This window comes from Ictidomys tridecemlineatus, chromosome 5 (genome assembly GCF_052094955.1).
Source record: "Ictidomys tridecemlineatus isolate mIctTri1 chromosome 5, mIctTri1.hap1, whole genome shotgun sequence".
Classification (NCBI taxonomy): domain Eukaryota; kingdom Metazoa; phylum Chordata; class Mammalia; order Rodentia; family Sciuridae; genus Ictidomys; species Ictidomys tridecemlineatus.
Genome location: NC_135481.1, coordinates 154545730 through 154617818, shown reverse-complemented (window position 1 = coordinate 154617818; position 72089 = coordinate 154545730). Strand labels below are relative to the sequence as shown.

Here is a 72089-nt window from a genome sequence, read left to right as displayed (position 1 = left end):
TTTGGGGTCCTGTAAGCTTCTTGAATTTGATTTTCTATTTTATTCTCAAGGTTTGGAAATTTTCTGATATTATTTCATTGAAAAGAATGCGCATTACTTTGGTTTGTATCTTCAAGACTTTATCTATCCCAATAAATCTTATATTTAGTCTTTTCATGTTATTTCATATTTCTTGGAAGTTATGTTAATGGTATTTTAACATCTTTTCTCCATGTCCCACTTTATTTTCAAGATTATATAGTTTATCTTCATGTCTGAAACTCTATCTTCCAAGTGATCTAGATTGTTGGTGATGCTTTCCTTTGAATTTTTTTTAATATTTATTTTTTAGTTTTTGGTGGACACACATCTTTATTTTTTTAAGAGAGAGAGAGAGAGAGAGAGAGAGAGAGAGAGAGAGAATTTCAACATTTATTTTTTAGTTATCGGCAGACACAACATCTTTGTTTGTATGTGGTGCTGAGGATCGAACCCGCACCGCACACATGCCAGGAGAGTGCACTACCGCTTGAGCCATATCCCCAGCCCTCCTTTGAATTTTTAATTTGGTTTATTAAATTCTTTATTTCAAGAATTGCTCCTTGATTATTTTTTCAGAATCCATATCTCTTTATTGAAGGATCTTTCACTTCCTGTATTTCCTCTCTGATTTTAGGCCTTACATCATCCTTTATTTCACAGATCAGTTTCACTACTCTAAACTTCTTCTCTGACATTTATTCCACTGCCATGTCAATGGGTTCTGTTTTTGAAGTATGTTGGTTTATTTAGGGAGATTTGTTCCCTTTCTTTTTCATGTTATTTGTGTGTCCACCATTAAGTAGACCCACAATACAGATCTGAGGCAGTAAAGTTCCTACTCTGTGGACTTATAATGTCCCTGAAGTTTTTCAGTCTCTCACTGTTTAGGAGGGAGACAAATAATAACAACTACCAATGCCAACAATATACAGTATTAACCAAATAATTCCTGCTATGACACCAACAATATTAATTGTCACAATAAACAAAAATGATACAATCAGTTATTGTCTACAATAATAACAGTAAGTTTGCAAAAGTGGTTACAATTTTGAATGGTAGGGAGAAAACAGAAGTGATGTAGGATGTGATGATTATGATGGAAGATGAGAGAGGACAGAAGTAAAAAATAAAAGGAAGAGTTAAAGAAAGAACAATAGAGATTGGCTGTTGGCAGAAGAAAAGAGAGAAAGAGAATCAAGGGAAACAAAATGAGAGAAAGCACACAGAAAGTAAAATTTTAATAAATCAAAAATAAAAATAAAAGAATAAAAAACAAAACTAAAATATGCTAATCAAATATTAGTGTTCACAATACTGATCCATAAAACATAACTGGCTTCAAAAATGCTAGAAATGAGAAAAAAACAAATATGATTATGTATAAGTGTCCATGAACCATTAAAGTCACAATTAAACAGAGAAAAGAAAAAAAAAAGATCTCAATGAAAAGTTAAAGAATTACATCTGTTGGAGTTCAAAACATTTCTCTGAGGTGTGAAGTGGGATTTGCTGTAGTGAGATGCCAGCTCCACCTTCAGGGTGGGGCTACTGAAATGTAAGAGGAAATCCCATAGGCAGACCTCCTGGAGGCAGGTTTAGGTGTAGGTGGTCTCCAGGTTTTTTTGCTGAATGGCAATTGGTCTGGAGATTTTAAATCAATGCACCTCCAGGACTTAGCAGTTGCCAATCCACAATGGAAGACTGCACCCCAGGGATCTCCCCCAGGTTCAAGTGGTGGAAGAGTCCATTATTAGTCCCCTCCATCACCTGCAGACCCCACATTTCCTGGTCTTTGGTTCAGTATCCAAATCCAATCTCTCCTGCTCCCACCCTTTTGCGTTCCCATCCAGGCATGTCTCTCTCAGCAGGTCCTGCAAGCAACCAGATTGAAAGAGGAGATGGAGCGCTGAGTGTTTTTCCATAACCAATAGTCCCCTGTGTAAACCCCTCTCCACTTTTGATTTTCTCTTGGTCAATTAGGAACACTCTATGTCATTGCAGTGTGGTTTGCCAGGCCTGCATTTTGGGCCAAAACTTGGGTTTGACAGGAATCAGCTTCCCCAGCTGCTGGGCCCTGCACTTTGGCTGCAAAATGATTCCTTCCTCTGTCCTCCATGGGCAGTTGGGAGAGATGTAGCTTCTTTTCCACACAAATATATCATGGAGCACGGCTTTCAGTTTAGTCTGGCAGTGTCTTTGATCTCTAAACTCTCTATACCCAGACACACCTCAGAATTCCTAAAAATGTGGGTTTCTTTAATTCCCTTATGCTTCCACTTTGCTCTTAGAAGGACCGCTCTGCTCTGACTGATGCTTCCAGAAGTGGCAGTGGAGGTAGTGCTGGGATTTCTCCCTTATTTTATTATATCCAACTTCCTGAATCCCCAACCTGCTTTGAATGTCCTGTATTAGATCTCAGTAAAGTCCACCCCTGCTTTTTTTTTTACCCACCTTGCTAAGAAACTGCCTATATGTTCTTATTTTCACATCACAAAGCAGCCAGGAAAATGATTGTCTTTATTCCACCATCTTGAAACCACTAATTGCTGGTTTTGACATATTCTAAACTAGAGACCTGACCGTTGTCAGGTTCCTATCCTCTGCTTTGTCAGGAGCACACTTGAATCAGGAGACTCTCTTCATTTCATTATGAGAGAATAATTATAATGCAAATAAATCCATGAAGTATCATGCAGGATGAAAATTCATTCAACACTAAATTCCTCTTCTTTCTGAGAGGTGGGCTATCTGGAATAATTTCATCGAACACATGAAAAGCAGAGAGGCCATGAAGAGGACCCCCACCTGCCAAATCTGACTCCTCCACTCAACAGAACAAGATAGACAGAAGCCCTACAGGGTAACCTCAGGTCTTATTGAGACAGAGTTTTTTTTTTTTTAATAATGTCACAATATTCTACCCAATCTCATTCCTTTCCCCTGTTGATCCCTTTTCGTTGATCTGTCCTTTCTGTAGCTGCTGGATTGGTTTTGCGATTGCTTTTCTGTTTTTCTAGTAGGATTTACATAAACAGCACATTTCCATGACAATATAAATGACTCCAGCACTTTCCAAAGACCATAAACCCAGCACGCCATTAGCAATAAAAGAAGCTGTCAAACATTGCTCTCAACACACTCAGCACCATGGCACAATTCATTTTTTTTTTCAACTTTCAAAATACACAGATGTATAATTAAGTGCCTTTGTTACAAGACTGCTTTCTGTTAAAGTTATTTGAGTCATACTCAAATAACTTTGATGACTTTTTAAATATAGATGATTTAGAAGATTTCTAAAGAGATTGCTGCTACTGACAACAACAGTGCCAGTTAAGCAATAAATGTTTGTTGAATGAGTTTTTACTAAAACTATCTCTCTGTCCTCACCCTACCAAACTCTGCCTTCTGAAAATGCATAGAGAATGGGCTAAGTATTGGTGACACATGCCCCAGGCACTTGCCACCGCTAATTGAAACAGGTCTGGATATTGGACCCAAGCCTGGCTAATGAGGTTCACTTCCCTGGTAATCTGAACTTGGACCACTGAGAATAAATTACTTAGAATGTGGAGGGCCATGGAAAAAGTAATGACTGGGGTTTGGAGCAGTTTGGAGCCAAATGATAAAACAGCAAGAGTTTCTATTGAAATGAGGACACATTATATATAAGAAGAATAGTGGAGGATTCCTCTCCTCCCTATTTCCACGGCCTCTCCCACTTCTGTACATTTGTGGAACAGCTTTTCCTTTGATCTATCTTTTCAGAGACATTGGTATAGCAACAGCCTTGAGAAAATAGGGATAATGTTTTCTTGGGAGCAGAGGGAGGATTTGTTGTCTGATAAGGATAATGAAGATAATATGTCCTCTGGGACAAAGGGCAGGCAGGTTCACTTACAGCCCCTGATAAGATGAAGATTTCTGAAACGTGATGATTTCTCAATGATGATGAAAACTCACTGCCTGTGCAGCAACCTCGTAGGCCCACCTCCCTGTCACCTTCTTGAGCCATGGAGGGAGGGAGGGTGAGGGAAAGTGATGGTCATGTATCCTGCTGTACTCTGAATAATGAGTAATGAGGCCTTTGGTCTCTGAACCAGGAGTTTCCTGTCTTTTCCCAGCAACCAAGAGATTGTGGTAAGCTAACTGGATAACTTTCAAGTAAGATATATGGTTAGTTTCTTTTGTAGCTCTTGACAGAGAGTTACCAAGTAGAATACTTATCAAGCTACTAACACTATTCAGGAAAGATTGACAGGGAGAAAGCATGGTGTAACAACAAAGAACAAATCTCATTTCTGAAGTGAAGAAAGGAGACTCCATCTCGAACCATTCTTACAATGAGCTCTTTTAATTTCCAAATAGGTTTGCAGGAACTTTTATTGAATCTATTTTTAAATATATTCATTATACTCCGAACACTGGTAAGGCTATGTGTTCTCTGCATTGATTCCTGTGCTATTCAATTTTGAGAGGTTTGAATTTCCCCAACTCATGCAGGGATAAAAACATTTCTCAAATGCTCCTATAATTTTCTTCCTTGGACACCGGAAGGAGGACAGGAAAGGCTACTTTCCCACTACTAATAAAAGTCTAGGAACAGAATGTCTGAACACACAGCCCAGCTCCTATAATCACAATGACTATAATGATAAGTTTGAGTATGAAGTTCTGAATTCTATGCTGAACATTTTGCATGAAATGAGTCAACTGTTTCAAATGGGGTGTAGCACATAGTAATTGTGACATAAATATCTGGTTTCTTTATTTCATGTTATCTTATTTAACAAGGTAAGAACTTTAGTGTACATCTCTTAAAATGGAGGCCTAAAGAGGTCAGTGCCCAGGAACAAGGGATCATAGTGTTTTGTGTTGAGTAACAGAAAACACAGCTAAACACAATAAAACCAGAATGTTGATCATCTTACATAAAACAAGGTGGTCAAGTTATGTTGTGAGCTTATACAAATATGTCATAATGAATCCTGCTATTATGTACAATACACCAAAAAAGAATTTTTTTTTAAGAAGTCAAGGATAGTGTCACCAGAGTTGTCTGCTTCATCGACTCTCACTAGTATCAAGCACTCAAGTTCCTTTCTGCCTGCCCTTCCATCCTCCACGAATTGACTGTAACACACTAAGAAAATCTTTTATTTTACCTGATAACCATAAGATGGTTGCATCTCCTCCAAGCATCTTATCTCCAGGATATAAGAGCCAAACCTTTCTTAGATGTTGCCTTTTACAGATCTCCCCATATGTCTTACTGGCCAGAATTCGGCCACATCTCTATACCTAAAACAATCCCAGTTTACAGGGAAGAAATCAATTTTAGCCATATGAGTACATTTAAAATGCAGTCCTAAACAAAACTAGAGTCTGCCAATGAGGATGAAGAGATGACAGGATTTGGGAAACCTGCAACAATGGCTAAAGTTTTGTCAAAGCCAGACTGGGGCCTCAGGCCCTAAAACTCTATTCTTAAGCTTTAGGGTATCACTCCCATTATGAAAGAAATGTCCTACATCCAGCATATTAGTCACAGGCACCTGTGACTATCCAGCATGTGGAACACGGTTAATTCTGAGGAATTGAATTTGAATATTTTAACTGTAACTTAAATTCAAAGACCTGCGTGGCTGTATTGGCTATCATACAGACAACATAGAAACACAATGTTAATAGCATTCATGAATCTGGTAACACTGCTGTAGAAGTAGAAATGTCTTCTGAGCATATAATGCTATAAGAATACAATGGGATACACACATGCAATTTAAACTTTCTAGTAAGTCACGTTAAAAAAAAAAAGGAAAGAGATGCAGGTAAAATTCATTTTATAATATAATTTATTTTACTTCCATATCCCAAAATTATTATTTGAACATATAACCAATGCCAAAAAACAAGAACATATTTGTGATATGACTCTCTCTTCTGTTCATCCTAAGTCCTTGAAATCCTATGTGTACCTTATACTTAGAAGCATCTCTGTACTTGAATTCCACATTTCAAGTACTTCATGGCTTGTGTGGCCAGAACTGGTCTGGAGATTTCAGAGAGCATCCATCAAAATTTTCTTTCCTGATACACAACACTGGGAAATGGACAGATGAGGAAAGCAAGGCTCAGAAGACATAAGCCAGTAGCTCTCAGATTCAAACATCATCAGAGGCCCCTGGTTAACATATAGTGCAAGCCAACCTTGGTGTGTGTGACTCATCAGGGCTGGAAAGACCGACCCCAAGATGCACATTCTAACAGGTGATATTGATGGTCTGCCCCAGGGTCACACTTTAAAAAACATTTTCTAAAGGAGTTACACAAACTCACAACCCTGGGAAGCAGAAGGCCCAGAATTAAAAACACTTGCTTTGTGTCTTTCAGCTCTTTCTCTTCATGTATACAAAGCTGTGAGGTCAGGTTGCTCGGTCTGAAAATGATTCACATGGAACACTCTGTATTGGCGCCCACATGCCCTCCAGTGGCCTGCAACTCACTCCCACAGAGTGGACAGCAGAGCCTCAGTAATGTGGACACTCCATAACCATTTAACCAAGGTTGTCTATCTCAGACCTGTGGCTTTTACAAATAGACCTTTCCTCTATCTCATATGATTTTAGGTTCAGTTTCTTTAAAAGAAACTTTAATAAGCACAGCTTCAGTATCTTTTGTCTACAATGCTTGGGGCCAAATGTGTTTTAGATTTGGATATATTTTTCACACTTGGGAATATATGCACTTACATAATGAGTTATGTAGAGCATGGGACCCATGTCTAAACAGAATTTCATGTATGGTTCATGTGTACTTAATACTCACACACTGAAAGTCATTTCATATGGTATTTTTAATAATTTTGAGCATGAAATAAAGTTTCATGGTGGGGAATTTTCTACTTGCACGCATTATGTTGGTGCTCAAAAAGTTTCAGATTTGGAGCATTTTGGAGGCCGGATTTTGGGTTGGGGATGCTCAATCCCCTGTAGTAAGGTCTACGGAGTAGAGCCAGGTGCTCTATCACCACACTGTCTAGGATGTCACTGCAGTTCAAGTGGGAATTAGAAGATGCTTTCTCCATCCAGAGGTAACTGTTTAAATCACTTCTGATGATGATGATCCACACTTAGCCCTGGGTGAGTTGTATTCTTCATATGAGCAATGGCAGAGCTGGTTGAAACCAAGCCCCAAGCTTCTGAAAACATTTGAGGGGATTAGGTACACCAGCAAGTAACAGAAGTGGCTCTCAAGACTGCTGTTGCCACAGCCAAGGGACAAGCCTCCCCTTGGCACTGCTTTTTTCAGGAGAAGCTTATATGTCCTGATCTGTGGGCCAGAGGCTTCCAAGGTAGCTCCAGCTTGCAGATGCCTCCAAACTTGAGGGGCACATTTGAAAGATGAAGATGAGGACTGAGGTACTCACAGATCTAACCAAGATGGAAGAGTGTAGGGGTGGGGGAACTAAGGCCCCTGCTCCAGCTTCTCATTACTATTCCTGGATAATTTCATAGGGCTTTCTAGTAGCTGAAATTAGCTGTGCCTCTAGGCAGCCCTTTCACACCTAAAGGTCCCTCAGACCCAGCTCAGTTCTGCCTCTTCACCACTCATAACAATGTGCAGGGGAACAATTTAGGTCTGATGCCAGACATGTGATCAATGGACAAAAAAATAGGACCCAGTATAGATATTATAGAGCAAAAGGTTAGGGAGAGTACAATGAACAGTGTCCTATCAACAGACTGTTTTCCCATATCTTCTACATAGCCTGGATGTTTCCCTAGGGCTATTCTCTTGAAATAATGAGGTAACTGATTTCAGGTGCATATTCAATGCCCTGGGAGAGAACAGTTCTGCAGACCCAATTGCCTCAGCCTCACTTGGGCCCCCAGGCTGCTCTTGCCCTTCTTGAGCTTCCTGCTTCTCTAAGCAAAGTGCTCTCTTGGATTTTCAGACATTTCTCTTGACCTCTTCTTCTAGCCCTCCCAGAGGCTCAGTGAAATCTGTACACTGTGGGTCCAGGCTGCCTGCCTCTCTGTGATTCCATCTAATTAAATGTTATATCCCTGCACTTTAGAATTACTTGGAAGCCTTTGAAATATACAGATGCTTGGACTGCACTGCAGACCAATGAGCTCAGGGTGAACTGGAGACAGGTCAGACATCAGTCTTTTTATACCGCCCAGGAGCCTCAAACATGCAGCCAGTACTGTGCTGCAGGGAGTGCTAATGCTCAGGGAAGTAAGTTCTGGGGTGGGGAACTAAGGACCCTGCTCCAGCTTCTCATTACTATTCCTGGAGCTGTGATCTCCAGGGTGGGCTCAGACCTCATCTATGGTCAGCCAAAGCAGAGACTGGTCCTGTCCTCTCACCTCCCAGCATCATATAGGAAAGATGTTTGTTGGCTCCAGCTCCCTGCCTCTGACAAGCCTTGGTATAAAACCAACATTTTTTTTCATTTTAGTCATTTTTTAAAGCTAAGATGCTGTTCAATGTTAGCATGTACTACTACATTTTAGATATTGAATGTTCCCCAAAGGTCCATATGTTAAAGGTGTGATTCCCAAGGTGGTGCTATTGGGAGGTGGTGGTACCTTTAAGAGGTGGAGCCTAGTGATAGGCACTGAAGTCATTGGGGATTGTGCCCAGCCCTTCTCCCCACCCCCTCCCTTTTGCTCTGAGACCATTATGTAAGCAGCTTTGCACTGCCTTGTGCTCCCAAAAAGATGCCTTGGCCTTACTCAGGCCCAAAGCAATAGGGCTAACTGATCTTGGATTGAAATCTCCAAAATTATGAACCAATATAAACCTTTTCCCTTTATTAGTAGTTTATCTCAGGGTTTTTTTGTTTTGTTTTTTGGTTTTTGTGTTTTTGTAGTAATGGAAAGATGACATATCACAGCATGCTTAGGGCACCCGAAGCTTTGAACTACCAACTACAGTGGATTCTGGTTTAGATACACTACTTCTAATAAATACATATAGAATTTCTTAGTGCTAGATACATCTAATTGTTTCACATAATTCAACCTGTTTAGACCACATAGCAGCCCATCTAAGATAGGGTTAGGATTTATTCCATTTTACAGAGAAGGAAATGGAGGTCCAGAAAGGTTGAATGATTTGTCCAAAATCACACAGCTGGTGAAACTGTCATTCAGACCAGGGCAATTTCATTATGTTATACTGCCTCCAGAAATATCAAGCATTCAAATATCACTTTCACCCAACCCTGCCAACTGAATTAAAATGCCTCGTACCTCAATTTCAGGCTTTCCCCCCACTTTTGGAGAAGAACCAACCTGACCTGAATTTTCCAATCTCCTTTTCTTTGCCTACATGAGAACTATTCATAACAATGATGCTGTGTCGAGGACAGGAAACCTTAGTATAAAACCAACTTTTTTTCATTTTAGTAATTTTTTAAAGCTAAGATACCCTCCCCAACCCCTGAAACCCACTCCTAACCCTGGTTCAGAGTTTGAGGCTTGGTAGAACTTGAGGGAAACAGGATAGCAGGAAGAAAGTTGTATTCCTTAGAAGCTTGTGACCTCCAGGTCCATCTTGAGAGGGGGATCTCTCCATCTCTGGAAAATTCACTCTTGCTTGAGTGATTCACATCTCAACATTTTCCTTGGCTCCTTCTTGAACACTGAAGTCTTGGGCGAGTACTTTGAAACCAGGGGATTCCCCACTCTCAGCTTTGAATATTCAGTACAATCCCCAGCAGCTCCCCAGTGTTGTAGTGAAAGGCACATTCCATCTTTACCATTGTAAAATCCTTTGGAGATGATGTTTTGGAGAAAAGTATCAGTCCCTTGGAAGTTAACCTACTATTTAAACAACTCCAAACTCTTCTTTTTCTGATTAAAAATTAAACTCATAAACAACTACTTAATGTGGAAATGAATAAAATGGAAGTGGAATGTCCCCCATAATTAGAACATCCATATGTCTTGGGCACCCTATCACAGAGCCACACCCTCAGCCTTTTAGCACAATTGCTAATAGAAGCTACCTTCACTCCCCAAAGGATCAGGTTTGTGCATAACCCATCATGATGGAATGTGTTAAGGAATAGAATCTGGCTGTGACAGCAAATTCTATTTTCACTATTTGGATGAAGTTGGGATACTATTAGTGCTTCTCCCCTGTGTCTCAGAATTATTTTAAATATAAGTTAGATTTAAGAAGTCTATAAATAGAAATCTATGTACAACTAATAACAAAAACAATAATAGCAAAAGGAAGATGTATTGTTAATGGTCCACCCCCTCCACTTCACCTTTTTCTCTCTGAAAACAGCCAAACACTGAGACATTAGAATAGTCTGGGAGACATGTGTGGGCAGGGGGACCCCACCTTTACTCCTATCATTCATATTCTTCTTTTAAGGCTCTTCAGAGTAGGACAGAGAAGAAATACCAGGACAGTAGATGTTTAGTGGGTGCTGACCAGGGTCCAGGTGTTCTCCAATGTGGTGGATTCTCATAGGACCCAAACATGTAGCAACCATCATGCCCACTTAGGTGTGAAAACTAAGGCCTGAGGAGATTGAGGAACTTGCCCAAAGCAGCACTCTTGACAAGAAATGGAGCTGGGTTTGAAACCACTCGAAACAGCCTTCTTACATATGATATGTACTCTCTGCCTACAGAATATGCACCAGGAATGCCCTGAGTGTGCCCTGGTCTAGCAGTCTAGGCACAAGCTTGTAGTTCTTGCCTGTGATATTGTGTTGGCCCCAAAAGACTCTTTGTGCATACTTCAAAAGACCCTCTGTCATCCACTGCCAAAAGTCAGGGAGCCCATATCAGTCACTGTGACCAAAATACCTGACAAGAACAACTTAGAGGAACAAAAGTGTATTTTTGGTTCTCAGTTTGAGAGATTTAATCCATGGCTGATGAAATCCATTGCTTTGGGCCCAAAGTAAGGCAGAACATTATGGCAGAAGGGCATGGCAGAGAGAAGCTACTTGGCTCATGGCAGCCAGGAAGCAAAGAGAGCACAGGGAAGAAGACTTCCAGAGCATGTTCTAGGTGATCCACCTCCTCCAACCATGCCCCACCTGCCTACAGTTACAACCCAGTCAGTACATTCAGACTAGGACAGACTAATTAGGTCACAGCCTTCATAATCTAAACATTGCACCTCTGAATATTCCTGCATTAACATAGGGACTTTGGGGGGACATTGCCTATCCAAACCACATCAGAGCCAGATTCCATTTCTGACCCTGATACACAACTCATCCATACTCCCTACTTCTCCAGTTTCAGAAGAGGGTACAAGGTACACAAGGCTCCTCCAGGCTCTGTAGCCTTGGCACCCTTCAGGTAGCTCATGTTGCAGATGCACCTCACCCTGTTCCCCATGCCCCAGCATAGCATCTGCTATGAAGATTTCCTTTTCTTTTCTTCCTTCTTCTTCTTCTTTTTTTTTTTTGACTCATACCTAGGGACTCCTTTCTTCTTCTTTATTTCTTTCTTTCTTATACAAGGTCTCACTCAATTGCTTAGGGTCTTGCTAAATTGAACCTACAATTGAACCTGCCTTGAACCTGCAATTCTCCCTACCTCAGCACCCTGCCAAGTTACTGGGATTACAGGCATGAGCCACTGTGCCCAGCCCAGCTTCCCTTTTCAGAGTCCACCTTGCTCTCACTGCCATGGTCATCCTCTTTTGTCACATTATCTGAGAAACCTTCTGTGGCTCCCACATGCTCCCACCCTTCCTCTGTGATCCCAGACACTTGTATTTATTTGCCTATTGGGTTAGTGGTGACCTTCACTGGGTTCCAGCAGCACTACATGCAAAAGATCATTTTCTCATACTGAGGCACCCTGTACAACATGTTCCCTTGGATGCTATCTCATGGCAGTTCTTGGCATGGGACAGATACATCATTATTTATTGACTGTCAAGAGTGCATAAATGAATGCTCAGCTTCCAGCCCCCCCCCCAGGACTCTAGAAATACTATGTTTGTAAATTCATGATATTCTACCCATCAAGTTCATTTACATGAATTGCTTACCCCACAGGTCCAATATTCATGTAAGATGGTAATGTATTTATCTGATTAAATGCTGCTTGTTTTGCTCAAATTGTTTGCATATGTTGGGGAGGGAGCAGAATCAGGAAGCATTAGGAGGGAATCTCTGAAATAGAAATGGGAAAGATTCCCAGGATTCTTCAGGTTATACAGGACAACAGGAAAGACTTTCCCAGGCAAGGGAGAGGGCTAAATGGGCAGAGAGGACAGCAAAGGAGGAAAGTTGAGGATGATGGGACCCAGCATCTCTGCATTGGGTCCAGAGGTGTTATGCAGAGGGGCCAGTCTAGAGTTTCCCCTAGAGTCTAGCATTAAAGGGGAAAGTCTCTGTTCTCTTCCTTCTACCTTAATCTGAAGTTCCCCTTGTCCCATTCCCCTAAACATTAACACCACCTAGATTGATGCAAATGCTGTCTCCTTCCTGGTGGTGAGAGTATCTCCCCTAGGAGCCATGAAGTAAATGGGACCAGAGGAAAGGAAAGACAGACTAAGGAGTGATTATAAAAGGGTGGAGCACTGCTAGACCACCTTTATTCAAAGGGTCCCTTGTGTGGCAGAAACTTGAAAGAAGTTTGTCCTTAACTATTGTGCTGTACAGTGCTATCACACTAGTGCTCCCCAACCCAAGGCTCCATGAAGAGCAATGGGCAGCTTCCAGTCCTTTTCTATGAAAGGCCACCTCCATGTCTAAAACATCTGACCCTGTTCCCTCCATTGCTGCCCAAGCTACCCAGGGAGGAAGCTGGAGCCCCCTACCCAGGAAATTACTTCTAAACCTGTCAAAGTCTTGGTGGGGCTGTGCTGGGGCTCAAGGAGGCCACAGCCTCAGAGATGCGGTTAACAAAAGCCAGGTTCCTTAATACCAGCTCTACCTTGAAAAAACTTTCCATGGCAAACTTCTCATTTTCAGCAATTCTGCACCTGTGTCAAGCAGCAGGGCTGCAGTAGGGGGCTCTGCCTGTCCCTGTCTAACAGGAAGTGCCAGTGAGCTCAAACTGGAGTTTGGGGGCAGAGGAAAACCAGTGCTGGTCTTCATGCCCTTCCTGACCACCCTCCTCCTCAGGCACATTCAGAGACCTGGTTTGAAGACCCTCAAATGACCCAATGCTGGTGCAAGGTGGGGATTCTCAGGCTCTGGTACCTGTTGCCTCTACTGTGTACAGAAGACCTGAGGAGGTAGGGTTTGCTTTCTTTGAGGGCACCTGTGTTTCTGCATGTGCATCTCCATTTCCTGTAGTCACCCTACTTCAACTCCACCTGGTTCACAATGAAAAGGTCAGAGCCCCCTACCGCAGGGACCCACAATTGTCTGGTGAGCAGGAAAGGGGAAATTGGAACACCTCTGGCCACCTGGAACAGACCACGACGTCGGCAGGGGCCTCCGGCTTTGCCTATATGAAATGATTTTGACCATGGGACAGTTCTTCCCGAAAATTAAAGGGGCAGGGAGAGAGGATCTCAAATTCAGGGCAAATAACTCTGCATTTTCAGGCCCATCCTGTACGCCTCGTTAGCCAAATGGAGATCTGCACTAGACATCCATCCCTTTTCACTCTCCTGAAGACCTGTCCCATGGTTAAACCCATTTCATCTTTTCCCATTCAGCTGCAGGTCCTAGAGAGTAATGAAAGGGTTGGGGAGCACACAACCTGAGATCATGATGGTGACAGAGGGAAAACCAAAGGAGGATTTGGGGATTGGGCTAGAGATCCGAGGGTTGGGGGTGGAGCTGGAAACCTAGAGAGGGCAAATGGGGTGGGAAAACGGGGCGGGGCCCAGAAAGGGCTAAGGGGCGGAACGTGGGGCACGCACGGTGGGTTCAGAGGGGCACCAGCCGAGAGGTGGTGGAACTGGCGGAGGCAGTGGGACCAGCCCGGCTCCCGCAATCCTGGGGCGCGGTGCGGGGATGGGCGGGCGCTCAGCGCTGTGCTTCTCGCCTGCTGGTTAGGCGGAGCAGGCTGAGAGCCGCGCGTCTGCGCGCGAGACCCCGGGGTCCCGCCGCCCGCGGTTTCTCGCGCTGCGCTCGCTCCGCCACACTCCGCCGCTGGGGTGGGCATCCCCAGACATGAGCGCCCCCGCAACGCTGCCCCCCGGGGGCGAAGAAGGGCTCGAGACCACCTGGCCCCCGGCGGCGAACGCTAGTCGCGTCCCGGCAGAGGAAGAGGAGGATACGCGGTCCGACGGCACCGGGACGGCTGGCATGGTCACCATCCAGAGCATCTACGCGCTAGTGTGCCTGGTGGGTCTGGTGGGCAACGCCTTGGTTATCTTCGTGATCCTTCGCTACGCCAAAATGAAGACGGCCACCAACATCTACCTGCTCAACCTGGCCATCGCCGATGAGCTCTTCATGCTGAGCGTGCCTTTTGTGGCTTCATCAGCCGCCCTGCGCCACTGGCCCTTCGGGTCGGTGTTGTGCCGCGCGGTGCTCAGTGTGGACGGCCTCAACATGTTTACTAGTGTTTTCTGTCTGACCGTGCTCAGTGTGGACCGTTACGTCGCGGTGGTGCACCCTTTGCGAGCCGCCACCTATCGGCGTCCTAGTGTGGCCAAGCTGATTAACTTGGGCGTGTGGTTGGCGTCCTTGCTGGTCACCCTGCCCATTGCGGTCTTCGCAGACACCAGGCCGGCTCGGGGCGGCCAGGCAGTGGCTTGCAACCTGCACTGGCCTCACCCGGCCTGGTCGGCAGTCTTCGTGGTCTACACCTTTTTGCTGGGCTTCCTGCTGCCGGTTCTGGCCATTGGCCTGTGCTATCTGCTCATTGTGGGCAAAATGAGAGCCGTGGCACTGAGGGCTGGGTGGCAGCAGCGGAGGCGCTCGGAAAAGAAGATCACTAGACTAGTGCTGATGGTAGTGGCAGTGTTTGTGCTCTGCTGGATGCCTTTCTATGTGGTACAGCTCCTGAACCTGTTTGTCACCAGCCTTGATTCCACTGTCAACCATGTGTCCCTCATCCTCAGCTATGCCAACAGCTGTGCCAACCCCATTCTCTATGGCTTCCTCTCTGACAACTTCCGTCGCTCCTTCCAGAGAGTTCTCTGCCTGCGCTGCTGCCTCCTGGATGCTGCTGGGGGCGCTGAGGAAGAGCCCCTGGACTACTATGCCACTGCTCTCAAGAGTAGAGGTGCGGCAGGATGCATATGCCCCCCACTCCCTTGCCAGCAGGAGCCTGTTCAAGCAGAACCCAGCCGCAAGCACGGTGCCCTCACTGGGATCACCACTTTCTGAAGACCCTTCTCACCTTCCACCCAGCCTGGCCACCTCTTTCAGGGACTGCACCACCTGTACAGCCCAACAACTGCACCTCCTGGATGCTCACCTAAAGAACAACCACCTGTTCCCACTTAAGCCCTCTCCTCTCAGCAGTGTGTGACATCCACAAGAGCACTGAACTCCTCTACTGTTCCCCTCTCCCCAGGACTCTGGCTTTCAGGAGAACGCCTTAATGGGGGTAGGACTTCTCTGGGAACTGGGCTAGGGTGTTGATCATTTTGGAGCCTCTGTCTATTTTTGGAGGGATGGGAAGCAGGAGGTGGCCATAGGGGAATAGCCACCTGTGTGTGACTTATTGCAGTGACTGCTTGGAAGAGGAATCAGAAAGGTAGAGGCAGGCAGTAGCCCTTGCTTTTAGCAGGCTTTTTGCCTTGTGATGGGAATCTAGCATGTGCAGAGAGAGAAGCAAGGAAGAACACTTCCAAGCATATTCCCTTTGCCTGTTCCTGGGCTCCTGTTGCTAAGTGAGATTTCTGTGCAACAGCCTGAGGCACTTGTTCTGTGTACCACCTCCCCACCATCCCCTGACCTGACACCTGCTTGTAATCATAAGTGTCCAGATTGGTATCCAGGGCTAGTAGCAGGTTTCCTGTGAGTGAAAAAGGTTTGTAAAGACATGCTGCAGGGTTTGCTACAAGGCATAAAGCCAGGTCAGTAATAAAAACGCAGAGGATAAAATCACAGCTAGCTCCTATGATGTGTTTCCTCCCCCCACCCTTGGGTGTGGGAATGTGAGACCTCATTATATCCCCAATTTATACCATGGTGGAAAATGGGAGGGGACAGGAAAAGAACAGAGTGGAGGGAAGTCAGCCCACATTTTTAAAGAGGAGCAGCTCTGTCACTCACTATTTGAAAATATCGACATTCAGCTAAAACATCAGCAGGATGTAGCTATTAAATGCAGACTGAACACAGTAAAAGGCTGTGACTTTGTGTCTGGTAGGTTAACCAAAGCGTGGGTTATTTTTTTTGCTAAAACGAAAAGGCTGCTTGTAAGCAGCTTTCCCTCTGATAACAGCAGAGCAAGGGGCTGAGAAAATACTTGTAACACTTAGGTTGGTATCTGGAGTGAGAATATGTGATTATACAGGGTCTGAAGTGCTTTTTGGGAGACCCCCCCCCACCTGGCTTAACCTAGCAAAAGATACTTTTAGGTTTGTTTGGGACTGTCCTGATGAGCCAGAAAGATATGTCAGGTGGGAGGGGGAAGAACAGTCCAAGGGTGAGCCCCTTTGTATTTCAGAGTATCCTTGGAGCAAGTGCCCACAGCTTCCTGGCAGAGGTCTTTAAGAGAAAACACCCTGGTCCTCTCAGCCTTACAGTCTTAAAGTCATGACTGAGTGTCTCCTAGGGCAGCTAGGACATGTTCCAGAAATGGGTACAGGGGAGCTGCTTGGAGACTAATGAGGGACTGGCACCTGGATCTTGGCTTCTCTCTAAGAGCCTGTAAAAGCAGGTGATGGCACTCTCCTGAGGATTCTGCACAGGAGCCAGAGTTTTATGATATGAGCATCTCGCTGGTATGCAGAATCACGTAAGAGAGCCGAGTTCTGGTCTCAAGCAAAAATGTCATAAAACTCAGGCAGAGAACTCAACCCCTGATCTTCAGAGTTCCCACCTGGAAAATCAACAGGTCTTTCTAGTACTGGCACAGGATGACTCCTGGGGATTTCACTTTATACTTTTTTTTTTAACCTATGAGACTATAGATTCCACTTCTTTCTTTTAAAATTAAAAAATAAGAGTCTTTAGGTCAACTGTCTTTGGACATGTAACCGCTGGATACTTAATGACTCTCCAGCCCTCCTTGTCTACCTAGCCCTCCAAATTGTCAGCCAGCAGAATGCTCAAAGAGTGTCAATCAGCATTGGCTGATGTGGAGGGCTAGGTAGTCAAGGAGAGCTGGAGGGTCATTAAGGTCTGCACATTCTGGTGATCTTCATCTACCCCAGATATGAACAAGTCTCCACTGTATTCTAGAGCCTTTTGATCCCACACACATGTATAGGCACATGCACACATGCAGCACACACATATATGCACAGACACCAGCAGCTATCTCTAACTTGTCTGTACGCTCCAGAATCACCCTGGGCATCCAGAATCAGTCGGTTCCCAAGTCTGTGCCTCATGTAACCATAATTTCTTTAACATCTTTAAAACTGAACTATTTCTTTGTTCCCCAGTGCCTGGTGGGGACACTTTATAAATGTGCTTAGACCACACTGCAAGAACCACACAGATTGATGGCAATGAAGTGTAGGGTTCCTGGCACTGGCAACAATGAGTCAGTAATACTCATCCATAGCTGCCCAGATTACAACAGAATTGAACACATTCCATATTTAAAACACAGCCTTTTAACTCAGGTGATGATGGTGATGGAAAGGCAGCTTCCAGAGATGGGGAGGAAAGTCACCAGAAACAGGGACCTCAGCTACCGCCTGGACCCATGAGCAGGGATTTAAGCTCACTAAGCCTCCGTTGTTTCTTGCTTGAAATATGCACAAAGTGATGCTTTTGAGTTTTGAGCTCTTCCCAGACGTAAACTCTTTTCTTATACACTGGAGAGATGGAGAGAGTGGTAGGCAGCATTCTTTCATACTTAACTCTCTTTCCATCACTTGTGAAACGTGTATTCACACTACCCTCCACACTTTAGTAATAAATCTTGCAGGGGCAGAAGGAGATTCCTATTGACTATTCTCTTCACTAGATGCAGAGCCTTTTTTCAATTCTCAGGGCTGAACACCTGAACAGCACCAAGACATCCTGAGCATGGGTTTGGAGTCCTGCCACTTTGTGCTAGTGGCCATCAGTCCCAAGATCCTTGTAACAACTGGTTGTACAACCTTGTCCCTCTTTATGTGCAAACCTGAAGTGAATTAAAGTCACTGAGCTGGGTCCTGAAAGCCACTTACTTTTATATTCCACAGCCTTGGAGGTAGCAAAGGAGGTGCACTTTGATGATGGTCTCCCTGTGCTTGCTAGGACTAGAAGTCACAGTTTAAGATTTCAACATGAAAAGGAATATTTTCTACCTCAGGTACAAACAGCCTTTGACCCACCCTTCAATACATCAGAGAATTTGCTTTGCCTTTAAATTGCCTTTAATTTATTGTACTATTGCAAGCCAGATGTTCAGCTATCCCAGATAGTAGAGAAAATGGTATTTGAACTTGACAGATGAATTTCATCAGAGCTCTTGACCAGTTAGTTGGCACTCTATCTTTGAGCAAAGAGGGATAGCATTTTACTCTCGTGTTGAAATTTCTGGATGCACATCCATTAAAAAATATCATATCTGGCATTCCTCAGGTCCCAAAGGCTGATACAAAGAAAAAAAAACCCAAATGTGGCATATTTTTGCTATGTTGCCTCAGAAACCTAATGTGAATCCTAGCAAATTTCAGCACTGAAACTCTTCTCTGATGAGTTATAGGTTATGAATCACCCCCATTTTTCACTTTATCATTTCTAAGGATGTGACAGCATAGCTTCAAATTTCTTAAGCTCAAATGTCAGAATCTTAAGGCTATGTTGGCTGTGACACCTCTATATGATAGTCAAGATTACACCCTGAATCTGAAAACTTCGCTCTGTAGTTCTGTGTGCAGATCGGGTGCCCTTGGACAGTGAGCCAAGTACTTCTCTCAGGCAAAGTAATCAACTTCAAGATAACACAATGAATCTACAGAGGCAGGAGCCCAGACATTATGGAGTGTGGAGATTAGTGTAAAAGGTAGGCATTCATCAAATGACCACGGAAGTGAAGGTACAATTCCATTCTTAGCTGAAGTAAAACAGATACAGGAAGGAATCTGGCTTTTATGAAATGATATAATAAAGACTTCCCTAGTATCAGAGCAGGTATCCCTGGAGAAGGTCGCTGGAAACACCCTCCTTCAAAGAACATGTGGGAATTAACAAGGAGAGGAAGGATGTACAGTGCAAGATTCTAAGCAGAGGGAGCAGCATATGCAAAGAACCTGCAGTGGGAACTATTAAAATGTCTTCATGTAACTGAAACAGATTCATCAGTAGCTGGGGATGCTGGTTCATCTGGAGGTGCTGGCAGATACAAAGGGGGGAAAGTCTGTCCAGCAGCATCTTAAGGATTTAGTACTTTGTCCCAAGAGCCAAGGAACAGCAGTGACAAACTCTAGTGAGAGGGCTGGGGATATAGCTCAGTTGGTAGAGTGCTTGCCTCACATGCACAAGGATCTCAGTTCAATCCCAGCACCACACACATTAAAAAAAGAAAAAACCCTCTAGTGAGAGATTTGGGTCTGTGTGGCAAGAGAAGTCCTTCATAGGGTCTTGTATCCTTGCACAATTGGGGCACAGGTGTCTCCACTTTTCCGGAAGGGATTAGCAGGATGATGTCATTTTTTAAAAACTTCATTAACTTTGAATCGACTGAAAATCAGAGTTCCCAGCCTAATGGGATTGACTTAATGTCTAACTGCAGAAGGCTACCCCAGGTCATTGCTGTCACCGAATGGACATGCACCAGAGAAGGTGAGAGAATAGACCAGGGACAAGTCCCAGCTCTCCCACTTGGCAGCTTTGCATGACTCCTGGAAAGCATCGTGGCCCTCTGGAGAGGGCAGAACAACAATATTCAACAAAGGTGCTCTTCTGCCTGGCTCAGAGGAGCAAAGCTCACCAAATCACAGATGAAGAGGAACCTGGAGTGTTACCAAGATTGTGTGTGTGTGTGTGTGTGTGTGTGTGTGTGTGTGTGTGTGTGAGAGAGAGAGAGAGAGAGAGAGAGAGAGAGAGAGAGAGAGTAATCATTTAAATTAGTCTTTCCATAGCCATTCTGAACAGACTGTGATTCCTTTTAAATCTATTTTTATTCAAATCTAATTTGCATATGGTAAAATTTGCTGTTTTTAGGTGTATAGTTCTATGAATTTTGACATGTAGTTATGATTCTGTAGCTGCCACCCCAATCAAGATAGGGACTATTTCTGTCACCAGCTACTTCCTACTCAGTGACTTTCAGTTGCAGTCTGAGGAGGGGGGGGGCACAGAACGCATTGGGAGAACCGGAGGGGTATAGAATTGGGATGATGCTTTCCCAATGTCCAGCAAATTTCCCTCATTATACCATTCCTTGAACTCCTACCACCAGCCTGAGGAGTCTCAACCCTTTGACTCAGGAAGATGCTGCTTTCATTTTCTAAATTAGATTTTTGTTTTTGGTTTAAGCACTGAGCTACATCCCCAAACCTTATTTTGAAACAGGGTCTCACTAAGTTGCTTAGGGCTGGCCTTGAACTTGGGATCCTCTTGCCTCAGCCTCTCAAACGGCTGGTATTACAAACATGTGACACAATGCCCTGCCATCTCCTGCACATATTCGGGCAAGGGCTTGTTTCTGGGTTTGTGTCCCCTCCAGTTTTACCTTTGTTTTCTATGGTTGCTTACCATGCTCTGGAGAGTTGCTGACAAACTGAAAAAAAAGAAGCCAGGACTCACCCCAGGCCTTTCCTAGGGTTTCCTTTCTTCTAGAATTACATGTTAATTTATTTCCACAGGACCACCTCTTAGGTGAAAATATGAGAAGAAAGATGGGAGTCAGATCTTAGCAAAGAAACACACACACACACACACACACACACACAAATGGTGCTTGGGGTTTATATCATGATTTCCAAACAAATGCATTAAAAAGAGGACTCTTATTATAAGGGAGATGGTGCCCGAGAATTCAGATGTCCAGTATCTTTGTGGAAGGTGGAGTCCCTCTTCTCAGGGCAGGAGACTGGAGGGAGAAGGGAGAATTAGGGGGGCTGTTGAAAAGCCCATCTCTTCCTTACTGAGTAGGATGAACGATTACCAAGACAGGGTAAATTAGTAGTTGGGGATGACCCCAGAGGGGGATATGAAGAGAACAATATTAGAGATGCTGCCATGGTTGGAAAATATAAAAAAGAAGATTTCTATAGCAGCATAATAATGGCTGTGAAATGTCGTGTGTGTGTGTGTGTGTGTGTGTGTGTGTGTGTGTATGATGGTGGTGGTGGGGATAGAACCCAGGGCCTTGTGCATGCAAGGCAAGCACTCTACCAACTAAGCTATCTCCCCAGCCCTGAAATTTCCTATTTTAACAGGAAATCTCTGAATCCTTGCACACCATCACCCTTATAATAACAGGTTGCAGGCAGAGGTTCAAGGAAACTCTGGCCTATAGCCTAAATGGCATGATGGTTACAGACCCCAACTTTGAATCCTAGTGCTTTTCATTAGATCACTGAAGCCCTCTGCTGTCTGCTCCCCCACCCTAATTCACTTTGAGTGATCAGATCCCCAGGGTTCTTTTGTCTTTTGCAATCACACTTTCAAAACAGGCTGAAAAGGATATTGATTCATTTAGAATCTGATGTTAAAACAATGTTTAGTTTTTCCTGGGAGAGGAAATGGACTGTTTGCCAACATTGGAACCTGCTGACCATGAATAAATGAAGGAAGGACTCACTTGATACAAAAAGATAGTCCAGAAACCAGGCATTCATTCTGGAATAGGAAGAAAGAAGAACTGGGTATTGCCTGTATTACTTTATGTAGAAATACCTGCATGCATCCAGGATATATTTTGGGAACTCCCCACCAAGTCAAGACCATGATAAAAATATGCTTTTATATTCTTTGCAGTCTTGGTTTTCCTTGTTGATATAATGCATCCCTACTTAGCACAAGAATAATGGGAGGCCCCAAAAGTTAAAAGTTGGAGACTTCTATCACTTGGCCCTATCTATACCTTAATGTCACACACTAGGGCCCCCCTGAGTTCTGTCTGGGCTGGCACCACTCTCTCCTTTGGTCCTTGAGCAAGTGGGAAGAACACTTTGGAGGTGTTCTACCTTTCTCTCTGGTCTCCTTGGGAGGACAATGGAGGAGGCTCTCCATCCCTGTTTTTGACTGGTCATATTAACAGAGAGTACAGACTAGAGCCTTCTACGCTAGATTTTACAGCTACTTCTCACCCAACACAAATATCTCCCTCCTTAAGTTGTGATTGATACCCCAAATCCCTCCATTATTATTTCTCTAGGATGACAGCATGCCTTGTAAGTGACTGCATGTTGCCTTGAAAGAACACTTTATGCTTTCTACACAACCTTGGATTTGACACTTGAGATTCCAACACCAATTTATTTCTTTATTCACTTACCCATCTGCTAATTCTTTGAGCATGGATAACAGTTATGGGGTACCCTTTATGTCCCAGAAACTGTGCTCACTTGCCCTGTCTATTCTTCATAGAGACCCAGTAAGGCAGCACCTCTACCACCCCATTTATAGCCTTAGAGGGGTTAGGTGGTACCCATAGCCATGTGACCACTAGATGTCAGGCTTAGATCAAATCCCCACTGTCATCCTCCCCTCAATTGTTAGACCTACTGAGTGCTTACAAGAGGAACTCCAGGGTTCTTATTATCATTGGATACATCTTTATAAGTCTAGAAGCAGATGTTATCTTTGCAAATAATTGTGGACCCCAGGATGCTCTTGTTAAAACTCCTTCAACAGCCCATTTTTTACTAAGGGCACCATTTATCTGCACTGCTTTGCCCCATCCATTGAGACTTATTAAACTCCTGAATAGAAGCATTGCTTAACTTGCTACCTTCACAGGGCACTGTATGTAGTAGCTGCCCCCTAGCACATGGCATAATAAAGCTGAATCTTAAATGGATACTGAGATACTAGATGTATAAAAACATTTGAATAATTGACTGAACTCAATTTTTCTCATTCCTGCTTTATAAAAACCTTCATGTCTATGCACGTAAAATTTAGTCAGCTCTGTCATTCTAGGAAAAGGGTCCAAGAGATCTGTATCATGAAGACAGTGTTTTTAATATCCAACATAAACGAGGAAGAATTAATAATGGCCGAGTCCTTGGTAATAAGGAATGGTCACTTGAATTTGAGCCAAACACCCTTTCTGACTACTTTGGGTTTGAATACCTCAGGGAGCAGATAATGCCAACCATATTGCAGAAGGACACACCCCTGGGATTCTGGAGATGCCAAAGGAAGAATTTTCCGTTAATTCATCCCAACATATGATCCTATAATGTATTTGAAAACATATTAACATAAGTCATTGTGTATGAAGTTGTTAGGGTTACAGAAAGACAAATAACTGTGCACATAAGATAACATGAACTCTTACATTGAAAATAACTCCTCTGGAAAGATATTTGAAAGTCAGAAATGGTACTTTGACTTGGCAGCATGGATGGTAGGGTGTAGACCATTCTTTAATGCAGTTCATGGCATTTACATTGTTTGTGAGCCCCATTTAATGACATAAAACAAGGAGATGGGGGAAGAAAGGTGAAGAAAGACACAACCCAAGAGTACACTGTAATTTCTTTAATTTGTTTATTTTGTACAAGTATGATCATAAGCAAGGGTTTTGCCTGTGTTCTAGTTTAACTCCAATAAATAAATAACTATGTACAAATGTGCTGAGTTCACAAAACAGTAGAGAAAAACCTTTGCCTTACATATGATACACTCACACATGATACATTTTTGTCCCCAACCATAGAAGCATGATTCCATGCCTAGCTTAGTTCAACCAAAGACCTTCTTGACCCTGTGTGGCAATGTCTAGAGGTGTGTACCTAGTCTTTTCTACCAGAAAGCAAAGCTATACAATGAAAATTCCTCAGTTTCTTAAAAATAAAGGGCCTGACTTGGCCTGCTACTTATTACTGACCCATATTTAATTTTCTAGAACTATTTTCCTCAAGTGACTGATAACCCCTTGCAGATTTTGTTAAAATGCATTTCTCATGAACTAGGTGGGGTGGAGCCTAGAACTGTCACTATCTAAGGAGCTTCCACGGGAGGCCCAATTCTTGTCCCAAGACCATATTCCAATGGCTAGGGTTAGGAGGTCCCTCTGAAATGGGAGATATTCTCCAAGTGCCTCATAAGGCGAGACCCTACCTGGACATTGTTATGGTTTGGATATGAGGTGTCTTCACAATGCAGCGTTCATAGGTGAAATGATTGGATTGTGAGAGTTTTACTCTAATCAGTCCGCACTAGTTTGAAAGGACTGGGTGGTAACTGGAGGCAGTTGAGTCCTGGCTGAAGGAGATGGGTGACTAGGAGTATACCCTGGAATGATGTGTCTTTCTGTGGCCCCTTCCATTTTTCTCTCTGCTTCCTGACCCCTCCAGAAGCTGAGCTGCTTTCCTCCACAGGACTTTCCCCCACCATGATGTTCTACCTCATCTTGAGCCCAGAGCAATGAAGTCAGCCATCTATGAACTTAGACCTCCAAATACAGAGCCCCAAATAAAATTTCCCTCCTCTAATTTGTTCTTATCAGGTGTCTTGGTCACAAGAACAGAAAATTGACTAAAAAGGCATCACTCAGGCTCCATTTCCAAGCACCCAATCTCCCTAAAACCAGTACAGCTGCTTTTATTTTTTACTACAAGTATCAAGAGAAATTGAGAGTCAAATTAGCATCAAGCATGAGTCTTCTTAAACTATCCCTTGGGAGGTATTTCTCTCAATTTAAGGCAAGCATCTGAATTTTTTCCACACTGTCAAAAATTAATGACAATTATGATGATAAGAACTACAATTCTGAAGAAAATGCCTAATTATTTTAAACACAATTACTATTTTTCAGTCCAAGTCAAATCAACAACAACAATGAAACTCAGGCTCACTTTTTAAAAATGAAGATAAAAACTCCTTGGGTTGAATTTCTATGATAGTCCCATGATATTAATGTGATTATCGCCTCTCACTTTTTAACCTTTGTTAAAATTATTGTGCTCTGGAAGCCTAAAATTCTGGGATAATTATCAAAGCTGATGAAAAAGAAAATACTGCACCGTTTTGGGCTTTAGTGTCTTTGTTTCTGTTTCATGTAGAATGTCTGCCTCGATGAACAGCTAATAGCAAAGAAATAAGGCCAGAGAGAGGTAGGGAGGAAGAGAGAGAGGGGGAAAAAAAAGAAAGGAGGAGAAAAAGTAAGTGGGAAAGTCACATACACATAAAGTTTGTATTGGAGAAATACAGGTTGGGGGGGAGCAAAGGAATGGGGGAAAGTCTAAATATTTTAAAATAATAATAAATACACTGGTCGTCACTATCTCACAAGTCAGCCCCCAAGGCTACAAACCAGTAAGGCTCACCCTTCCTGTCCCCCATGGTAAGGTCCTGGGACACTTTGCAGTCTGTGTCTTGATGTAAATTTGCCATCTCTGCCCAGTTTTCCCAGTTTTACCCCTAGCATGCTGTCCAAGAGACTGGGGCTCCCCTTCTTCCAATCCTTTCCTGCCCAACTACAGTATGGGAGGATGGGGGAGGATCTTCTCCAGGTGTCAAGCAAGCTAGGGTGCTTCTGGGTAGCCAAGGAGAAAGGCACAGGAAGGAGAAATAGGCACGCTAACACCCAGATCCCTGGAGGGAGGGCCCTCAGAGTTTCTGCAGTGTCCGATCAGTTCTCACGTGCTGCAGCACCACCTCCTTGGCAGGTGAGCCACACTTATACTCCAGTTCTGCTGGCGCAGCACCCTGCTTTTTGCGCAGGTGGCATAGGAGTGCCAAAAGCGCCACCACCAGAGACAGGCTTGCAATAGATATGCCAATGAGCACGCCCGAATGCACAGGCCCCGCGGTTGGAGAACTTGAGGTGGAGTCCGGCGTCGGGCTGATTGGGAGCTCTCCAGAGCCATCTTCCTTGTCGTCAATGCTGGGCACCCTGGTAGCGTCACAGTCTGTGCCAACCGAGACGGCAAGATCGGAGTTGGGCCCACAGATGCACTCATAGCTGCCCGGGAGGTTGCGGCATTCATAAGGACAGTATTCATTGTCGCACTCATCTATGTCAGTGCACATAAAACCGTCGTCCAGGATGTAGCCTTCTGGGCACTGGCAACTGTCTGGGGTGTTGGGGTCACAGTCTGCGGGGCATGCAGTTTCATTGCAGAACATCTGGCACCTGTGCGGATCTTGGGGGTTGGGTGCAAAGCCCTCAGCACAAATGCAACGGTACTCTGTTTGACTCACCGGCTGACACTGGTACTCGCAGTTCGCGGCGAAACACGGGTCCAGGAGCTCCACGCATTCGCTGTCTACCATTTCATAGCCAGGATAGCATTGGCACTCAAAGCCACCCTTCGTGTTGACACACTGTTGCGGGCACAGATTTGGGACCATCTTACAATCGTCCACGTCCTCGCACCGGTGCTGGTCCGCGGCCAGTTGGTAGCCAGTCTCGCACATACACATATAGGAGCCCGGCACTTCGGAGTTATTAACGCAGAAGTGCTCACATAGATGGTTGCACGACTGCACTGTGGGTGCTGCGCAGGAACGCTCGTCTGCCTGCAGAACGGCGTCACCTGGGCAGAGGCAGCTGGGCGTCACAGCGCTCTGGTTGCACGCGTGCTCACAGCCTCCATTCTCCACGTTGCAGTCCCAGGCACCGGGCGCCTCCCGACCCCAGCGCCCCTCTACAGCTCCAGGAGGCACCATGCACATCAGCTCCAAGCCTAGTTTCTCCACCACAGCGGAGGTGCCCACTGGCAGTGCCTGAAAGTCCCTGCCGTGGGCCCCAAACGGGGTGCTGTAGGTGATTGGGACATGAACAGCAACAGCGGCGCTGGGGTCCACTGCCACGGGTCTGCAGGACGCTGCAAAGGGGAACTCACAGAGGAAGCCGTCGGCCTCCTGGTTGCACTGTTGCTCCTCCCAGACCGGTTCTCCAGGCGCTGAGGCTGCCACTGCCGTGACAGTGACGCACAGCTGGCCGCAGAGGGGCGCCCCAACACGGTCAAGCTGCGCCCACCTGCTATAGCTGGTGCGATTGTCTCCTGTAACCCACTGGAAGCCGCGTAGGGGCCCGAGTTGCTCCGGGTCGACGCAGCCCTGATGGAGCACCAAACCGATCCAAATACGCGGGCCGACGCTCTCATCGTCACTCAGTAGCAGGGAGATGACATCGGCAGCCACCGAGGAGCGCACGGTCATCAGATGTCCTCGCAGGCGTTCGCAGGCCTGTTTGGCAGCAAAGAAGGTCACGGGGCCCGGGAAAATCGCGAAACAATCGTGCTCGACGCACTGACTGCTACTGAGCAGAGGCTCTGCTGGTGTGGGAAGCCCCAGGCCCGCCGGGGCCAACACACTCAGAAGGAAGACCCCTAGCATGCTGTCCAAGGGTGTTGCTTGCAGGCGCCCGGGGAAAGTGCGGACGTTGGGAAGGGGCTAGGACCTGGCCGTGGGTGGGGAGAGGCACCGGGCGCTGCTGGCGACGGCCGCTAGCTTGGGTCCCAGCTCAGACGCTTCTCACAGCGGCGCTCAGCCCGGGCGAAGCAGTCTCTGACATACTGGTCGGCTGAGGCCCGAGTTTATAAATGCGCGGCCCTCCCTCCCTGGACGTTCGGGAAAAGGAAGGAAGTGCTTGGTGGGAAGGGCTGGTTTGCATTCTCGGATTACTGGGTTCTCCGGACGCCTTGCGCCCGCCCTCGCGCCTGGGATCACCTCGCTGGGATGAGTAAACCCGGCCGTCAGCTTAGGGAAGTCCTCGGGCGGGGCTGACAGGGGCGGGCGCCTAGGAAGAACAGCACTCCTGTCCGCAAGACAACAGGTCCCGCCCCGACCACTCGCCACGCACCCTCCTCCCGCCCCGTGCACTCCCTCCTTAAACTCTTGATCTTGATTCTCTTTTCTAAGCCCCCCCACCCCAAATGTTAATACCGATTTCAAGGAAATCCTGGGTTGCGGGGACTCTGGGAACAAGAAATGAGGGAAAAGAGTTTTGAAAGGAGTGTAGAGTGTGGATGGTGCCTAACACCTGCAGAAATCTTGGCAGAGTGCCCGGCATAAAGAGGACATTTGACCGAGAGTGGGGAGCATGGATTTCCACAAAGATTCGATTGCCAGAAAGGACAACTATACCCAACACCAGGGCGCCTGGTCCCAGAGGACAGTGGATTTGGCTGGGGGCTACTACGGGGCGAAGCAGAGTAGAGTGACTTAACACCAGCACCCCCAACGTCCCACTTCTCCTAGCTCACAACTAGCCAGGGACTCGCTAGTTCTTGGGTATGTGTCGCCAAGGTCTGACCCCATCTCTTAGTGTGGGAAAGTCACACGAACACTGTCAGGGCTCTGAAATTCTATCAGAAATGGTGGCAGGCGAATTCCCAAAGAGTCCTGAGGGGGCGGGCTTGTAGGGAAACGCGTTAGTCCGGTCCATTTTCCCCCAGCTTCACCGGGTAGGGAGGTGGCGGAGGGGGGAATCCATCTCGCATCCCTAACGAAGTTGGCAGAAAGCCCCCGAAAGGAGGCGCTGTGGGCTCCAGCTGGATACCATTTGGGTCTCTTTAGGAGCTTTCAGTTTCTTCAAGAAGCCCAGCTGATGAGTCGCTTGTAAATACCACTTGTTCTGCAAAGGGCATCATAGAGGGGCTGGCCTGTGGATGGGCAAGGTACGGAGAGTTGGGAGGAGGGAATGGGACTCCGTCACTTTCGACCTTATCCGCTTATTCACTTAGGAAGAATGCGGAGGGGTGGGTCCAAAACTCGGCAGAGAGTTGCAAACTTTTTTAAACACACCCTACGCCAACTCTACGCAATGGCACTCCCAACCAAGCACCAGAAGGCGGCGCTGTTGAACTCTGAACAAAGCCAAAGAAGTGGAGGGCCCCACAGTTGCCCCGCTAAAAAACAGTTAAAGAGTGAGAGGAACACGAAGGCCTCGCCCTGGAGTAAGAAACTCGGCTTCGGGAGACTCTTTGTGGATTCTGTGGCTTACTTGTGGGTCTTCCTTCCCTGGTCAAGTACAGACTGGACTTTAAAAGGGAGACTGTGGCATCCTCAGACTACTTACCCACAGTGACCAGCGGGAGTGCACACTATAAAAAATGAAAGGAAGCAGGTGTGCTGGTCCCTCCCTCCCTTCTCCATTGCCATGGGAATTTAGATCTGGGACTTGCAGAGCCTTTTAATATCCCACTGAGGGGTGTCCTGTCAAAACCGCCCCTGCTCATCAGTAAGGAAACCAGAGAAGTACCCATGAGTCCTGAGATCTGAAGCTCAGCTGCACCTCCCCTGGAGGTGTGCTCTGAGAAGAGGGGGGGAAAAAGATTCTGAAATGAAGAGTAGGGCAGTCCCCTGTGGGATATGGGAGCATTCTGATATGGGTTGGAACCCCCTCGAGGCACTGTTGAAAGTTCTCCAAAAGTGAGAAGAATTCCTTGTGTGGATGAGGGACAGGACCACCTACAAAATCTACAGAGCACAGGGCAGGTTATAAATGCGGGAGCCCTTATGCTGTTCTCAAGAATTTCAAGAACACAACAATATAGCACTAAACCAAGATGGTGCCCTTCTGAGAGAGACATTCCCCCTTGAATGGAAATCTTTCTGAGCCTGTCAGCACCAAAAGGAGCTAAGGAACATTTGGTGTCATGCCACACCTGACTGGTTTGAATCTTGGAGGGGTCTTTGCTGATTTACCAACACCATCTTTGACTTGGCATCCTTTTAAGGTCTCCTTGATCCCATTATTAATTCTTGAAATGGTAAAGAAAAAAAAGGGGGAAGTGCATGAATAGCCCCAGTGACTGAGTCCATGAAGACCTCAATGATGCTTTCATATTACAAAGAAACAAGACCAACAATGGAAGTAGAGAAATGTAACATGGAGGTACAGGCAGTCTCTAGGCTACCCTACAGAACATGGATGGACAAGGCCCATTTGGCTTTCCAATCCCTTAGGGTTTTGAGACACACCACCTTTGCCTCCCAGGGCTTCCCTCTGCAATTTCATTTTTCTTCCCCAGTATTGCATTTCAGACTATTCTGCAAGTTCTATAACACCTTTCAGATTGAAGGCTCCAGGCCTCTATTCTTCTGGGACCCCATCTTCCTATGTATATCTCTTACATTTAGGAATGAGCCATTCCTTCTTGTCTCTATGAGGATGGTTTATCCATTTCCCTCCCCATCAACTGGCTCCTGACCTCTCTGTTCTCATTGTGTGCTCCCCAGCCAAGACCTCTGTTATTGCTAAAACAGTCCGCTGAAAGAACACCATCATATCCTACATACTGATTCCAAGAACTTGTTTTCAGTCTTCACCCTCCCAGATATCTCTGTGTCATTTACACTCTCAACCTCTCGCCATTCTCAAAGCATTTCCTTTCCTGACTTTCAGAGTACATGTGTTCTTGTCCCACCTCTCCTCTGAGCTGTACGTGTGGTCCCCCTGCCTCACTAGGATGGATGCTTCCCAAGGTTCTGCCTAGAGTTATCACCTGTCTTTTACATCCCAGTCTTTGGTGCACTCATCAACTCCCCTTGCAGAACACAAGATGTCTTACAAGGGGTTCCCAACCTAATCTTACTCTGCATCAATATTTGAGCCACCCAGTTTGAAACCATACATTTGTCTCTGACTTCAGGTTCTTCATCTTCTCTCTCCAACTTCATCAGTTTCTGTCTTGTCCTTTCCTTTTTCACTGATCCTGCCTTATCAATTTATGCTGAAACAATACTTCAACTCTATTCCTTTCTTCTTTTTTCTTCCACTCTTCATCCTCTACCAAACCACTACCAAACCGTAGATAGCACTTCCTCAGTGCTATCTACCCCCCTCCCTCCTCTGGGAGAGGTCTGAACTCCTATCCTCTCTCCTTGCTGAAGATGCTCATCATTGCGTCTCTACTCTGTTACAAATGAGGGAATTTACACTCAAGGAGTTGCACTGGGATTTGATCCCAAAGCCTGCACTCCACCATGTCAAACAACTTTGTTGAGCAATGACCTACCAATCCCTGTAGATCCAAAAAAAAAAAAAAAATTCCCAGGAAGGGAAACTTCTGCTCACTTTCAGATAAATATCTCATCCCATCTCATCTTTATTCTATGGTTTATGTCTCTTTGTCTGGCTGGAAAATTTTTGTCTTTGTCCCCATATTAACCATCTTTCAAGTTCCAGTTGACAAGTTGCCCCATTAGCAAGGGAACCCAACCAGAACTGACTCTCTGTGAACTTTCATAACAAGTAACCCAGCCTCTTTGTGTGTCAGCTTCCCCAGCTGCATGATAGGAACCATAAGGGTTCCCCTTTCGAAGCATTATTATGAGGACTAAATGGGTTACATATGTAAGATGTTTAGAACAGTTGAGCCACAGTAAGCTCTCAACAAGCTTTATCTAAAAAGGAAGCATATACTTCCCTAGAATTTGGATTCAGACACTGATTGTTTTCAGCATCCAGCATGGTTTCTGATCCCTATTAGAGACTCACTAGATATAGGTTGGATTGAATTTAGTCCAGCCAAATATTTTTACCAATTAGAAAAATAAAAAATTATGGAAAAACTCAAGAACCGAAGGAGGCATAGGGAAAAAAAATTGAAGATATTCAGAAAAGCTTGTCCTGACTCAGGCTCCCAGTCTGCAGCAGAGGCACCCAATGTCAGTTCCTTCATTTCCCTGACATGAGAGCTGAAAATCAGAGAGAACAAGATACTTTCCAAGGTCACATGGCCAGTATGTACTGAGACTAAGATCCACTAGCTGAGGTTAGAATGAAAAGAACTCCAACGTAGAGTATGCCTGAGCACCAGTTTTGCCACATACATATTAATTTGGCTCTTTCTTAAATCTCCAGTGCCCCTGCCAAATAAAACCCCAAGACACAATACCTAATGTATAAGGTTGTAAAAATGAAACAGAAGATTTAAAAACAATGACTATTCCCTTTCTCAGAACACAATGGTTACAAATATAGTCTTTACTAGTGGTGAAAAGCTTTATCAAAGGCTCCTGTGGTCTCTCCTATCATCCAGGATGCCCGGCTTTTTAGTTGGGGGTTCTATTTAATGTCAGAGGCCAGACTAACTACCTGGACTATGAAAGACTTCAGCCATTTGTATTGAAGGCGAACATATGAGCATTGTTAAAGCAGACATGAAGAGGAATCCAGAAACAAGATTAATTCAAGGCATTGTGATAACCCATTTATACCTTCACCACATTTATTAGCCAAAATAGTATTAAAATGAAGACATAAAAATTAAGTGTCTGTGGCTATACAGCAATGCATAAATCCAGAGTTGGAAAAATGCATGCCAATTGAGCAAGTATTACAATAAACAGCAGCATGTCTGTATAGCAAAGAAAATATTTTACTAAGCTTTAGTTTATAACGCAGGAGTTTTCTTAAAAGAAATGAGGTAAAAATGGACAATTCTTTATGGTCAGTCCTTTGCAAGAAAAAAAAAGTTGCAAACAAAACATATTTTTCTTTACAACCTTTGTAATAAACAACCTTTTACTGCAGAGATTGTGAAAACAAATATGCTGTAAATTGACCAAATCATGTTATGTGCATGTGTGAATATGTACAAATCCCATTATTATGTATAATTATTATGTACCAATAAAGCATTTTTTTAAAAAGTTGCATCTACAAAATAACCATAGTTAATATCACATTTAATATAAAACACTGAAATTCTCTCCCCAAAGATCATGAATAAAAAAGGCATATCTGCTCTTGACATTTCTATTCAATATTGTACTGGAGAAACTATAAGAAACTAATAAGTGAATTAATTGGTTGTAGTTCACTAGATCAATATATAAATATCAATTGCATTTCTATGTAATAACAATGTGCAAACAGAGAATTAAGAAAACATTTCATTTATGATAGTCTCAAACAGAATAAAATGCGGGAAATAAATTTAACTAAAGAAGTGTAAAACATACTCTGAAAAATATAGAACATTATTGAGAACATTATATAATAGAACATTTCTTTACATCTTCTACATAATAGAAGATGTAAAGAAATCCTATGTTCATGAATGGACCAGAAAACACTATAGTTAAGGTGGCAAAATTTCCATGATTGATGCACAGATTCAGTGCAACTCCTTTTAAAATCTCAAGTAATTTTTTTTTCTGTGTAAATTTACATATTGATTCTAAATTTTACTTGGGAGTTCAGAAGACTCTGAAAATTCAAAACATTCTTTGATGGGAGGGTAAGAGGATTCATACTTTCTGATTTCAAAACTTACTCATAAAAACTATAGTAAGCAAAAAAGGATGTTACTATGATAAAGATAGATGTAAGACAGTGGAATTCAATTGAGAATCTAAAAGTAACTCTCACCTTTATATCAATTTGTTTCCAAAGAGTGCCAAAATATTTAAATGGAAAAAAACAATCTTTTAAACAAATGTTTCTGGAGCAACTGAATTGAGATAGGTTTGGACCCCTATCTCACATTATATGCAAAAATTAATGCAAAATAGTTATAAAAAGATAAATAGAATAGATAAAACAAGAGAAAACATAGAAGAAGATATAAGTGTTAATCTTTGTGGTACTAAACTTGAAAATGATTTCTTAGATGTATGTAAAACCAAAAGCACAAACAACAACTACAACAAAAAAGTTGGACATCAAGGAGGCTTAAAAAAAAATGTGCTTCAAAAAAAGCAGAGACCCTCACAAAAGGGAAATGGCAGAAAATATTTACAAATCATGTATCTGATAGGAATTTATCTCTGGAATAGTTAAAGAGCTATTCAAAATCAATAAATAAGCCAGATTTGGTGGCACATGCCTGTAATCCCAACAGCTCGGGAGGCTGAGGCAGGAGGATCTCAAGTTCAAAGCCAGCCTCAGCAACACAGAGGCACAAAGCAACTCAGTGAGACCCTGTCTCCAAATAAAATACAAAATTGGGCTGGGGATGTAGCTCAGTGGTCAAGTGCCCCTGAATTCAATCCCTAGCACCCCATCCCCCCCAAAAAAGGAAGAATAATAAAAAGACAGTTATTCTTAATAGTCAAACAGTAGAAAGAGCCACAATGAATACATGGACAAAATGCGATGTGTTCATACAATGGAATGTTATCAGCAATAAAAAGATATGAAGTACAGATTCATGTACAACATGGAAAAACTTTGAAAATATCATGCTAAATAAATAAAGCTAGTCACAAAAGGCCACAGATTATATGATTTGATTTCCATTAAGTGTCCAGAAAAGACAACTCTCAAGAGACAGTATATTACTCGTTTCCTGGGTATTATATGTGAGGGTTGGGGCATAACTGCTATTAGTATGGAAATGGGGTTTATTTGAGGTATGTGTGCCATATGAGGTTTGGGAGAGATGATAAAAGTGGTGTAAAATTGATTGTGGTGATGATTGTGCAACTCTGTGAATATGCTAAAAGCTATTGAATTGTACTTTTTAAATGGGTGAATGGTATAATATGTGGATTATATCTTGGAAAAAAATCTGTTTAAAATAAAAAGGAAACACCAATTAAGGAAGCATTCGAACTGGGATGATAGAAACAGGACCACTGAGTACACATCTCAGTCTTTTTCCTACTGCTGGGGGTTTTTGGTAATAGGCAGGAAAGGAGACCAAAAACTGCTTGCCATTCCATAGAACTTACATTGATCACCTCAGTAGATCTCTGAAAAAGCCAAATGAAGCTCATGGATGCCCAGTGACCCACTTGGAGTTGATTGTCCAGTGGGGTTCATGTAGGGAGTAGAGAAAACTTAGTCTGATAGATTCATAGACCACCACCTTGGTCTTCTCAGTTTTCTGGATGCATCCCTTCCTCCCAAGAGATGTTTTCCAAAAAGGAAGGAACACTGAGAAAAAATAGCAAGAGCCTCAGACTGCCAGGAAGTGCCCCTTCCTAAAGCATTCATCTGGCTGGATGTGACAATCTCTGCTCAGGCCAATAGGTGGTGAGCAAGAGGTGAGCAGGTGTCTGTGCCCGGGACCTTATAGCAATTTGCTGAAGACTGTGGGCTCCTTTTCAGAACAATATTTTAAATAAATACATCCAATAAAATACACAGAATTACAAAGGAAAGCATTCATACTGGAATGTTATCAAAATGTCAGAAAAAAAGCAAATATATCATGTCAAACAAATGTTTCTTTGTGGAGGTCCCTCAATCACAATTCTGGGGATACAGCACTTAAACACTGTCATTTCAAAGTGATTATCAAAGACCATGTCGAAGACCTGCCATAACCACAAAGTGGTATGAAATATCTGTGACATCTAAGGAGGAAAATGCTAAGTTTAAGGTGGAGATTAGTAAAAATAAATATGTAACAGTTCTCTCCATTCAAGTTGATGGAACCCCTGATTTAAGGACCACAAAATTAAAAGAACAGAGATCTAGCTCTGTTAGCCAAATAGAGGCCTTTAGAATAGCATTATATTAACATGCATTTATGCTGTATTAGACTCCTTTTTTGTTTTTTACGTAGTGTTTATTCACACCAGATCATGTTTTAATTAAAACCATAATGTACATTTGAAAGGAATGCTCTTATGTTTAGAAATACTGTCCTTGGAGATAATCCTGACAAGAAAGTAAAAAATCCAAAAAGTGTCATTTGAGAAACATCAAATGTGCTTTGACTCCTGGCAAACACTTCCTGTTGGATAAACTCATGGCTCAAATGCATGCAGGACAGTAGTCTTAAAAGTGAAGTATGTGTCAAGAGTATAACTTATCTAGCTAGGAGGGTAAGAAAAGGGAACTATAACCAGGTTTGGTGGTGCACACCTGCTAAGCAACTCAGGGAGAATCTGTCTCTAAATAAAATATAAAATAGGGCTATGGATGTATCTCAGTGGTTCAGGGCCCCTGAGATCAATCCCCGATACTCCCCAAAGCCCCCCAAAAAAGAAAGAAAGGGAGCTATATATTTTAGTGTTATCTTACAAAAATATATTTTGACACACACTTTAAATGTACTAAATGTAAGAAATTCAACAATGAAAATATATATCATAAAAAACATTCATATTTAGTACTTGCTTTTAATATTTTTTTAATTACAAAGCTGAAAACTTTGTTAGCCCAATAAGTATGCTGAATGGGTTATTCTTGATGTATCTATTGGAAATGGATAGGTAAAGTAATGGAAATAGATTCACCCAATTTAGACCAACAAAAAAAAATCTACACATGTATATATAATCTCTGTCTACTTTCAGAAAGTAGACAATTTCTATTTTCCTCCGTATTTCTTATATTTCCTACAAAAGCATGTATTCATAGTAAGTAAAAGATTACAATCCATTCTAAAGAAGATAAAATTACTTCTGGGGAGTTGCAAATTACTGGGTTCAAAGAAATGTTTTTAGTAGTATACCCTCTAATGTTCACAATTTCATGTGGAGCCAGAAACTATTTTGCCTCACTCCTAGTTCTCTGTTTTCCAAGTGATAAGCTTCATTGGAAAACTGCTTCTGCTAGCTTAGGAAGCCCTGGGTCCTTGCATTCTCTGAACTCAGTGTGTCTCCTTTCCCAAACACATTTCATAAGAGGACAAATGTTTATCCCATGCATTCAACCAGGACATGAAGTAGAGAACTGCCCCAACTCATTCTATATTACCAATTTACTATTCGGTTTCTACATCTTGCAGGGGTTTTTGTTTTTGTTTCTTGTTGTTATTGTTGTTGTTGTTGTTGTTTGGTTTGAGTTCTGGAAGACAAGGCAATAAGAGAACCCCTTAGAACCTAGATATTTGGAGGAATTCTGTGGCTGTCCTACAACAGAGGCTGGTATATTTTTTTTTTCTGTAAATTGCCAGAGAGTCAACATTTCATATTTTGCAGGTGCTTCTGTCTGTTGTAATTACTCAGCTCTTCTGTAGTGTAAAAGGCAGTAGTACTGGCAAAGTTCAATACATTTGATTGTCTACTGCCATGTAACAAATCTCCCCATAACTTATTGATGGGAACCATCAATATTTGAAACTCCTTTTATCTAACCAAATTATATTGAATAGATTTGAACAGAGCAAGCATTTGCAAATCCTTATGCAGCAGACAATGTATTTTCATCAATATCTAGCTATCAGGACTGAGGATGGCAGACTGGCACCTTCAGACCTTCCTTAGATGCATAAAGGCCTACAAGATGGTTGATGGCTCTGGGTGCACTGGCTGGAGACATCTTGGTCAGAAGAGCCCCCCAGAAGTAAAGCTATTATGGACAGCAGCTATAAAGGAGAGGGATTTACTCTAGGGTCAGTGGTGGTCAACATTTGAGTCCATCACTCAAAAATCCCACTGCCACCCACAGGCCTTAGGGTGACTAAGACTCCATATCACTCTGTGGGAAAGGAAAGGGAGTGGTTCCCCATTGGGAAAGCTTCAGACCCAACTCACTTCCATCCATCCATCCAGAGTCAGCCCACCCACCGCGGGGGCTCCAAGGTGGAAAGAAGGATAGGGAAATATTCAGTCCACATCCAAATCATTGGGAATACTTCTCAGTCTGGGAGTGATTCTGGAGCCAGATCCCAGAGTCGCACTGGCAAAGTCTCCTCTTTGGGATTCGTTCTCCTTTGGAAGGAAATTTGGGGCATATAGCAAGATGCAGCTTTCCAAAGTCCCTTAAAGGGCCCTTCAGATAAAGGGGACCCTGGGACACATACTGACCTGCAAGTCACAGACAATGGGCATGGATATTGATAGTCACTCTTCTGTTTTTGATGATCAGCTTACCACCAAAGGAACCATGGAGCCAGCAGCTGCAAAGGATAATTTTGGCAGCATCGTCCAGGGTGCAAATTTAAAATTCCAGCTGTTTCCATTATGAGTAAGATAAACACAAACAGCTGAAAATTAGTAAGTTCAGAACTTGAAATATGCCAAACATACTTTACAATGCTCTCTTTTCTCATAGTGTACACTCCTCTGCTGCTGTCCTGTGGTTTCAAGCACATTTTAATATTTTATTTTGCTATCAAAAAGTTTAATGCCATTGGGAATTAATTAGTCCCTGAATCTGGGAAAAGGAATCATTGAAAACAAAATATTTGGCTTTCTGTTTCTCAGAAAGTGTTTGCTGTAGCTTCCATTTCTGGCCCAGCATCTTTCTAAAGAGTTTAGCGTTTCATTCAAATGGGTCAGTGACCCTGTGCTCAGTAAATATAATAAAGGTGGGGACACCCTGCTCCAGAATACCAGTGATCTCTGTCCCTTGTGGACTGAGAGGCAGCTCAATTGACCATGGAGAGGATGGCCCTGCTTACGTGAAGATGGAGGAAGAGGAGGAGGTCTACAGACCAAGACATCCCTGGCAATCTTGCCCCTCAATATGTGTTCCAAGACCAGCAGTTTCCACCTCACCTGGAAGCTTGTTAGAAATGCAGAATCTCTGGCTTCACCCCATTCCTTCTGCATCAGAATCTGCTGGTTGAAGAAATCTTGGTGGAGAGAGTCTTGGGAGATTTCCTACACACAGTCTCTACAATGTCTGTATTGGATAAAGGAAGCAACTGGTCAACCCAATTGCCTCAGAGAACGTCCTTCAGAGGAACTAGCTCCTTTCATTAACTTCCTCTAGACATTTGGTGATCCTCTCCAGTAGTATGACAAAGAAGTTCTCAAGATTATCAGCATCAGCTTTCTGTCTTCTCTATTTCATGTTCCCAGGTGATGAATGAGACCATTCATTTTCTGGGAACCTGACATAAAGGCAGATTCTTGAGCCCCAACCCAGAACTTCATAATGAAAAATTCTGGAGGGCTGGGCCCAACCATTTGGATTGTAGCAAACACTCCAGGGGATTCTGACACACAGGTTTGAGACCCACTGGTTCACTGTGCACCAATGAAGTGGCCTCCAAGGCTCTAACACGTCCTTTTCCACCCCATCTCTGCCTCCTGGGCTTTCTACTTTGGGTCTTGAGTCCACTCTTCCTTGGACCCAGTAATCACAGTTTCTAGTCTCCGGAACATAGGTGTCCCAAGCCTTGTCCTGACAGGATAGTAGAAATTCACATAAAAGCCAAGATAAATGGAATTTGTAAAATTTTGGTGCAAAGACAGTAGGTACAACAGGCATCAATATCATGAAACTGAAAGATATCATAGGATGAAAGAGAGGAAGATAAAGAAATCCCACATACTGAAAGAAATAAGAGTTCTTAACTCTAACCATTGACTGTCCACCTCTGGACTTCTTGTTAGGGAAGGTAAGTAAATTTCCCATTTGATTCTGTCACTGCAATCAGATTACTGTTCATGCAGTCAAGTGTCAGCCTAGTTGACATGAACTTGAACAACGTTCAAGTGTGCCTTCTTGGGTTGCCTTTCATTCAATCAAAATCCTTTCAATTTCAAGTCCTGGCTACTATTTTTAGTTAAACATCATCATTAAAATAGGATATTTCTGTAAGTTCATTAGGTCACATTCCTTAAAACAGAGGTAAACAAACTATTTCTGTAAAATTACCAGGTACTAAATATTTTAGGCTTTGCAGGTCATGGGTTCTCTGCCATTCTAGCCTGAAATCTGCCATGTAAATGAACAATTATGCCAAATTCCAATGAAATTTTGTTTATGCACGGTGACATTTTTTATCATTTTTCACTTACCCTGAAATACTTTTATTCCTTTCATTTTTTCCAACTATTAAAAACATGTAAAAAATTATTTTTATTGGCTCATGTGCCGTATAAAAACAGGCAGTGTGACAGATTGGGCCTGCAGGCCACAGTTTCCAATCCCTGCCTCATATATATTTAAAAAAGAAACAATCCCTTAGGACACAGCCCTTGTTTATGAAAGCCTTCTCAAAAGAAGATAGGGAGACAAAATGGAAATATCCAACAATGACTCAGTTTATTATTCAGATATAAAAAGAGCTCTCCACCTCTTATTTTTGCCCACGGAGGATGTATTTATCCCTGTTGAAAGATTCTGGTGGGTGAAAGAAAGGTTGTTGACTAAGAAGGAAGAGGGGTGAAAAATAAGGGAAAATATTTGGGAAGTTGTAGAAGGGAAGAAAGGATTAAGGTCCCAGGCTTTGTACTGAAATAAGAGAAATACTGTTCTATTCTTTCAGTTAAATCAGGGAAAGCTTCCATGTGGCTCCCAATAGAACCTGAGATATCAAGAAGCCCAAGTCTTGACTGAGATCCCCTACATTGGGTACTTGGAATTCTTCATCATGCAGCTTCCAGAAGGTTGTGAGACTGTGCTTGGCATCCCTCTACCCTCTGAACTCACCACCTCCAAGGTAGGAAGGTCCATTCCACTTTGGGATACTTAATCAGCTTCGTCTTTTCTGCTGTCAAATATATCTCCATCTCACAAATCAGTACATAAGAGGCTGGTGAATGGGAGCTGTGTTTGCTGTTCCTGCAAACATTGCACTAACGCACACAGCATTGGGCTTATGATCGCTCTAACTGCTCTTTAGTGAACACTTCATTACTCTTAAATTACAAAATTAAGCTGTATTTTAAAAAAAAAACTTTAAAAATAATCTATCATTTACAGTGACAGGATACTATTTTCTGTGGTAGAGTATGTCCAAGTTTCCTTTCTGATAGATTACTGGTTTTAAAACAGCAAAAATTTCTTATCTTACAGTTCTGGCAGTTACTGGTTTTAAAACAGCAAAAAATTCTTATCTTACTGGGTTTAAAACAGCAAAAAATTTCTTATCTTACAGTTCTGGCAGTGAGGAATCCAAAATTGAGGTGTTGACAGGGATTCATTGCTTCCAAGGAATCTAGGGGAGAATCCTTTTCCTTATCTTTATCCAAAGTTGTACCTATTTCTTTGCTTGAGAGTTCTATTCCTCCTTCAAAACCAATAGCGTGCATAGCAAATTCCAATCTCTCTTTCCCCTCTACTCCCATTACGTCTTCTCCTCCTCTGATTTATCTGCCTACCTGTTTCCATCATCCCAGAACTCTGTGATTGCATTGAGCCCCTAGATGAAGACCCTGGAACCAAAGGACAAAAAAAAATTAATAACAAAATCAAGGCAAAAGATCCTTTTTTGTTCAAATGACATAATTGCCCTGATAGTTCTGGTGTAGCCCATTAACACATGTAGTATTTGGATTCCATTTTGTAAAACTTTAAAAGGCTTGAAAATGAAACACAATAAAACTGTCATCCATCTCTTTCTGAACCAAATCTACCGTTTCCACTCAAAAGCTCCATATCTGAATTTCAAGAAATTCCTTAAATCTCACACTTAAAACTCTAATGTTATCTTCTGATACCGGGGTCGAAGGCATTGATGATATAATAAATCCTCTTTAATCAGAGAATATCTGGGCCAGTTGTATTTCAGTATCCCTCTCACCATAGCAGAGCATCTATTTATTTTGTGGAATCTAAAAACAATCACCTAGATTTAGCAGCAAGTATTATAAGAACTCTGATTCTTTTGAGTTGATTGGTGGTGATGAAAAGTTGAGTTAGAAAGGATCAGTTTTCTTAGACCATCTTCTAGTGCTTTTCCCCCCATTATGAGTAGAATGAGGTAGAAGTAAGAACATAGGAAAAAAAACTATTGTGTGTGTATGTACATGCATGTCTGAGTGTGCATTGACCCTTTCAGAGTTAGTTTAAAGTCACTCCTCCACAAGTCACAGAGAAACCCCTTGGACAAATCAGGATGGGTGGTCTGATCCCAGCTGTTCATGGCCCACACAGTGACCGGGAGTTTTTTAATTGGTCACTTTCGATTCCATCCCCCTAGCAATTAGTGTTCCTTGTAAGAGAGCCACCTCTTCTAGCCAAACACCATTGAAAAGATGAAAACATCATCTTCCAAGAAAGCACACATCTTAAACTCTCTTAAAATTTGGAAAACAGAAATGTAAAAAATCTGTTGTCAGTGTCTCCTTCAAATTCAGAGTGGGCAGGGGAGCAGTATTGTCAAATATAACACAATGTTTATGGTGAAAAGAAATGATTAAAAGCAGGAAAACACCACAGGGAATAACAACCCTTCATTTTTTTGGAGGGATTTTATTTACTTTAGAAATCTAATGGAAGGAAAAGAAAATGTCTGTTATCAGGATTATCACCTAGCAGGGCTTCTGGTTATAAAAGTGTTGGCATCAAATATTATTCAAAGGAAATGTATTTTCTAGATTTTTGCCACCCAGATTTTGCATCTCTTTGAAATAATGTGCTATATGCAGCACAATGCCTATGGAACCTGAGCCAGACAGAGATTTATGTTACCCTCAAATTTTTATATCAGCAGTGTGGGTATCTAAGCATTGAACTTTCCGATAAAATGGGTGTGTGCATGGACTACATTGGCAGTAGGGGCTCATTCTTCCTCAAATTCTTCATTTTAGCAATGTCTACAATGGCATTTCTTTTTCCAGGAATGGTGACACTCAGCCTAGCCAAAATTTTGTTAGTATGCCGTTTTGCTCCAAGGCAAATAGCAAAGGTCCCTTTGAAGACAATTTAAAAAAAAAAATAGTCCATATGCCTTACAACTGGACATATTTTAGAAAGCAACATATGGAAACCCTTTTCTTGGATAAGTTATAAAATATAAAAATGCAAGCAATTATTCTGTAGATGTCTCTAACGGAAAGTTCTAAAATTCCTGCCATATTTCCTGGTGCCAACATTTACACTTTTTGGTTAACACTTATTGGACCTTGGTTATATATCAGTGTTTATTTATTCATTCCATTTTCTGACTACTTGCTTTGTGCCCAGTGCCGTGTAGAGCACATTAAATGAATCATCTCATTGAATCCTCATAACTAAAAACTATCCAAGTCGTTTTTATTATTCCTATTTTATAGAAGAGGAAACCAAACTTAGGCAGGTCAACCTGGCTAAGGTAACCAGGTATCTATGAAACCAGGATTTAATTGAAAGTCTTACAACCCTAACATCCAGCATGTAACCACATGTCCACAGCTCAAATGACTTAAGCAAAAGGAAATAAATAAAAAGAAATATGTTCTTGATCTATTTTATATAAAATGTGCATTTTTCTCTGAATCCTATCAAGCCTTTATTAAGACAGTCTTGTGAATAGTGGTTTTAGATAGACATGGAGGCATAGTTAATGTATTCATTATAGTCCCAAGATGGAAACACCCAGGTGTCTTGGTTGATTTTACGTTGCTGTAACAAAAGACTTGAGACTGGATAAATTATAAAGAAAAGAAGTTTATTTTGGGGCTAGGCCTGAGGCTGGGGCTCAGCAGTAGAGCACTCACATAGCATGTGCGAGGCGCTGGGTTTGATCCTTAGCACTACATAAAAATAAATAAAATAAAGGTATCGTGTCCAAATACAATATATATATATATATATATAGATATATATATATATATATCTATATATATATATATATATATATATAACAATTCCACAGATTGAAAATCATGATACAAGAATGTACATGGCTTCTGGTGAGGGACTCATGGCATGTGACAACACTTAGCAAGAATATGTGTGAAGGCATACATGCAAGAGACCAAAGCATACAAGGTAATCTTGGTTTGTTGTAACTGAATTCATTATGCCATATAAAAATTCACATGTACATGAAAATTTGATCAATCTCATTCCCCAGCATCTTCCATTTCCCTCCCTTCCTCCATCTCTATGACTTACTTGCTTCACTGCATTTATCTCCTTTCTATTATTATGATTATTATTTTAAATAGTACACTACAATCGTATATAAAAGTGGGGTTCATTGTGGTGTGTTTATACATGAACACAACATAATTTCATAGGTTTTCTTTCTCAGTACTTCCTTATACCTTTCTCTCCTCCCTCCCTCTCCACCCGCTTCCTCTACTCTACTGTTTCCCTTCTACTTTCATGAGATCTATTTTTATTTCTTTTTTTTTTCCTCTTTCTAGTTCTCATATGTGGCATGAAAGAAAACATTTGACCCTTGACTTGCTGAATCTGACTTATTTCACTTGGCTTGATGTTCTCTGGTTCCATTCACATACCAGAAAATACCGTAATTTCATTCTTCTTCATGGTGAGGAAAACTCCATTGTGTATATATAGCACGCTTTCTTTATCTGTTCATCTGTTGATGGGCACCTTGGCTGGTTCCACAACTTGGCTTTTGTGAATTGCACTGCTGTAAACACTGGTATGCAAATATCACTAGCATATGTTGATTTTAGCTTTTTTTTGGGGGGGGGGCTAAATATGAAGGAGTTAGCAAGCAAGTGGCTCCATGCCTAGCCTTTTTATGAATCTCCACTTTCCAAAGTGGTTGTACTAATTTGTAGTCCTATGAACAATTTGTAAATGTACCTTTTCCCTACATTCTCACCAGAAATCCTTTTGTTGTTATTGTTGTTTACATTTTGTTTTTGGTCCTGGGGATTGAACTCAGGGGCACTCAACCATGGAGCCCTATTTTGTATTTTATTTAAAAACAGGGATCACTGAGTTGCTCAGCACCTCACTTATGCTGAGGCTGGCTTTGAACTCACTATCCTCCTGCCTCAGCCTCCTGAGCTGCGGGGATTACAGGTGTGTGCCGCCATGTCCAGCTGTTTTTTTGTATTATTTTTTTCTTTCTTTTTAAAATTTATTTCTTACATATGCTATTTGTATTCTTGATTGCCATTCTGACTGGAGTGAAATGAAAATCTCAGTGTAGTTTTGATTTGCATTTCCCTGATTGCTAAAGCTGTTGAACTTTTTAAAATATATTTGTTGGCACTTGTATTTCTTCTTTTGAGAAATATCTGTTTAGAATCATTGCCCATTTATTGATTGGATTATTTGATTTTCTGTTGTGAAGCTTGTTTAGTTCTTTATATATCCTAGATATTATTTCCCTGTCAAAAGTGTAGCTGGAAAAAAATTTCCTCCCATTCTGTAGGCTCTCTCTTTATGTTCTTATATTTCCTTTAGTATGCAGGCCCTTTTAAATTAAGTGTGGCCCACAGTCCTTCTCCACCCATTCTTTCCCTTAATAATTCAGGCATGGACACTTCCCACTCATTTCCTGGTATCTACCACCCACCCATCTCTGCCCCACTTCAGATTTATTTCCCTGCCCTTCCTGCTCACAGGGATGCTCATTCATCTCATGCTTTGAATACCTGTCTTCTCATCCCTCCCAGCACTGAGTCCAAATCGCCCACCCCTTCACCCCATCTATGTTCTTGTCCTTTTCCTTCATTGTCCCCATGCCCTGTATTTATTTCATTATTTATTATTAGAAATCACACACATATATGTATATACATATATATATACACACACACACACATACATTCACATATGTATGTATATACTCATACATGTAGGTATGTATATGTGCATATAATCTGTAATAATCATTTACATATTCTCCTTGACTTATGATGGGATTATATCCTGATTAAACCCATCATAAGCTGAAAACACTTTAAGTCAAAAATGCATTTAATACCTATAACCTATTCAACATCATATCTCAGCCTATCCCACCTTAGACATGCTTAAGACTCTCAGGTCAGCCTAGTGTTGGGCAAGTCATCTAACACAAACTCTAATTATTAATAAAGTACCAAATACCTCATGCACACAACAGATAGGTGTTCTATAGACATGACAGGATGGAAAAACCTGTAATACAATATCCAAAATGTGCAACACAGTACTGTGAAGTGTAAAATTTGGGTGATTTCCCCTTGTGACAGGGGTCTCACTGCCACAGCCCAGCATCATAAAAAAAAATGGCTGGTGAGACTGCAAATTGGTGCAACCACTCTAGAAAGCAGTATGAAGTTTTCTTAGAAAACTTGGAATGGAACCATCATCTGACCCAGTTATCTCACTCCTCCCGTATATACCCAAAGGACTTAAAATCATTTTACTATGGTGACAAGACCACATCAATGTTTATAGCAGCTCAATTCACAATACTAAACTATGAAACCAACCTAGGTGTTCTTCAATAGATGAGTAGATAAAGAAAAAAAATACACACACACACACACACACAATGTAATATTACTCAGTTTTAAAGAAGAATGAAATTATGGTATTTGCTGGTAAATTAATGAAACTAGACATTATCATGCTCAGTGAAATAAGCCAATCCCAAAAGACCAAAGGTTGAATGTCCTCTCTGATGTACAGATACTAACACACAATAAGAGGGTAGAGAGGGAAGAATAGAAGTTTATTGGATTAGACAAAGGGGAATGAAGGGAAGGAAGAGGATGGGAATAGGAAAGACAGCAGAATGAATTGGACATTACTTTTCTATGTTCCTATATGAATACACTACCAGTGTAACTCCACATCATGTACAACCACAAGAATGGGAAGTTACAATCCATGTATGTATGATATGTCAAAATAAATGCTATTGTCATGTATGACTAAAAAGTACAAATAACATTTTTTTTTAAATCCTCAGTATAGTTTTTGCTGAGAGTGTATCTCTTTTGTGTTATCGCTAAGTCCAAAATTATAGATGGAACCACCATCTGTCATTATTTTCTTTATTTATTTCACCTTCTTTCAGCTCCAGAGGGTGGATGTCAGGTCTATTTTTTTATCACTTATGTTTAGACTTAGAACAAAAGCCAGCACGTATTTTGGGCTCACAATAAATATCACTTGTCTGAATGAATGAACAATTGTTTCATTTTTCGTATTAATTTATTTGTTATATTCATTATGCCAACAGTCTTGCTATCTGATCCAAGAATCTATATACAATAGCTTCAATTTGCTCTAATGGGTAATTGTTTCTGTTGAGATTAGTTTGTTCTGGATCTTACTATTTAAAACTTAAGCTTAACAGTGAAGCCCAAGTTTCAACATCGTTTTTAAAAGTAATTCTATTCTTTTTGTTACTTTTCTTTGAACATCTCTTTCGTTTTAACAGATCTGTAAGCTGTCTGAAGGCTTCCCTTTTGCAATATTTATACACAGCAGGAAATTAATAAACAACTGTTGAGTGATTAATTTCTGTTTAGAGGAGATTTTTTTTTTTAGTTGTAGATGGAAACAAACTACCTTTACTTTTATTTATTTTTATGTGGTGCTGAGGATCAAACCCAGTGACTCACACATGTTAGGCGAGCACTCTACCACTGAGCTACAACCCCAGCCCTAGGGGAGATTCTTGATGGTTTGGGCAGTTACAATGTCCAAAATGTCTATGAGCTGCTAACCCTTGCATTCTTTGGTACCCGATAATCAATTTTTCAAGTTGTAAGGCCCTTTTAGTGATGAGGAAGGTGCTGAGGTCTTGGACACTTACAGAAAGAAGAGACTCGCAGAGATCAAAGTGGCAGAGGATGGCAGGTGCTGAGAGTGCAGAAGATGAGTAGTAAGATATGCAAAGAAAGAAGTGCAGTGAGGGAAGTCCCATTCAGTCAGGGGCAGGTGACCAGGTTGCTAGAGGAGGACCTTGGGCTGAGTTCTTACCAGCTAACTTGAATATAAAATTGCATTTCTTTTAGCAACTGACATGCAGTTCAAAGTCTCTGGATGGGACTGGGGATGTAGATCAGCCATAGAATGCTTGCCTGACATGCACAAGGCTCTGGGTTCAATCCCCAGAAACACACACACACACTCACACACACACACACACACACAAATTCATCGATAATGTTTCAATCTCTGATTTACTTTGCAGCTATTGTCATCTCTCTCTGTCTCTCTCTCTCTCTCTCTCTCTCTCTCTCACACACACACACACACACACACACACACACACACACATTCCAACCTCTCTCACCCTCTCACCCAACCCCAAACTTCTGACCCAGTCTTATGTCTATTTCCGTGTACTAAAGTGACTCTTAACAGATTTCACTCGGTATAATGATACTCTTAAAAGGTCACAACTTTCTCTGCCTTCAATTTTTATGATTTGGGGTAAAGAACGGTCATATCATTGAGTGTACAGTTTTGTTGCTATATAATGTATATTATTACAATATGTTATATATTTTATATATATCATATATATGTATATATATATATTTGCAATATATGCTATACATTGCAAAATAAGCAGAAGGAGTTGTATTTCCTTATGTCATTCTTGCATTGACATTTAGGGAGTGGCAAGCTTCGAATTAGAACAAGATTCTGTGGAGCCAGATGGACTTCGGTTTCCATCTTAGTTCTGACGCTAGTTTGCTGTGGGATCTTTGACAAATTACTGAAATATCTTAAGCTCCAGTTTCTCCAGCTATAAAAGGGGTGTAAAATATAGTGCCTTGCATACAATGAAGAAAGATACACAATTCCAGGCCTGGAGAATGTACGTAGTCCATCATTGCTATTCCTAGCTCTGCTTCTGCAATAAAGCACCCAGAGTTCAGCTTCTCCTTTCAAAACGAGGATAAAATCTACATGAAGTAAGAGTTGAGTTCTTCCATCCCCTCTGCCAGAAGCTCCTTACTGCAATGCAGGGATGAGGGAGTCCTCTCAGTCCTCTCTGGCCCTTTCCCCTTTGCCCTCCTTCCAACCTGGGTCCAGAAAGCGCTGGAGCCTTTCGTTTGGGGGTCCTTCAATAGTTGAGACAACCTCCAACTTGACCCTTAATTGATGTACTGCTGCTTCATGAAGGAAAGAAACAGGAGCCAGCGTTTTTTCTGGTTCAGGCTCTTGTCTGTAGCAACAGAGTAAGTGATTAAAGACTTCACTGTTGTTTTAATTTGGCTCCTTGTTGCTTCAGTCAGCTGCTCCAATACCTGAGAGCTCAGCCCTCTCTCTTTTTCTAGCTTCCCTGAACTCCAAACACTCAATTTAGAAATAAAAATTCAAGAATAAAGTACACTTACAATTAAAAACAGCTGTTTCATGAAAAGACAGGCCACTGACTGGGAGGAAATATTTGCAAAAGACCAATCTGATAAAAGACTGGTGTCCGAAATACACAAAGAACTCCTAAAACTCAACAATAAGAAAACAAACAACCCAATGAAAGCCTGGGCCAAAGATCTCAACAGACACCTGACCACAGAGCATACGCAGACGGTAAAGAATTGTATAAGCATCATATGTCATTGCGGAATTACAAATCAAAATTAAAATGTCCCTACACACCTATTAGAATGACAAAAACTGAAAATATCGATGACCCCAAATGCTGGTGAGGATGGGGAACCATGAGAGCTCTCACTTCCTGCCCATAGGCATGCACAATGATACCGATACTTTGAAAGACAGTGTGGGAGTTCCTTACAAAGCTAAACATACTTTTACCACATGCCGTGGTTTTGGGTGTGAAAACTACCCCCCAAAGAGCTCATGTGTGAGCCAATTCAGGAATGTTCAGCAGTGACGTAATTAGATTATGAAAGATGTAACCTCATCAAAATACATTTTATGGAACAATAATTTGAATGACTGGTAACTGTAGGCATATAGGGAGTAGCTTCAGGAAGTAGGTCACTGGGGTGTGCCCTTGGGGATTATATTTTGTCCCCGGTTTCTGGTTTCTCTCTCTCTCTCTCTCTCTCTCTCTCTCTCTCTCTCTATCTCTATCTCTATCTCTATCTCTATCTCTATCTCTCTCTCCTTCCTGGTTGCCATCGGATGAGTAGTTTTCTCTGTTAATGCTCTTTCACCATGATGTTCTTATCTCAGGCCCAGAGCGATGGAGTCAACTGTTCATGGGCTGAACCTCTGAAACTGTGAGCCAAAATAAACTTTTTGCCCTCTAATTTGTTCTTGTCAGGTATTTTGGTCTCTGTGATGAAAAGCTGACTAACACACCATTTCATCCCACAATCGCACCCCTAGGTATTTATCTAAATAAGCTAAAAGCCTATGCCCACACAAAACATCTGCACAAGAATAGGCAGTAGTTTTATTCATAAATGCCAAAACTTGGAAGCAATTGTGGTATCGTTTCGTAGGTGAATGGATAAATGGGCAATAGAATACTATTCAATGATTAAAAGAAATAAAGTACCAAGTCATGAAAATGATTGTAAGAACCTTAAAGATCATGGTAGTTTGGGTCTCAAGGGAAGGACAGATGAGCAAGAAGAGCAAAGAGGATTTTTAGGGCAGTGCAATTATTCTTTAAGATACTATAGTAATCTTATTTATTTGTCAAAACCTATAGAATGTACAACACCAAGAGGGAACCCTAAAGTCAACTATGGGCTTTATCTAGCAATAATGTGGCAGTGTTGGCTTCTTCGTTATAACAAGGGTGCTACATCAATGTAAGATGTTAAACAAGAGAAATTGTTGGGAAGAATTTGAGGAAGTGCACATGGGAAATCTCAGTAGTTTCTGCTGAGTTCTTCAGTTAACCTAAAACTTCTCAAAAAGTGAAGTCTACTAATTTAAAAGGGAATACTTGATTAATTCAAAAGAAAGCAGGAAGAGATTGGAAGAAGAAGGAACAAAATTGTGGAAAAGGAAGAAAAGAAATAACCAAATGACAGGCCTTAACCCAGTAATTCTGATTATGATTCTGTTGATAAAGAAGTTCTAAAACAGCCAAAACAGATATGTGGAGATGGACAGTGGAGTGGAGCTGGTCCGTAGAGTGGGAATTGACCAGAAGGGAATCTGGAAGCTTGCTAGTAGAGATGGAAAATTCCATGTCTTCACTGGAATGATGGTTATAGCAGTGGGTACATTGATTAAAACTCAACAAATTGTACAGTTGGGATTAGTATCTTTCTCTGCACATAAATCTTATTTTGTTTTTTTTTTTTTAAAGCAAAGAAAAGGAAAAAAAGAAAAGCCCGGATCGGTGAGTGGGACTTTTGCATGATGCCTAGACGTGTAGCCCCCAGAGTGAAAATGAAGATAAAATCCACACATTGGTGATGGAAAATCACAAAGGCAAAGGACAACCGAGAGCAGGGGTAGCAACTCCAGCTTTGACACTTCAGAACATCTTGCCATGTGAGAAAAATAAGCATATGTTAAGCAGACCTTGTTATACACATTATAAATATTAAAAGTTCATTTAACTTATGTTGGCAAAGAGAAATAAAATAACTAAACTGACTGATTCTCTTGCATTCATATAATAATCTTTTATAATGTATACCTTTTTTACACAGCTTAGCCAAACCTTTTTAGCCAAACCTTCTTATGAACCTCATTTCCCCAACATTTTTTTTTATTACCCATGTAACCAACACCATGTCACCCACCATCCCATGAAGTTTCTTCAAATTTCTTTCCATGCAACTCAATCATGATAGGCTGGTTTTACCTGTTCTAGAATTTCATAGAAATTGGTTTGTTTTATTTTGGTTTGTTTTCTTATTTGTGAAGCTAATGCATCAGTTGATTCCAGCTCAATCTGACTCCAAATTTTAAAATAATGAGGCCCCAATGATTCATCCTTTCCTTTGCTCAAAAAGAATAAATAACTCATGCTGAAGACCATTCAACATGTAATTAAAGTTAATGAACAGCATTTAATTTCAGCCACAAACCCATTAAGCATCCAATCCAGTCCCTGCAAGCATCCAAGAAAGAGAACCAGCATCTGGTCTCCTTTGTGCAATGGGGGAAAAAAAAATCTCTTAATGAAAAGGTCATGACTTTATTGCTGATACTGGTTCCACTTCAAACTTGGCATCCACAGTCTCTGCCAGAAGCTTTTCCAAGGTTGTTTTTGCTTATAAAGCTTAATAATAAGAAAGGTTGTCTCCATAGTGAACCATGTTTCCCTAAAGGTGCTGGGCCTAGAGCCAAAGAGCAGGGCTTGACTGTGGCTGTCTCTACAAAGAGAATGTGAAAGAGGCACGAGAGAAGAATCCAACAGAGCACATTTTAAAAGTTAATACTCAGAATGCAGGAAAGACAGTGGCAATGGAGCAGATGGGGGAGACCCTTTGTGGTGTGTTTGATCATTTTGATAGAGTTCAACAAAATTAAAGGGCTCCATGATTCCTGTTTTGCTTTGGTGGGAGGTGCAGGGGAATTGACCATGGAATCTCCATAGTCACTAATGCTGAGCAGTGGACTTGGGCAAGAAAAAGCAGATAGTATAAGTAGTTAGATATATAGATATAGATATAGATATATAGATAGATATAGATACAGATATATGCATTTACTTCTTATGACCTCTGAAATAATAATGTCCAACCCACTCATGTTCCCACTCTTCCAGAAAAAAAAAATCAGGCCACACCTTGTAAACCTTTATTTTATTCACAATATTGATAAATCAACTTTATTGAGGTATAATTTACATAGAATAAGATGTTCCCATTTTGCATTTATGTTTTCATGAGTTTTGGCAAATGCAAATACCCATGTAACGAACACCCAGCCACCCACCATCCCATGAAGTTTCTTCAAGGTCCTTTGCTTGCAAGTGTAATCATCATAGGCTGGTTTTACTTGTTCCGAATTTCATAGAAATTGGTTTGTATAGTGTCTGGCTTATTCTGTCTTTTTGTGTCTATCTTAACTTTGCTCATGGTATATAAACTATTTCCTGATGAGTGTCTATTTACCTGTTGATGGATATCTGGATCGTTTTCAGGCAGTCTCTATAAATCAACTTAGTGTGAATATTTGTGGTCAAGACTACAAACATGTTTTCACACATGCTAAATAACTATCTAAATAACTAAGAGCTGAATCAGTGGGATTCAGGAGCCTGAAGGTGTAACTCAGTGGTAGAGTGCATACTTAGCATGAGTGAGGCCTTGGTTCAATCCCCACCAGCACCAGAAAGAAAAAGAATTGCTGTGTTGCATGGGAGTATGCATTTAATTTTCTAAGTAACTAGTCACCTGTTTCTGAAGAGGTTGCTTTGTTGACTTTTCCTATCAGTATGAGAAGCAGCTTTGATGGCCAGGCATGACCACAAGGCAATTTGCACATACCCGTCCTCCTCCACTTCACACAAGCATCATCTAAGGCAGAGTAGGGATGGACACACTGGGGTCAGTGGGATGCATTCATTTGGTGGGATCTGCTCTCAGACCAGTCAGATCAGGTAAGTCCCGTCTCAAGGTTCATAATGTTTCTGGGGATGGCAGGGAGTTTTTGAGAGTTGTACCCCATGCTATGTGTATGTGTATGTTTAGGAGACGTAGTATTTGCACATAAGACATTGTTACCAAATTGTGCTGTGTACATGTATGAATACACCACAGTGAATTTCGCCTTCATGTATATCTATAAAGCACTAATTAATAAAAACTATAGACAAATAGAAGGAAGACCAGTAGAGCAGAGGAAGGGGAACAGGAGGAGGGAGGAAGGGAGGGAAAGAAGAAGTACTTGGAACTGAAGTGGAGTAATTTCATGCTTGTTTGATTATGTCAAAACGAACCCAAATATTATGTATAACTATAGTGCACTAAAAAAAAATTGAAAAAGACATTGTTAAAAATACACATATTGCTTAACACTCCACTTTTCCTGTTTTGAATAGACTGAGAGGCCAGTGTGTCCCCTAGCTCAGCTGACACTTTTTTTATTGCCATTCTCAGTTGTAGTTCCTATTTATGTTTCACGGGAGACAGTGAAACCTAGTGATTCATATCTCTACACCAGCACCTGTCATCTGGGGCCCATTTCTTAAATTCTCTATGCCTTAATTTCCTTAGCTATAAAAGGGATAGTAATATTATTGTTCAAGGATAAAAACTACTTGCATATCTGATGAATCATAAAAGTTCAATGATTTTTCCCTAGATTGTTTTAATAACATATACAGTAGTAAATAATATTTCCTTCTAGTCTGTTATTTCAAAATATTTATGACTTGACTGTGAACAAGAAACACTGAGGACACACTCATTGCCCTTCAGCACCTTAAAGGGTTTCAGGAAGACATAGGACAATTAGCCTCCTCCTCAGGAGTTCAGCTTCCTCCAAGCAAGTAGAGCTAGGAATGGGTAGCTGAGCTGCGTTTAGAAGGCAGGTGTGTAGAGGATGCTGTTTGTGCACAACCAGTATCCCTTTGACGTTTTGCTGTGTTCATATCAAATTCTACCTGCTAGTGTCTTCATCTGCACCTGAGGGCTTCCCCCATCCCATGTGTGGAAGGTCACCCTGAAGGTTATCCAGAAGTGTGCCAGGGCTTAACCATTAACAGCAGCCAAGAGCAGCCCTCTACCTGTTATGGATGGGAGCTAGGATACTGATGTGAGCTGGTCCTCACATGGGATACCTCTGGTGTGTTGGCATTACCAACATTTTTGTAGTTATGACAGTTACCACCTCTCTATCACTATTCCCTGTATTTCCAAATCAGTTGAATGCACCTGAATCCTGGTCTAAGGGTCTGCGTTCAGACACTGCAGAGGAAAGGGCTGGGAATCAGATGGCCATGATGGCCATGATTGCCACAATTCAGGTGAGCAACAGTGAAGGCTCTAATGTGAACAGCACCCTGTACCCTAAGCCTGAGACAGAGAACAGGTAAGCAGCCTATGTAGCTGGAGTTGATAAGCATCAGGGTGGCAGGTGAGGGAAAGAGGTCATGGACCACATTGGGGTTTCAAATAGGACCCCCCATCTCGCCCCAGGCAGGACTGTGTTGGCTTACTCTGCCCACTACAATAGTCTAACCCCTGAGGACAGTTATTTGACATGGATTTATTGAGTGTCACTGTGTGCCAGTCCCTGGTCTAGATGCCTGGGGCATGTCAGAGACCATTGACAGAAACACTCCCTGGTGGACCTGACATTTTAGTGGATAAATAGAGATCATAAATAATAAATCACTATGAATGGAATATACAAATAAGCTATCTCAAATGTTTTAGTAATTTTAATGACTATGAATAGGTTGACTTCTTCCATTTTTGATTGGGGGGAAAAAAGTGAAATCTAGCATTGTTATTGACAAAAGATGTAAATTGATATCAGGAAGATGAGGATTTTTTTTTAAAATCTGACAAACTTGATATTCCTCAAATGCCATAGAATGAAACACGACTATCAGTTTCAAAGTCAGACAAATTACAAATTGGAGTGAAAAGATTCAGTTATATTTCTAACTGGTAAAGGAAGTAATCTATCAAATACATATCAGTTATGTAAACGTCACAGCTTTAAAAGGAAGACAAAACTGACAGAAACACTAGGAGCTGACAAAGTCCAACCACCCAGAGAAACTTGTTAGCCAAGCCCAGAGGCCTGAGCCGCACAGGGGGTAGGCCTGGGACCAGCCTGGTGCAGGGCCCCCATAGAGACTGCGCAGAAGACCCCGCCCAGAGTGGGATGGGAGATGGTGGTTTCTATAGCGATATAAAATATTTTGCTTGGGACATCATCTTTTGGGGGAAAGGGAGATTCTAGAGAAAGAGAATAAAAGTTACTTGTTTAAACTGAGTTTATTTTCTCTGATATCTCTTTCTCCTTTATCTACCATTTCACGGGCTGGGTGTGATAGAACATGCCAGCAACTCGGGAAGTTGAGCAACTTAATAAGACAGTCTCAAAATAAAATAATAATAATAAAGTAAAAATGACTGGGAATGTGGCTGAATGCTAAAGTATCCCTGGGTTCAATCCCTGGTTCAAAAAAATAATAATTCAAAAATGTTTTTTTTTTTCAATATTTTCCTAGGATATTTGTATATGAAGGAGTGCCACAGGGCTGAAAACATGGGTTCAGCTTAAGGCTTTTTGACACACGGGACAAGGACAGGACTGAAGTAGAAGAGAGAAGCAAAGCTCTGCAGGAAGTGGGGACAGGAGCACCAGGCAGAGGGAATCAGCCCTCAGCCAGGGTCCACAGAAAGAGCTCAGCTCTTCTCCAAGTGTGGCCAGGATGCTACATGTGGCCATGAGGAAAGATGTCCCTTCATTTCAAGCTAAAAGCTGAGGTGTGACCCAAGGACCTCCACCACAGCTGGATCGTCCCTCCTCCCCTGTTTTCATGGTTTTCTCTCTCTCTCCCTTCCTTCCTCCATCTCTCCCTTTTTCTCTTTCTTTCTCTCTCAATTCTTTTCTTTTCTTCCATTCATTCTTTCTCTTCTCTTCCTCCCTCCATTTTTTTCTTTCATTCTCTTTCTCTTTCTTTCCTATTTATTCTCCTCCCTCCCTCTCCTCCCTCCCTCTCCTTCCTCCCTTCCTTCCTTCCTTCCATTTCTTTCTTCAACTCAGTTGAATGCTATGGACCAATTCCAACCATAGGAGAAATATAAACATCCAAGTCAATGATGATAAACCTCAACAAAATGTAACAGAACCCCAATAGCTAAAATTCATCAAGGGTCCCCAGCTTGTAGTGAATTGCAAATGTGAATAACCTGGAGATTCAAAAAGGGACAGCACTGTGTTGGGCAGCCCTGCTAGGTCCTCTGTCCATTCTAACTTCCCAGGAATGATTGCTGGTCTTGAAGGTTATCAGAACTTCCCTCTTTTTGCCTCTTTCTTCACTTTTTTATGGGTGACCATTGTTTCCTCTGAAAAGGATCAGCCCGAGAACATAAAGAGGCTATGAAGGGCGAACCTATTCGTGCTCTTTTTAAGCACCTGTAAATCAAAATAAAATTCAAGAAAGGCTGAACTGGGACTTTTTTGGTACTATGTTTACTTTCTGTGCTACCTCTTTCTCTTTCTGCTGAATAAATTGAAAAATTGGCCAAACACTCAATATGTTCATTGGATGCCTGTCAAATGCCATGGAATGCACAAAACACTCAGAGTCCCATAATCTAATCTTCATGTCATCTGCTGACAGTACAGATGTGCTTTACATTGTGCAGTGGACATAACTGGGTAAGTTGATCTTTTTTGAAAAATGCATCAAGTTTGAAAGGTATATCTACCATTTGAGTGGTTTTGCTTAGAAGATACATACCATACTCACCAAGAGAAGTCGACATGAAAAGATGAACATTTTTATCAGATCAGGCGAGGCGGGATCAAAGGAGGCAGATTTAAAAGGGCCACTGAACAGGTTTATTGGGATATCAGACCCACAGAGGGGACAGGGGAAGGGTCTGAGGAGAAACCACGCGGAAGCTTGACAGACTGGACTTTTATGGGGCTTATAGCAGGAAGGGAAGGGCTTGGGACAGGAAAAGGTGTTTCTAGGGTCCCTTGCCCCCTTGGAGTTGGTCAGGGGAGTTGGCTGAACTCCAGGATTAGCCAGGGGGTCCTGCTGATTGACAGGCGTTAGTCAGGAGATCTGGCTGATTGACAGGCGTTTCCGCTGGCACCTGATTGATGTTCTTTTCCTGCTTGGGCTGCTTTGTTCTAAGTAACCACTAAATCGCCACCAAGTCGCCACCACCGACCTAACAATTTGTGCTCATGGGCTTTTCCTAAACCAAGAAACAATGCCTTCAGGTTTTTCATATGTAACAGGTGGTGTAATTGTATCCTTTCCATGCCTGTGTGCTTCTGTGTATCTTGTGTAGTGTGTGTGTGTGTGTGTGTGTGTGTGTGTGTGTGTGTGTGTTTGCGCGCGCGCTCATGCTGGGGGAGCAGCCATAGTTGATAAAGAAAGGTATAATTTTCCACTGTATTTTATTAGTCACTAAAATGCTGGAAGGATCAGCTTTATTTAACCCTAAATAATGAATGTTTATTGCAAGTGTCCTGTGCCATTAGCATAACAAAGCCGAGTACTTTATCCTACTTAAGCCCTGATCTTTACCAAGTGCACAATCTGAAAAGCAGGCAGGCTCAAAATCGACCACCATCTGCTGTCCCCAACTTGGAATCACAGTGAGATTTATGCAGCCAAACAACCAAAGATCTGGTCTGCCTGCCTGTCCAATTAGTTAAATAAACTGAAAAGGCTTTGCTGACAAAGAGGCGATAAATGCTCCTATGATAATTATAGAATGGTGTTTTCACTTCACACCAATTGGATGTATTTAATCCTGCACCCAGGCGTCACTCATGCAATTAATAAGATGCAGGGAATTAAGGATGATGAAGGGGACCAGGATGTGTGGACGCCAGATCAGAATGCTAAATCTGGAAGCACCAAGTCAGTCCTGGTCTCAGCTGCTGGGGACATGGGTCACACTGGACTGCTGCCCACTCTGCATCTCATGTCCCTGAAGGCTGCCCGTTGTGGGATAGTTCCAGCATTCACTGATGTTATCATGAAAAGGCAGAGTCTTGTACTTTGTGTCACCTCTCACAAATGAAGGTGTGTGACTCTTTGAAATGGGAGATGGATAAATTGAATGATCACAAAAAGCAAGTTCTGCCATGTATTTTGATTTGTAATGAAATTACATAAAACCAACTTCATAACAAATGCATTTTGTTTATTAGCATAAGTGCATAACAAAAAGCCCCAAATTTGACAAAGCTGCTACTTCTTAACGGCTACCCTGAATGGCACTCAGGATTCTGAGTTTTTTTGGTTTTTTTTTTTTTTTTTTTTTGGAACTGAATGGAGAAGCTCACTTTTCAGAGCTCCCCTTCCCACAGTTTGGGAAATATTTATACACAGGATGAAAATCTATCTTGCAGAGAAACCCCATAATCCCACAATTAGTCAAACAAATTTCAAATACTCAGATTTAAAAATATTTACATTCTCATTTAGGGTCCAGGAAATGATTACTAACATTTACAAACACATGTGACATCACAGAACAGGATCTTGACCATGATGTAAATTAATTCAATCTTAAGTTAAATCTGTAAAAGAACTTCAGCCCTGGGAAATAGCAAGCAAAATCTGCTAGAAGAAACCTGTTGTCATATAACAGATAAGAATAACAGCTTGAGATAGGAATTCCAGAGTTTCTACCTAAGTAACAGATGGGCATTATACCCAAGAATGGATCAAAATACAATTCACTTTTCAACATGCACTTGGTAAAAATTTGCCCTAGGGATCTGTTGTGAAATTGAATATTTAATTATTGCATGTGTGGAGAATTTCAATTATTGTCCTTTTTCTTTCTTTCTTTCTTTTTTGTTTTGTCTTTATTTTTGTTTTTGGAGCCAGATATTTTCAGATCTCATATCTGGGATTCTCATGCTCAAGCTATTGTTTAAGGTGATGGAAATATGTAGGGAACATTAAACTATTTAGCAGGTGCTAGAATGAAATGCTTTCCTGTTTTCCTGATTTTTTTGACAATGGAGAAGCTAAAAAGAAAAATAATAGGAAAAGGCTTTCCTATATTCCTTTTGGTGTGGGGTGGGGGGTTTGTTATTTTGAATTTAGTGAATTCATTCAGTGCAATCCACCATGAACAATGTACATAAGCAAAGGGAGGAACGTTTAACTGCTTACTACATAGCTGACCCAGGCAAGAAGATGTCGGGATAGGCCTTCCAGGAAATTTGCTACTCTGTCACTGAATAAAAGGACCACACAAGGTCAGCAGTGAGCAAGACCTGCTTCCCTTCTGGCCCCAGAGCCCAGTGAAATATCACTTTTCTCAGTGACATAGGGATATGGAGCACAGCAATGTGATGTGATGATGATGATGATGATGATGATGATTTGGTGGGTGGGCAGCCAATTCTTGCCTCCAAGGCAGTCTTAATTCCCATAAAAGCAGATCTAGATTCCCACTACAAAGAGGGTTCACTGAGTCCCTCCCGAGGCATTTTTGGACAATTGTCTTACACTTGGTTTTCCACACTACTCAGTCACTTTGGGGGACTGTCCTTCTGCATCACTTGTCTAATCGTGAACAAGAAAAAAGAGCTACGGTGGTCACCTGAAATTCGGAAATGGGTAGCCATAGGGAGATGCATGTTCAAGGGGGATCTTCTCCCCTTTAAATAATCTTCTTTTGAAGGTGAAGGATGGGAAGGGGTGAGCTGGTCCTAGATATTGCTTTTTTCATGAGTATCTTAGAATTACTGAGTCTATGAAAATTTGAATAAAACACAAACAGAAAATACCTTTCGGGGCTGAGGTGTAGCTCAGTGGTAGATTTGCCTGCCAAGCCTGTGTGAGACCCTGGGTTTGACCTAGCACCACACCACACACACACACACACACACACCAAAGAAAAAAGGGAAAAAAAAACAAAGAGAGAGAGAAGAAGAAGAAGAAGAAGAAGAAGAAGAAGAAGAAGAAGAAGAAGAAGAAGAAGAAGAGGAGGAGGAGGAGGAGGAGGAGGAGGAGGAGGAGGAGGAGGAGGAGACAAAAAAGAAAAAGAAAAAAAAAAGCCATTGCCTTGAAGCCCTTTTCCCAGTGGGCTTGGCTTATTTGGCCACTGTCTCATTGGATCTCTGGCTGGGCATGACTAAGTGACCTTGGTCCCTCTGATTAAGTGACAGTAGTTTGTCAATGGCTAGCACTTGGGTGATCAGCATCAATTTATCCAGAGCGAAGGGCCTCTGACTCCCCCAAGCAAGGATTTATATACCTTTCCTGGTGTGGTAGTGCATGCCTGTAATCCTAGTGGCTCAGGAGGCTGAGGCAGGAGGATCCCAAGTTCAAAGCCAGCCTCAGCAACTTGAAAAAGCCCTATAACTTAACAAGACCCTTTCTCAAAATAAAATATTAAAAAAGGCTGGGGATGTGGCTCAGTGGTAAAGCACCCCTGTTTTCAATCTCCTGTACCAAAAATAATTTGTATACCTCAAACAAATTGACAGAGAAATAAACGGAGGTCACCTGGTCCAGGGATGTTGGCTATTCCTGGGTAGCGGGGCAGACAGAGTAGATAAAAGAGCGCTGCTTGCCATGAAAAAGAGCTGACACTGTCAGAGGGTTGAGTAACTGTGTTCCTTATCAAGCCATCTCCCCACTTGTGGGCCCTCAGAAGTGATCCATGATGTCTCGGGCGTTGGGGATGGAGCTGTATGCTGCCACCTACAGAAGCATTTGAACACAGACGTCAGAAAATGAGGCTGTGCTGTGTGAAAAGTCAGAATGCCGCAGAAACAAGAAGATCCCCAGGGTGACCTCAGAGAAGTCAAGGCTCGCAAGGTCTGTACACAAACGGTGCAGGGACTGTGGAAAGCTAGAACAGGAATGTTTCCCTCACCCCAAATGAGAAAGGCAAGAATTTTAAAGTCCTAGAGAAAAAAAAAAGGTGTTGCATTTTTGTTTACTTCACTTAAGCGCCATGTCTTTAAAATCATAGAATGGGCTGATGTTGGTTCCCATGCAATGGACTACGGTTTCCATACATTGCCAAAAGTCCTTGCCAAATGGACACAACCTTGATCTCCTTTCAGGATGAGACACCCGATTTCCAACTGAAAACTGGAGATCATGAGATAACTTTAAAAAGCAGAAGTTTCAGAGACCCTATCAAGCCCTTAAATGCCTCCATCTTTGACGTATTCTCCTCCCCATTTGGGGTGTTCTATTTTCTTAAGAAAAAAAAATATATATATGCATACATGTATATATATATAACATATGGATATATGTATAAACCATAACACCTACATTTCAAAATCGACTAAAGCATATTTATGTAACTCTGAAGGCCACACACCTGTCAGCTGTTCACATCTAATCCACAGGGTGTCAACCTCCAGGATGGATGATGTCTAAGGTAAAACCAGAAACAATCTGGCATCCTGTTCTGAGAGGAAAAGTCTTTGGAATCCTTGGAAGGAGATTTGTTCCCTCCTGTCTGCTCTCCTACCCAGAGGTAGAAAAAAGCCTCCAGGAGACCTGAGGTTTCCCAGCAACCTCAGGCAACGTCCCAACTTCCAGTGACTCTAGCAGAGCTATATGCAAAGAGTACTGTCACCATGAGATGGAGAGTGGAAATCTTTGCTAGCATACATTTTGAAATGAAGCTGAAATAAAAATGGGTTTTGAGCACTTTTTGCTGTTGCAAAACCTTAGTTACTATCTCTTTCCCTCCCCCACCCTTTTTTTAAGGAAAAGAGAAAAGGGCAGGGCCAAAAGCCCCTTAAGAATCCTGTGTGACTGATTCCTAATTTGGTTGTGTGCCACACCCACAAATCAGGAGTCAAGTTCTCCCAATGCACTATTGACTATGAACTACAAACTGAGCTAAAATGCTTTCAGACGACAACTTTCCCAAAACACAGCCTAACATCTCCCTCCTACATCCTTCAGACACAGTCAGAACTCTGAGGGTTCTTCCATCTACAACCAAAGCATCAGAACACAGAGTACTGGGAGTGGAGGCAGGACTGCCTATGGGGTGACTCTGGGCCTGGAGTTGTCCTTGGACTTTTTTTTTTTCCTGCCTTAATCGTATTCATACCATCAGTAGTCCAGTATGTGTTAACATCATTAACATCAGTCCATTCTGATGATCTGGTTCAACTATTTGTGAATCAGATCCCTGGCCTCACTCTAACCAGTTAGGTTACACTTTCACCAATGCTTTTAGCAACTTCTCTCATATTTTTCCACTCACTTACAGATAAATTCAAGACTATCCAAAACTTATCAACTAGGGGATGCAATGTCTAAAATTCCTACTTCCTTGCAAACTAAGCAGTGAGTTGTACTTCCTGTCATTCTAAAGGATTTCAACAATACCAACCTCAGCAGGACTTGTGACGGGGTAGAAAAGGGTTTACAACACTGAATATGTTGCCTTTGGCAAAAAAGAAAAAAAGTAAGCATCTCCTATAATTAAATAATTAACAGACTTAGTTTCTCTCATATGAAGAGGGACAAATCATTTCAGTCTTAATTAGCATCCATAGTTTACTTTTTCTCTTAGATGAATGAAGAGATCAGAAAAAGCCATTCTCAGGGAGCCCCATTAGCACCTGATCTCTCCAACCTGGATCCACAACCAGGGGAGAGAAAGGAAATCATCCGTGATTGAATTTAAAAAGGGAGAACAAGTGAGAAATATTAATAAATACTGACAATATTGCCACAATGGCAGGCCAACACACAGCTGGCACATCAGGAATATCACATGCACGTAGAAAATACTTGCACACTCCAGGTGGCCAGGCTGTTAAGTTGTATGACTGTTGGCTAAGATTCCAGTCCTGTCTTTCCAAAGATCTCCCCTTCAGAGGAGAAGTTTAAAGCTCCAAGGATGGTGGCAGCTGATTGTATCTCTGAGGCCATCTCAACTTCAGCAGTCTGTCCCAGGAGTTGGACTATGAAAGACAAAAGATGACCAGGTTGGAAGCTACAGTGCCCCTGCCACACGCACCACCCCCACCCCCACCTCCGCCTTGTACCCATGCCACAAGGACTGCTGGGGTTGAGTGGAACATCTACACAGTCTTGTGTCTCTCTCTGCCTCTCTGCACCGTGGACAGTGCCTCCCACCTCCCTGAGTGACCTCGGGTCTTCCATTTACCTGTACTGATTCTCCAGGGCCCGGCTCTCTGCTCGCTCTGGTACCCACGAGTAACTATCAGCTGCACTCTGGGGCTTCTTCTCCTTTATCTCTTCCTTCTTGGCTCTCCGCTTGCGATAGACCAGAAGCCCCAAAGCCAGAGCCAGCAAGAGTGAGATGGCCACCACTGTGCCCAGGATATAGAACAGAAGCAGCTTTTGACCGTCGGTGCCAGAGTCGCTCTGGGTAGCCACAGAATTCTCATCTGTAGCCTTGCCATGACCAGCTACAGCTATAGGGAGGTGGGTGCTTGGCTCTGTCCAGATGCCAGGGGCCCCACTAGGGGCTGACATCTCCAGAAGGGCCGAGGTAGTGGGGGCATTAGATGAGAGGGACGGTCTCCTTGTGGTGGGTGTGCCCTCGGAGGTGTTCTCAGAGTCCTTGGAGAAGCTGGATGTCGTGGTAGAAGGCAAAGTGCTCCCCTCTGTGTCTGCAAGGTCTTCCTCTTGGGGAGGCCCAGATGGTGATCCCGAGGGGACAGGGCTCATGATGCAAGAGACCCCATCGGGGGCCAGCTCCCAGCCCCGCAGGCAGCCACAGTGGAAGGACCCCTCCGTGTTGAAGCACAAGCTGTCACAAGGGTTGCCCCTGGGGTCGGAACACTCGTCCACATCCTCACATTGGGTGCTGTCCTCCCCAGACAAGACATAGCCCTCCTCACAGGAGCAATGGAAGGAGCCATCCGTGTTGATACAGCGCTGGGCGCAGGGCGAGTGGCCAAGGGCACACTCGTCCACATCCCAACAGGTCTCCTCTTCGGGGCCACCAGGCGTGTAGCCCACCCAGCATTTACAGTGGAACCCCCCAGGGGTGTTGACACACTCCTGAGCGCAGGGGGCCTCCTGGCATTCGTCCACATCCACACAGTCCAGCTGACTGGAGTCTAGACGGAAGCCCTGAGGGCAGCGGCACGTATAGTCTTTCTCTTGGGGTCCGGGGACACAGGTGGCCTTCCCTTTGCACGGGCTGGAGCTGCAAGGATTCCGAGAGGCACAGGTCACTAGGTCGTCCAGCAGCCGGAACCCTGGCCGGCAGCCGCAGCGGAAGGAGCCATCCCCACCTTCGAAACAGTCTTGCTGGCAGCCCCCGTTGTTGAAGTTGCAGCCATACTTGGGGCTCACACAGAGGGGACCTGTGTTGCCCCAGTTAAACACTTCGGGGGCCTTCTCCTTGCACAGGAAATAATGACTTTTACTTTCGGCCCCATCCTCACAGGCGACATTGGCCACAGAGGCAAAGGGCACAACCTCCAGGGAGGAGGTGGTGGCCTGGAAGGGGGTGCTATAGGTCACCTGGCCTGGACCCCCCAAGGCCAGGGGCCGGCACATGCCTTTGAAGCTGAACTTGCATACAAAGCCCTCGATATTGCTTCCTGGAAAGCCAGGGGTCCCACAGGGGCCATCAGACCACTTGGGGAGGCGGCTGGGGAGGGGTGTTAGGGACAGGTCCAGCACCAGGGACACACAGCGGTTGGAGATGCACGAGTGCTTGACTTCTTTGTGCCAATTTGTATACAGGGAGTCCTCCCCTCCACCCACCCAGCTGAAGCCCTTCAGCGGCTTGTTAGGATCCAAGCACTTGCCCTTCTCCCGCTGGAGCCCAATCCAGAACTTGCCCATCTTTGCTTCACGGCTCTTCTGTGACTCCAGGAGCTGGGCCAGGGCTCGCTGGACGTGCTGGGCCTCCTCCTCGCTCTTCACCGTGGCCAGGTTGCCTCCGTTCACACTGCAGTGGTGCTGGGCCTCCGTGGCAGTCAACTTGTCCCAGTGGGCCGTGTAGCAGGCAGTCCCCGCGCACACCACAGCCTCTGGGTCAGCTCCAGTCCCCGCCCAGGCCTGGCCTAGGAGCAGCAGCAGGAGCAGGTCCCTGGAGGTGGCCATTCTGTCCTCTGGGTTCCCCCTCGATGAGAGGCTAGAAGCCCCACAGGGACAGCAGTCACTGGAGCTTAGACTCCCGGCGCCCAGCTGTGCGCTGAGGGGAGCTGAGAGCTGAGCTGCAGCACGAGCTCCAGCCCAGAGAAGGACACAAAGACCGCAGGCTCTTCACATCCCCCTGACCCAAGGCGCATCCTGTGCTCTTGTACTTCTTATTTCTCACCGGATACTGGGGCTTCCTGCAGTGAATAGATTTCTGACTCCTGTTGCCTTCATCACGGTTTTGTTGTTCATAAAAGGAACCCGGCGGCTTTGCTGGGTCCCTGGCTCGGAGCTGTGGAAAAGCAACGCGGGGGGATGACTGTGCGGCTCAGAGATACTGGCTGCTTTATTTTGGCTCAGTTCTCCTTTCCCATCCACATGAGGAACCTAAATGGTATGCTACAGAGCAAGCAGAGACTTTGGGATCTCAGAACTTGAAAAGGATCACTCCATAACCCATAATAAAATTCCACTTTGGTTTGCAAACAACCAGAAGAAGAAGAAGAAAAAAAAAACAAGACTTGAAACACAAGGCCGTGGATGGTTATAATTTTCAGCCTTTTTTAGAAGCAAACTAGATTTTTTCTTCTTCCTATCTCGTGTCTCCCCCCTCTCCTCCCTTGGCTTTGGAAGTTTTTTTGTTTTTTTTCTTTTATTTCCCCCCATCATGAACCTTAAATAGATAGGCAGTTTTTAAATAGGATCTGGGCCGTGGGAAAGTTTGGGTTTCTAACACAATGCCAAGCTCCTTGAGAATATTAAACCAAATTGGGTGAGATTTGGCAGTTTTTAGGGGTTCGTTGTGCGAATGTTTCATTTTGAAGTGTCAGGGTCATGAAAACAGCATCAGAAAGAGGAAAAAAAAAATATATATATATATATATATATATGATCTCATGGGCGCTGGCTGGCCTGTCTCCTCCCCTGGCTCTGGGGGAGTTCAAGGACAGGGAATTCGAATCAAAGACTGGAGTTTGACAGTGAGAATGACAATAAAGGGCTAGAGCTCTGGGCTGTAGAATCAAAGCTGTGGCATGACTCTTGCTGCAAGTGAATTCATCCAAAGTCCTTGAATCCAAGATTCTTTTCTTGTAATCATAGACCTCTGATCACCAGGACTTGTGTGGTTGGGGTCCCCCAGAAATAGACCCTGAGACAAGAATTTGGAGCAATTATTTTATTTGGGAAGGGAAATGAAACAGACAAGGAAGGGGCCCATAGAACATGGCACAATGCAGCAGGTAACACTGGCCTCCTGTGAAGGCCACACTTCACAGTCATCCCCGATGCAACCAGCAGTGCTCCAGCTCCTCTCCAGATGGCTGCATTTTTCCCTAATTTGGTCTTACGGTCTTTCTCAGGACAATGGCTATAAACTCTAGCTCTGCCTACCTGACCAGGTGTCTCTCTCTCTCCCAGAAAAGTTGTAGACACAGGTGGATGCCCTTGTAGTTCCTGTCTCATCTGTGTCCCGTTTATTCTTACCAAGGTGGCAGCTCTCTCACTGGGGGAAGAAGTTAGTTTCAAGGTGTGTTGTTCAAGTGACACCCAAAGGAGGAAGTTCAACTGAACACCTGAAATGACAGAAACTTTTGTACTATTTATAGGTCTCAGAGAGAAGAGGGCAGAGTGCCTTGCTGGGCCAATGGGAAGTGGGGAGCTGTCCAGATGGTAGGTACAGAAAGAAAGAGAGATTTGTAGGTCAAAACCCTTTTTGGGGTCCGGAGCATTACCCATGCAGGTTGCCTGAGGAGAGTCTAATCAATGGTTCAGAACAAGCAGACATGAGTCCTGTGACAGAGATGGCCACTGCAGCAAATCTGCACAGTCATGCGTGATGCATAGCTGAGTGGGGTAGGTTGATAGGCATCCGGCTCTCCCATAGGGAGGTGGTAACCAGGAGGGAGTTATATAAGACATTCATCTGGACTGACCACATTAAGTTGCTGAAAGGAGATGGAAAACTAGAAATTATGTCAAAGTGCCTAAGCCTGGCTTCTGGAATATAAAAATCCAACTTCAAAGTCCTCAAAATTAATAATTCACTACACAGTAGCAACTCCTTGGCACTCTGCTACCCATAAAGGCCCAGTACATTAGAGGAAATTCTCAGGTAAAGAACCACAGGGGACTGCCACAGGGCAGTGAGCAATGCACCAACATCTGAAATGTTGACTTCTATGGCAATCTGAGATGGGCACCCTTCCTCTCAGCCTCCCCAAGGGATAAAAGTACCCATCTCAAACTCCAGCTAGGGACACCTCAGAAAAATACTCCTTATGTCCTTGTCATTTTAGAAAAGACATTTAAGATAGTCCAGGGACTTTTTCTCAGAGACCTCTGGATCCTCCTTGTGCTCCTTTGTGCCTATAGAGATCCTTCCATCCACCCACCTATCCATCACCTACCTGTCTACTCACCCGTTTGTCTGTCCATCCATCCATCCATCTATCCACCCACCTACCTGACAGTTGTTCCTACTATGGGCTGGGCTAGGCACCTGGATTTCAAGGAAGCATTTTTGCCTTCATGATCCTTGACATCTTTTGGAATGGACAAATTTGAACAAGTCACAGTATAAATCCACTTATTTGCAAGCAATTCAAGGAAAATGTCAGGGTGTCAAGAGAGGCCATTACCTGGGTAGAAACCGGTGTAGGGTGGTGGGTGGATAGTTTGGAAAGTCTCTTCTGTGAAGAAAGGCAATGAAGCTAGAATATAAAGGAGACCCAGCTACTAGGCAGAATGATGTCCACATGGTGGATCAGCACAGATCAACACCCTGCAGACAAGTCTGGCAATGGAGGGAAGTGAGACGGGAGCCTGATGAAAGGAAGGGGAAATACAGGAGGAGATGGAACCCTCTAACCCCAGTCTGGGCTTTTCGTTAAGACACAAGGTAAGCTGAGGAACCAACCTGAGACCTGTATATGGAAGGTAAGAAGACAGCAGACCCCAAGTAGTGTGAGGGTAGCACTCACCAGGCAGACTCAACTTTGACCTTGGGTTGCAATGTGGACTTGATCCATTCATAGTCTCTCTCCTTGTCTGTACACCAGTTTTTGTGCAGCCCAGAGCTGGATTCCTGGATTCCTCAGTTAACTTGCCATCCTGCAGGAGTCGCCCAGCATGATGCATTGTTGGTGCTTAAGGATAGGGGTTGAATGAGTAACTTGCAACTTGATAACCACTCTGACCTCCAGATCTTTGCCAAGTGGTTCTTTATCTTTCACTTAAGAACTTTCAAATCTATTACTTTGAATTTGTCAAGTGTTGACATCTTAAAGAAGATAATAAACAACAAGGAAGTATGCTTTGTTTATTCACCCATTAACCTAGAAAGGATCTCTGAAGCACAAACTGTGTGAAAGGCCATATAAAATGCAGGAACCACCCTTCCCTGGGAGTCATAAATTCTACTTCATTATTTCCATTAACCTTATTAACTCAGCTCTTATCTCCCTCATCTATAAATAAGGAGGTGGAAACAGAGCCTCTGGAGAAACTTCTTGTCCTGACATCAATCATAGTGATGTTATACTCCATAATTCCTTCTGAAATTGGTTAGAAAGCAGACAGAAAGGAAATGGGCCCTAAGACCACAGCTGAACTCTCTCTCCATATGCAACCAGACCTCTATCTAAATTGCACCCATGCAACTCCCTCCAACCTACAAAACTGACCCACTAACTATCAAAATGCAATGCAATTTTCCTACTAGTTATTCTTCTGATTTCTGCTCCATCCTTCAATCCTGCTGCTTGCTAGGGTTAATTCAACTGGGACATGCTGGACTTTCCAGCTCCAGGTCTCCCTGACTAAAAGGAGGTAGCAGAGGTCACAGAAAAACCAAGGGCATGGTATCTGTGAGCTCCAGGAAAGAAGCAGAACTTACTTTTCCTGGGTAGTTTTGGCTAACTTTTACCAATAAGATAGCTTGAGAGCAAACTGAGGAAACTGGCAACTTGCATATTAAATTCCCCCATGGGAAATGATTAGAGTGTGGATTATAGAAAACCTCTCCAAGGACTGATCCTTAAACAACAGGAATCAACAGCCCAGAGTTCCAAATAGCTTTCCTTGGTGGGTCTTTGCATAGAAACTGTTTCAGGTATCATAGAATAGTCACAAGCCTAACAGCATGATATGTTCCCTGAGTCACAGCCCCCAATCATCTGCTTTTATGTTGGAGTCTTACTGAGTAGTCAGAGCTTTCCTTGTAAATTGCCTTAGAAACTTACTTTACATCATGCTGGGAATGGAATGTTCTGGTCTAAAAAATGGGAACACTTTAATCTCAATTATTCAGGAGCTGATTAATTGGTTTGTGGCTCATTCAGGCATCAGGCTTTCCCCCCCCCCTTTATTTTGAACTAAAATTTGAATGAAGGAGGTTTACAAAGTTGACAGAATTTTTCTTGGTACGACACACATATGGTGCCCTATATATATATATATCAGTTAATTTTCCTCCATTTGTTCCTTCACTCAAGTGCACATTGAGCACCTACTATGCACTGGGCTGTGTTATCTGCATGTGGAGGGGGAGGACATGGGTTGCAGAGCCTTATGGATCTTGTAGCAGACAGGTGGAATGAGAGGGAAGACAGCTAGGAGAATGTGACTGGCCACAGGCTGTTAGCAACAGCTGTCTTGGTGAGGGAAGGACATGTTCAAAGATGACCCAGGTAAATAAGGGACGTCAAGGGGTGAGATGGTCTCAGAGAGGACAAAAATACAATCCACAGGACCTTCAGGTGGCCCTACCAGTGGCAAAACACAAGGCTGTCACAGATCAGAGACCAAGGAAACACAGGTAATAGGTAGTTTTTCATTTATAGAGAATTTAAAACTGATTAAAGGTCTGCCTTCTCTTTACTATTTTTGAATTGTCTTTTTTCTTTTTGCCAAGTCCCAGCAATTGTAAACAAGGTCAATGATAAAATTCTCTTCCCTACAAAAAGCATTGGTTGCTCTGTCTTAAACAATTGTGGTCACCACCCCTGTTTTTAATAATCTGTATTTAAGCTTTGGATTAACACTTTTAATCACTTTTTCTTTAATAACTATTGTATTTGACTCAGGTTAGCATTGCACTTGACTCAGTTGTAGAATTGGTCCCAGCCACATGGACTAATTGGCTGTGGAGCAGGGGTTTACTGCCCGGCACACCTAGTAGCTAATACTATGACACCAGACTTTGTGTTTTGTTTTGTATTTTGTGGTGCTAGGGATCAAGTTCAGGGCATACTAGGCAGGCACACTTGCCCACCCCTGGCATTGGGTTTTTGCAAAAAGAAAGCACTTTATTACACAGCTGACTGGCAAAAAGGACAAGGAGCTACGAATTCAAATCTGCCTCCCTGATCAGTTGCAGCAGAATCATTTGGAAAAGAGAAGAGGTGCTTAAAGTTCTTCTGGACTGGTGTAAAAGGTCATCCTGACTCTACACAGGTTGCATGGTTGTTGTTTTTTTTTTTTGTGGGGGGGGGTTATGACGTTCTGCATCATGGGTGATGTCAAAAGGCCATTGACCCAATGAGCTGACTTCTGCACCCATTTATTTTTGAAAAGTCTGTTCCAAACCATCATGGAGCAGATTATTTTCCTGAAAGACAAGTTAAGAACTTTGTATTTAAAAAATTTAACTATTGGAGGAAAAATTAAGAAATTTAAGGAAATTTTAAGAAATTTATATCCACTTGCGTCTATGTCTTAGCCAATTGCAAAACTATCCAGGTGCCTTAGGGAGCAAGTTTATAGTAGTTGGGAACCATTCAGTTTGCTTGGTCTCTAGCTCCTGTTGAGTCCACACTTTCTGGTATATACAACAGACTTACAATAGACAATGATAGCACAGAGATTATCAGAGAAGGAAACAGGACCCGAGTCACTTCAATTCCATCATTGTGCGTGACTGAGAGAAGTTCAAACTTTCCCTCTACACATTTGAATTCAATCTGCTGAAATAAACTCTGGCAATAGAAGAATTAGCAGGAGATAAAAAAAAAATAATAGAATTTATTAACCTGCACATATGCCCAGGAACTTCATAAAATAAGAATATATTTTAATAGGGGAGAGGAAAACGGGAGGTGCCACGAACATTTAGGGGGAATTAATGGATCCTGGAGACAGGAATTAGCTAGGAAAAGATTCTCTCTTTGGAATCTGAATGAGCCTCAGAGACAGGCAAAAGCTTGAGACAAAAGTGTTACATGCTTCAATCTTTTTCCCTCCAATATATTATAAAATTTCAGGGGAGGGGAAGAATGCAATGTGCTCTTTTTGGTAGATCTGGTCTTCAGGCAGATAGGGGTATCAGAGAAAAGCCTCTTTCAGCATCTTCTGATCTTTAAGGACCTTTACTTTAAAGTACACAGCATCCCAGGGTGTCATATTTTGGAGTTTGCTGTTTTCTGAATTTCAGCGACGACCTGGAAAAGCATGGAGGCAGTGAGACCTGATATTTTTTATTTGTACGTGCAAATTTTAGATTGTGCATGAGGCAATTAATTGAATTTGAATACCATTTTTGAAAATTCAAATTTCTCCTATTTTTAGCTTTAAAACTAAAGAACTAATAAAGACACGATCATTTGTTTTGATCATGATGCAATTTTTCATAGAAGTACTTGATTTTACAGAGATGAGGAATGGCCCATCTGGGTACCAGGATCCTAGCCTGCTTCTGAAAAAATCACTGGAGGACACATTTTGTAGGCAGAGGTGGCTCATTAATGATTGAT

General features: G+C 42.7%; 3 protein-coding genes across 3 annotated transcripts; 1 reads left to right on the top strand and 2 right to left on the bottom strand.

The window, feature by feature from the left end:
* The first annotated feature begins 13867 nt into the window (after positions 1-13867).
* On the top strand, positions 13868-51206 carry Sstr4 (somatostatin receptor 4). The gene is made up of 3 exons (XM_040274655.2): positions 13868-28845; positions 40297-40470; positions 50914-51206. Exon 1 carries the CDS (start codon positions 14150-14152, stop codon positions 15311-15313), a length of 1164 nt encoding a protein of 387 aa, XP_040130589.1. The 5' UTR covers positions 13868-14149; the 3' UTR covers positions 15314-28845; positions 40297-40470; positions 50914-51206.
* Thbd (thrombomodulin) lies at positions 23741-27562 on the bottom strand. Its single transcript, XM_005342943.5, has one exon. The coding sequence runs from the start codon at positions 27560-27562 to the stop codon at positions 25829-25831; it is 1734 nt and encodes a 577-aa protein (XP_005343000.3). The 3' UTR covers positions 23741-25828.
* Positions 51207-58393: 7187 nt separating the features above from the next.
* Positions 58394-65722, bottom strand: Cd93 (CD93 molecule). Its single transcript, XM_005334605.5, has 2 exons — positions 63386-65722; positions 58394-63179 (listed from the first exon to the last, which is right to left on the bottom strand). Exons 1-2 carry the CDS (start codon positions 65302-65304, stop codon positions 63155-63157), a joined length of 1944 nt encoding a protein of 647 aa, XP_005334662.2. The 5' UTR covers positions 65305-65722; the 3' UTR covers positions 58394-63154.
* Positions 65723-72089: the final 6367 nt, after the last annotated feature.

What these genes read in the sequence shown, in the direction of transcription:
- Thbd (XM_005342943.5), bottom strand. Translation starts at nt 27,562, where the DNA reads ATGCTAGGGGTCTTCCTTCTGAGTGTGTTGGCCCCGGCGGGCCTGGGG.
- Cd93 (XM_005334605.5), bottom strand. Translation starts at nt 65,304, where the DNA reads ATGGCCACCTCCAGGGACCTGCTCCTGCTGCTGCTCCTAGGCCAGGCC. An exon ending in GCCCTGGAGAATCAGTACAG is followed by an intron (nt 63,180 to 63,385) that starts GTAAATGGAAGA and finishes TGTCTTTCATAG; the next exon opens with TCCAACTCCTGGGACAGACT.
- Sstr4 (XM_040274655.2), top strand. Translation starts at nt 14,150, where the DNA reads ATGAGCGCCCCCGCAACGCTGCCCCCCGGGGGCGAAGAAGGGCTCGAG.